At 36.3% G+C, this 66225-nt stretch overlaps 3 protein-coding genes across 4 annotated transcripts; 2 read left to right on the top strand and 1 right to left on the bottom strand.

Moving 5' to 3' along the window:
• Nucleotides 1-10662: 10662 nt before the first annotated feature.
• On the bottom strand, nt 10663-18995 carry LOC138306041 (uncharacterized). Of its 2 annotated transcripts, none has more exons than XM_069246382.1 (8): nt 18878-18995; nt 17036-17079; nt 16229-16322; nt 15168-15277; nt 14641-14718; nt 13778-13897; nt 12587-12709; nt 10663-11648 (listed from the first exon to the last, which is right to left on the bottom strand). In XM_069246382.1, the coding sequence occupies exons 2-8, from the start codon at nt 17057-17059 to the stop codon at nt 11484-11486; spliced, it is 714 nt and encodes a 237-aa protein (XP_069102483.1). In that variant the 5' UTR covers nt 17060-17079; nt 18878-18995; the 3' UTR covers nt 10663-11483. The 2 variants fall into 2 exon arrangements, with proteins under 2 accessions (XP_069102483.1, XP_069102485.1); XM_069246384.1 differs by lacking the exon at nt 18878-18995 and adding an exon at nt 18135-18180.
• A 36-nt stretch (nt 18996-19031) lies between these two features.
• LOC138305597 (uncharacterized) lies at nt 19032-26913 on the top strand. Its single transcript, XM_069245900.1, has 9 exons — nt 19032-19501; nt 22058-22209; nt 22872-22994; nt 23167-23264; nt 23488-23603; nt 24144-24211; nt 24602-24654; nt 25542-25783; nt 26330-26913. Exons 1-9 carry the CDS (start codon nt 19255-19257, stop codon nt 26911-26913), a joined length of 1683 nt encoding a protein of 560 aa, XP_069102001.1. The 5' UTR covers nt 19032-19254.
• A 152-nt stretch (nt 26914-27065) lies between these two features.
• Nucleotides 27066-28151, top strand: LOC138305596 (uncharacterized). Its single transcript, XM_069245899.1, has one exon. It carries the CDS (start codon nt 27066-27068, stop codon nt 28149-28151), a length of 1086 nt encoding a protein of 361 aa, XP_069102000.1.
• Nucleotides 28152-66225: the final 38074 nt, after the last annotated feature.

Genomic DNA, 66225 nt, shown 5'->3' with positions numbered 1-66225 from the left:
AAACAATATATATACAAAACTAAATGTTTACATAAAACCCTAAATATTTCAACATTAATTAACTCAATAAAAGATTACCATAAAGTTCAAAAAATTATTGCTTGTGGTAAAGGTGAACAAAGTGTTGACAAATTTACAATGGAATGGAGGAAATGGCAAACTTAATTACATTAGACCTGAATTAGACATTGTCTGATGATACCTGACATTGGTAGATCTTCCTCTCCCCCCTTCTTCCTTCGTTGTTAGCAGTCAATAATTATACTTGCAAACATTATTTCATTAGCTGTTACTATTTACACCAGTACTTACATTGATATTTCTTATTATATATGATTTATGTGCAGTACAAGTATATGATACTGGTACACTGGTGTCTGTTCCAGATTATTGTCACATTTATTCAATATATAATTATAATTCTTGAATGAATAATATCTTGTTAATTATTCCATATCATTATTGGCAACATATATTCCCCACCTCTCCTCTCTTCTTACCCTCCAACCCATCCCTTTCCTATCTCCTTTTCCCCTCCCACCCATCCCGTTTCTGACTGTTCTTTCCTTTCCTAACTTCTCTCCTGTAAATGTAGCATTTTGTCTCCCCCCCTGAATAAAAGTGTGTGTGGAAGGAATGAAAATAAAAACAAAAAGACAAATATTATATGTAATTATAATAAACACATCATGTATAATTAACATATTCTAGTAAGAAAGTGTGAGGGTGTATGTATGTATCAGGGATACACATAAACTTAAATATGTTCCCGAGTACAGGACACCTGTGATATAATGAAATCAACTAATAAATCACCAAGTCAATAAATTAAAAAATATGGTGGAAAATAAGAAATAGAAGTATCGTTTATTTAGATTTAGCAGTCGTATAGCTCTTATAATACTATCAATCTGCGGTAGTCTATAGTTTATAGTTTATAGAGTTTACATCATACTGGTAGCAATAATCAATATATATACTGACTTAATATTTGATCTGTATGAAAGAGTGACACGAAGCCATTGTATAGCGACACGTTAGAAAAAAACAGAGTACACATAGAATTAACGCAAGAAAAATCTGCTTACGGTTTTATTATATTACACAAGGTTAAAGTACATAAACCCCATCTCTTCATTATATACAGTGCGTTCAGTGTGCCCATTAGTGGATGTACACGTCAATATTCATAGCCTTACAAACACTTTAACTAATTCCAGGATTGAATTTGCCATTAAGATAATAATGTTATATACGAAGAGATCCGGATTAGCTTTAGGAACCCTTCTGATGTTATCCACAACGTCCGAACGTGAACCAATATCCGGTCACAATCATATCTATAGCAACAGGCGTGTCACGTGAATTGATTTCAATCGCGCGCGAGTCAAATTGAATCGGAAAAAATAATGCGATTGGTTCCGGATTTTACACGTGACCTTCACAGACCACTCATATCGGTATTTCATCTTTGATCCTTTTAGACCCGTATTTTATAACTGATTCAGTAGCACGCTTGACCGATGGTGCGAATACTTGTAATGAAAAGGCATTATAAGTCTATCACTATATAGTGAGCCATTCAAGTCTAATACATAATTACTTACACTGGCTCTTATCGTGACACCGTTTGCAAGATTTATTGTATGAATGCTTTTAGTTTTGTTTTAATTCTTTTTAATAGAGCAAGACATTGCAATTTGGTCCGTTATTTGATCATCAGTGTACATTTAAATTGTAGTCCTTACAAAACAATTGCAGGGGACAATTAAAAACAAATATCTGGCAACGTTTTCACAGCTTTTTCCATCTATAAATGTCTCAACGATTTCGCGGAGGCGAAATATAATGGTATTGTAAAAGATCATGTACAAGTATTTGTGTAAGATTTCTCGTTTACATATTAAAGCGGTCATGTAAATAAAAAAAGAAGACAATGAACCATCTCTCTATTTAACAGACAATAGACGATTGTATCTTTGGGCGATAAAATCGTATTACAGCCGGGAAAGTTTCGTCAAAGTCGACAAAGCGAGGACAAGCATGCACGGCACAGACATTGCTTTCAGCTGAAAGATTATTGACATTTTAAGGTTATTTGTATCACGTGAATAACATCTTACACCCGGAGGAGAGAGTCCCGATTTCTTGTCTTCCTTACTAGGTATCAGTGTTATACAATCGATTGTCACGCAAACATGTCAACCATAATCTACTGAAGTTGTAATTTTACATTTCCTGTCTCTTTTTTCTCTTTTGTGTTTCTTTAAACGTTTGAATTTCAAGTGATTTAAAATACAAAGGAATATTTTCATCGAAGCAATTCCGCCTTTGAAAAGTCAGAATATCGATGAAAGGGGGTTTAATGGTAAATGAATGCACTGTATTGCGTTAACATTCAATTTGCACTGCATTAATTGAAAACCTGCTCTGAATGGTTTCCAAATCATGTGGCTTCTATTTGCATCGGGTAGACCTTCACGTCCTGTAATTAAGTTTAGGGTTTTCTGAAATATTTGACTTTTGAAAAACTAAAATGCAAGCAAAAGTAGAAAAAGTGATGTGTTCAATATCGACAATGTGTAAGATGAAGAATTTCAAATATCAAGTGTGTATTTGACAAGTTTAGAAATTGGTTGCGATGCTCGCCTAGAGGCAAAGGCATTACTTAACAAGATATTACGGACTGGGAACAGAAAACAAATAATGCATTTGTTACTTCGTGCTTAACAAGGTGAAAGGTTATAACCTTTGACACAGTGATTTTATTAAAGTAAGACACTACACCCACGTTCTCGTTAAATGATAAATTGCCAATGACGTCATTAGTTTTAACGGTTGTCGATCGGTCTGTGATATTGGTGTGAGGACAACGTTGATAGAACATGCAAGCCTAATATCTTTCAATCAGATTGAGATATCCCTATCAACATGACATACTAATGTAAGATTACATTATACGGCGCTTCATCACTAACACTCTGTTTACAAATAGGTTAAACCATGAATACATGTGTAGATTACAATAGCAAAACAGTTCCAGTACCGACAAAGGAGCCATAGTGAATGTACAGAGGGTACAAATTGTTGCGTAAAGGTAAGAAATTAGTTCGTAATGATCTCTTTATATCACCCGTCATAACGTAGTATCAGGATTTATCTATCTAAACGTGTCAGTATATCTTACTAATAACATGGTGTTATACAAATTATGATCTAAGATACCCGTTTGGTACTAATTATCTACAACAAAACACGCTATTAACCTCCATTATATCCCTGTATACTACGTGAATGTCAGCGTACATTATCCTCAAGTAACCTTGAATACATATAGAATAAAGAGTAAATCTAGTCGTTGCTAATCCTCATACACTGGTGACTTTGAACGCATCTTACGTCTTTGCATATTACAGAGTTAGCTCCCTTGCGGTTAGGTATCGATTGTTACGTCATTATATTGTGAGCGTAATTCAAGTCGTTTTCTCCAAAACGTATAACGTTACACTTACAAACACATGACGTCACAATCAATACCTACCCGCAAGGAAGATAACTCTGTAATATGCAAATACAGAATAGGTTTAAAAGTAAATCTCGCTGAAAAAAACGGAGCATCTTCTGTAATTGGATAGTTATAAATCACGTACATGCCATTGTTGATTCCATGGTCTCCTAACGAGATGGTGTGGTGTGTACTGGATATAAAGCCGTGATTAAATTAGATTGAAGCACCCATTCAAGACAATAGAATAATTAGGGAAGAATGTATGTACATTCACGGAATAATAAGTAAATAAACGTCACAACAAATACGTTTTATTGCTTAATATAGGGGTCTACAGCAGTGCCCTATAAGGGCATATGGAAGTTATCAATTAAAGGAAAATAGAACAAAATATATTTGTATAACTGTTTCCACTCACAATTTGGAAGTTATATATTAATATTTACAGTCAGTGGTGAATTGATTGTATAAACCCCGTTGATTTCAACCAAAGGCTACTCAACCTTATTTCTCGATAGATTGAGTATGTCACGCGCAATTTGGAGCCGCGCGGATTAATTTATGATGGTTCAAATCAGATACTTGTTTTCAGTATCGCACGTACGTTCGATGAACATGTACATGTATCAAAATAGGTTTGAACACATATTATATGTACGTGTGTAAATACAAATGTAGAAAAGTTACATTGTTTATGTTACTACCTCTTTGAGCAATGCTTCCGTGCGTATGATAAATAAACAATGTTGAACAATGTACAGTTTTGCACATTCCGATGACGTTGCAATGTTTACATGTTGTGTGTCGGTGAGTGTGTGTTGTTCGCTACAACATGTAGATCTACATCCTATTTGTATTTTTAACATCTTTGGTTGTACGCAAATGGATAAGATATGTCAGGACAACATCAGTCTTTCAGTTGCATAAGTTTAACCAAAACGACCTAGCACGATAAACCTCGGGGCACAGACAAGTCCTGTACGTTATCTACAGTGAATCGGCGAGAGTAGGCCTTACATACACAATGTCCGTTTGGGTGTTTCGAAATATCAATGAAACGGAATCATTCATTTGTAGCTTTACAATACTTGTTATAGATATCTCTAATATTTACTGAAGTGTTTTTAACAACAATATAAATATAAGCTAACATTGTGACTAATGTGAGAGTGGTAAACGTTTACAGTAGTGGGCCTACCTGTGTTTGTACATGTTCCTCGAAACGACGTCCGATACATTTGAAAATCTCCAAAATCCGGAAATAATGACATGGAACTATGTAAACATCCGTGTATTCAAGTAATTTCAAACGTGAAGTGATTAAGAAGAATTCAAGTGATCACAAAATTGAAGAAACTCTCTGTTTGTCACACCTCCTTGACACAGGCGGTTTGAATCGGACGCCGCGTCACAACTACGTTAAATATCCTGCCACGTTATGAATTGTGTAAGCGTGTGTAATCATACGAAGTAAAATATTAAAACCAAACGGCTTTGCACCATGGTGTTTTTAACAAAAGATAAAATAAAACGATTTATAGTTCCATACCAGGAAACCCCAGATACATGCATCATCAGACGGAACTCATTTTATTTGTATGTTTTAAATACGTTGGAATGGCATATGTAAGAGGTGCATTAGAAATAACAAATTTAGAAAATAATGTATTTGTACACATGTTGCACTCTAGCAAGATTTAATTACGTAGAGTGTTTCTTCAAATGGAATTCCAGGAAACATGTCTACAAGACATTCTGGAACTATTTACTAACACTAGAACGTATTCCTTGTTGAATATCAAAAGTGCAAGGAAAGCAAATTAGATCGGCAGATATGTCGATTACAATCTGTTCTGCTAGATGGATTTTGAGAGCTCTTAGAATCTTATTTGATTTAGGAATATCTGATACGATTACTTTAATACATGGCGAGGTTGACCTATATGGTGTTCTACAGGGACATTTTACCTCGGATAGTATAGGTCGGGAACAAAGAAGGCGCCCTGACACATCTCACGGGATCGATAGTCTCTAAAAGGCGGTAGCCAATGTTCTTTAACCATATGAATTGCTTAATCCACATGGCAAACATTTGGATAATGAATTGCGATTTTCATTTGTCACTTATTTTACAGGATCGTTTCTTTCTTGGACATTATACGATATAATTTATCTAAATAGACAGTTAATTGCATACTACTATTCAATTAATAAATATCATTACTTAAGTAAAGTTTTGTTGATTGTTGTTAAACGTCCTGAGTATACTTGGAATAATTTACAAGGCCGTAAAAGGAGACTAAATTTAGGATCATCTTATCTTTTCTCGTCTTCCTAGCTTTCTTTTTCCTTCCTAATACCTCTCTTGACACCGCCTTTTGGCCTTTAGTCGAGCTTATGTGTACTGTCCTTTAGTCTCTATTAAGTTGGTATTTCTGCTCCGGTATAGCGCTCAGCGTACAGAGAATGAGACTGGTTTGCTCGTTAACAGTATTATGTGGCCAGATGGGGTGTGCTGGTCGGTGGCTCTGGTGACATGCTTCACTGAGATAGCGCTATGAACAGAAAAGGATTTCTACTATTGCAAGGGAACATATCGAACAAACTGCGCTCCAACATATAAAGACATGCAAATAAATAGCTTCATGAGGACGTATAAAAAATATACAATAACCCGCCAACGATTCAATCATCGAAAACGTTCAGAACGCTAAGCTGCAAAATCTAGGCTAAACCATTAGGGCTACGACAGATATGATTTACGTCATTTGTTATGCCTCAACGCACAAATTCGTCAAAAAGAGCCTGTAGGAGGCAGTCTTCATTCCTATTGCTAAATGACCACAAAGAAAATAGTTGATTAATTTTATGTAGTTTACATCATTTTGAACATTTTTATTTATTGAAATGATACTAGTACAAGCAATGCAGCAGTTACCGTTGGATTAGACTCACTTGTCATAAACAGTAAAATGGCAATATTTTCAAACCATTCATATACTCTGTGCATGATCTAAACCCTAGAGACAGACATAGAAGGTTTGATGAAAAACGCCAATATGAAATGATTGAAAATTGACTTTCACGCATTGGTTTTGACAATCTCATTTACTTTCTTTCAAAGATCCAGCATCTTTCCAATTAAAACATATAATAGCACATTAAAGATGAGATTTAACCACAAAATACTTATAATATGAGTTTCATCCTACATGAATATATTTGGGTTGTCAAACCGGTCGAAGTTGGCTAACCGGTTACTATATACTATTTGTATTATTTTGTTAATACTAATCGTCTAGTTATTCACTTATATTGACTTCTACAGACAACAACACAAAAGAACGTGTGACAATGACTAAGTATTTTCACAAAAAGTTATCAGCAGTTTAGTATGCATTATGCAGCAAATACAAAAAAGTGCTGAAATCTATTTTTAATTATCTGCTGTTGCTAATAACCTTACTTGAATACAGAGTCTACTAGACAGCCTTTTAACGACGTCTTTTGATTAATTCAACAAAACATCAGGGGGGTCACAGATCAATAGTAATTCATTAATAAAATGCATTTCAATATTTTGCTCACAATAGTGAATTTCTGCAAATCAATTACTTTTCAAAGATATATTCATGTAGTATTTTCACGAATGAAGAGTAATTTGAAATTTTGACTTTTAAAATATGAAATTTCAGAAACATTAAGTTTGAAAATTTTATGCATTAAAATGCGTCCAAATGTATATTTTGAGAATTATTTACACGAGTAAATTGTTCACTTGGTTATGGATTCATCTGTCAAAGTTTAAGGTAATTCTTCTTCTCTGAGTTTTTTTTTTTTTTAAATCTTTTATAGAAAGGACGATTTAGGGATAAGACGTTAACAATTTGGTAGCATGTTTTTTAAAGGCAGAAGACAAGACGGAAAATGCATTACACGTGGACTTTAAATAAACCATTAAGGGTAGTCAGGCGCGGAAATGGGTCCTATTTTTCGAATATGGTGTGTCTTGATAAAGGGACAGACCGCACAATCACACATCATACGGCTGACAATGGGCGAACAAGTCGTTCCACTCGCTTCTTAATACTACAAGGGACAGATCTTCAGATAAATCATTGAATCTTCAACATTGCCATGTATTGCGATTGGTCTTATCAAGACCAACATATACTTTTCAATCACTCCAATGTTTAAGCCATAAATCAACAGTTTTGACGTACCGGATTACAGCTAACCTCAATGCAGTATGTTCATAACGTATGGCTTACCTATCAATCAATTTGAACTAGATATGTCACTTATTGTTACTTGACATATATTTAGACTTTCTAATACAATAATAAACAACTTATCAATCTGACCAAACATCCAAACATAACAAGCGTTGTAGTGACATTGATTATTTTTCCTCTGTAACAATCTGATCCGATAGATCGTAGATATGATAGATACAGACACGAAACGAACATTATGACGATGATTTCTTTTCTTGGTTACTTGTTGATGGTGGCCGGGACAATGATGCGTACTTATTATTTTCCTTACAACTGTAATCCTATTACGAGATTGATTATTTCAAAAAATAGAAATGAAAGAAAGATGTTTTCAAAACATGATCCGATGTAAATATTTAGAATAGGAAACTCAGTAGTGAAATATGTAAAATGTAGTGGCCTGGCCGGGGTTTGCATCCGGGACCTTCGAACACCACCCTGAATGCTTTAACGATTGAGCTTCCTGGTCTCTGATGTTCGATTCAGCTCAACTCCGCTACAAATATCTGATTATCAACCAACACATCGCTCTCCTCCAAAAACATATCAATCAGTTCACCCTGGCCATCTCACCACACCGAGGATTCGTTCCATTCCATTACCAAAACTATATCAACAGTCACGACATTTTGCAAAACATTCCATAATTAATAAACATAACAAAAGACTAATAAACATCAACAAGACAATATTTATTTGTGCATTTTACTAAATTTTCACAATACAGATATATATATATTGTTATGATTGATACCAACTGTATCATATTAAAGATGCTCCACCGCTGACAAATGGTATTTTTTTCACTATCAAAAACAGGAGCAGATGATTTAGTTTTTTTTTTCTTCAGTTACAAAAGTTACTTACTTAACACCATACCCACCACTGAAAAGTCTGACCTTCCTTCTAATTTTACTTCAAGTTTAAAATATGAAAATTAATTAATTGCATTCTGAAAAAAATCTTTAGTAATTCCACATATATGTCATTAGTTTCTGGGTAGACCAGCGTACATAATGGTATAATTTGTTGACTTATATATATAAAACCAAAGATACGATAGGTCACTCACGCTCCTATAGCATCCACTTAAGCTGTTTTACTGTTATTTATTGGAACGTCTGGGTTGAATGAAATGCACCATGAGTGTATCCGACAATGCTTATTATTTTCCCTGATCGATTGCGAATCATTGATAGGAAGGTCAAGGACACGGCCCAGTCATATTTGTTATCACCCTGCTAAACTACTCCAACCACCAACTGAATCTGTAAGCACAATGGCACCATGTTATAAATGTAGACATTCTGTTTTTGGTCAGGGACAAGTACATTAGTCAGTATGTCTCTGTACACTCATGTATAGGAATGTCAGAAACTAATCTAGATTTGAAGATGGATTTCACGTATGTGATATCAAGGCCAACTGTAAATCCAAAAGATTTGTTTTTCCGAAAGACATCTTAATCTTGTATTAAGGATCCAATAATGGTATATAACAGGCTGGTGATCTACATACTAAATAAGATAATTTAACAGATTGTTTCTGTATTTGTTTGGTTAAAGTATTGTCATATTAAAACCGGGGTCATGTAAGGACGACCTCCCATGTATTTTATCAAGCAACACACCTCTTCTAGTCACATTATACTGACAACGGGCGAACAAGTCATCCCACTTCCTTATGCTGAAAGCTAAGCAGGAGCAGAAACTACCACTTTATAGACTTTGGTGTGTCTTGGCCAGGGGGCGGAACCCAGAGCCTTCCTCACAGGGGCGAGCGCTCAATCGAAGGCCAAAAGTGAAGCGTTGTCATGGGAGACGTTTGACCGACAAAACTGAAAGATAGCAATCATTAGATATTGAAGAACTTTATTCAAACACAGCTGGTTTTTTTTTTGCCTTTTTATATTGTTTATAAACAATCACCGGCAATCACAGTAGATAAAAAGCATAAAGTATATATACATCAACGATCACATATATACTTGATACAAAATAAAACAGATCGTTAACGCGTTTAATCTCCTTTTGCCGAATGAAACAGCATGAACTTGTAAGCACATTATGATACGATTCAGCGGCATTATAAATACACAGGCAAAAGTGCCACGCATGAAATACATGTGAAAAACGCATGATTTACATGCGAAAATTTCATGCGTATTTGAGCTGTAAAGAGCACACCTGTATATCATGCGTAAAATTCATATGAGAATCATGCGTTTCTCGCATGATTCTCATGCGTAGAATTCCACATGCGTAAATCATGTGTAGCCACATATGAGAATCATGCGAGAAACGCATGATTCTCATGCGTAAATTTCAACATGCGTAAATCATGTGTAGCCACATATGTAAATCATGCGTATCACATGCGTAGCACGCATGTAAAGTATATCATATGTAAATCAGCCGAAAAGTGCCACGCATGTTTTTCACATGTATTGTATAAAGTGACCGAAGCAAATGAAGTGACATCCAAAATGTGGCAGCTATTAGACCACAGAATTCATATAATGATGTGTTTTCACAATTGCAAGTGATCAAGTAGAAATGCATTTTTGGCAATGCATTGCATTATATATTTCAACATATGTTCATGTCTTATAGGTCATTTTGTAGTATTTAGATTCCATGATTACTAAACAGTCATGCTGAAAAATATTATCAGTCAAAAGTTGTTTTTTTAACAAATAAATGTATTAATGTGAATTTCCTTCATACTCTTAACACTCTAATCTTTATAAATACTACAAAATGATGAATGAAACAAACTATATGTAACATATGCTATTGCCAAATCTTGTACAAATTATTATGATGATAACCATCAAAAACACGTATTCAACAAAAATAAAACTTTAAGACTTCAGGCTTCTATTTTTGATTTGTTTATTTGTTATTTCCTTTTAACTGGCAATAGTTTACAAAAAAACTCTTTCATTCTTACTCACTCAATATCATTGTCAACATCATAATCACATCATCACCACCATCAATCATCATCATCATCATCATCAGTCATATCTGTAATTTATAACATAATTTTCATTCATCAACATCATCATCATTTCAACATCATCATCATTCATCAACATCATCATCATCATTCATCAACAACATCATCATTTCATCATTCATCAACAATATCATCATTCATCAACAACATCATCATCATCAACATCATTCATCAACATCATTCATCAACATCAACATTCATCAACAACATCATCATTTATCAACATCATCATCATCATTCATCATCAACATCATCATTCCATCAATATCATCATCATTAACAACATTCATCATTATCATCATTCATCATAAATCAGCATTGTCATTCATGAACATCATTATTATGTCATCATCATCATTATTCAACATCATTATAATTAAACATCATCTTTCATCAACATCATCATCATTCATCAACTTTATCAACATCATCATCATTCATCAACTTTATCAACATCATCATCATTCATAAACAACACCATCATTCAGCAGCAGCATCATCATTCATCAACAACTGAACATAATTATCATTTATTATCATAATCATCTGATTTAAAACATCAACCTCTTATTCATCAATCACTTACACTTTCATAAACAATCTCACTATTCCATCCATACAAAAAACATACTGGCTCATACTCTTATCTCATACTAGACCATCTTACTAAATAAAATTTAATCTTCCTTCCTAATGTCTTCAATCTTTCTCTCCTGTCTTTCTTTCAACCGCTTCCACCTCTCCTCTGTCAAACCCTTTGTGGTGTTCCGGAAACTCTCCCAAAAATCAATTCCTACAGTGGAGTTTGTCCCAAACAATTTGCGAGAATCAACAAATGCTCTCTGCAAAAGATCAAGGGAAATTGCTTGTCAAACTTCATTAACATAGTGGAAAAAAAATAACATAAAATGCATACTATATTGAGGGCAAATTCAACTTGATGCAACTCTCATAACTTATAATTTTTTCATGTGATTTAAAGAAATGGAAGCAATACGGTATTTTCAAGATCATAAAAACCGTGGATAAAGTACAATCCACCATCGATTAGTACATCATGCGACAAGAAACTGGATTCTGATTGCATGGCTACACACATGGGTTATTTGCAACAGTGCTGATGAAGCAAGAATACCTACACCGAAACACTGATTTCTGCAAGTATATTGTTAATGTGCATCAGATTTGGCCTTTATTGTATCTGTATTTTTAATTTTTCAATTAAACAATTTGAATGAAATGTATATATGTTAAAAATATATTTCAGAAAATAAAATATTTTAGAAATATTGCACCAAAGGAATGGAAATGATAGTGTTATTATGGAATTATATATTTTATGTACTTTTTGAACTGAAAACATTTCCTGCCGAACTGAGGTCACAATCCCTGAAAGGTGGGACTAATCGATGGTAAATTGTACTTTACCCATGTGCATGTCGTAATGAAATCTTGAAACCAACATATTGAATATCGGTAATTTTAAGTTTCAAATCATACAGAAATTCACAACACTTAAAGTTTACAACATTTAAGGAAAAATCATGACAAGTTTAACTTAACTAAATTCAAAAGGTAAAAATTAAAATGGCAAAAATGGTTTTTTCAAAACAGTCAGACAATGTCAGCTATCTTGGAGGAAAAAGAACAAGAATTGGTCAGAGACCATCTCAGGATCAGTGCCAAGAAACTTCAAGCAGAATCTCATTACTTCTACTTTCCAGTAGCGACTGTTGATAATGTAAGGATCTAGCCCAAATGTTTAAATAATATGTCTTACCAAGGCCACAGTTGTCCGCATGTTGAGGATAACATCCCCTCCATAAGACCCAAACATGCCAAACAGGTACGTTTGTAGTTGACTTAGTGGCATAACCTCAACTTTTTTGCCATTGGTAACTAGCTACAAATTGAAAATAAAATATGTTAATATACAAATATCGACCTGTTTTCATTAAACATTTAACATATCGTCACAATGCAAGATTTCTATATTTGGGTACGACCTGGGGGTTTCGGAATCTTATATCAACCTGGGATGACGTCACAATGCATAGTTCGGAATTTTCTGGTGGATATCGTGTTGTATTGTGACGGGAAAGTGTAGTTTCAGCCAATCAGGAGCGAGCAAAACACACAGCCATATAATAAAAGTATTTATCGTCATTAATGCAAAATATGTCACCATATCAGCTGATACCTATAAAATTTTATACATACATTATAAACTATATGCAGTAAATATTCCATTATCAATCCCCCCACCCCACACATACACACCCTCCTACCCACACAATCCCAATCCCTCTCATTCATACACATACCACCCATTAACTGCATGTAGATTTATTTGTATTTGGTTTCAATGCAGTTATTGCTATCCAATAGTTGGTCGTATAACTAAGAGGGGACTCATCTAATTTAATTGATAGCAAATATAACAAGCCAGAGGGAACATCGTAATTAAGCATTAAACTATCTTCCTATGGCATCTATGGTCTATGTTCATAATGGGCGCTAGCGCATTACGAGATGATTGTCTGCAAAGTTCTGGCATAGATGCCATAGGAAGATAGTTATTGCTTATATTTACATTATCAACTCATTTTGGGGTCTCTGCATTAACATTGTTTAATCTAGACCAGGAAAATCCTTCATCAACGACGATTTAATCCACGAGATGGAACAGCCATTTTGACAGTGATCAGTTGACGTCACCACGTCAACATTCCTGACGTCATAATGGTCATGTTTTGGGTGTCTGTTATACCCTCATATACTTCACTTTGCCTTGGTTAGTTTATATAGTAGGCCTTGGTTAGTTTATATAGTAGAAGTGACAAGTAAAAGTAAATATTTATTAATCAAAATAATTTTTTCATACATTACTTAATACTTTCTGTCAGAGATGTTTAAACAAGCAAGAGGTAACATAATCATTAATCAAATTATGTTTGCATACATTACTTACTTTGTGTCGCACTTGGTTTCTCCAATTGGTGAAGTGGTAGTGTGCAAAACTAACACACTTCACCACTGCCGAAGGTTCTGCAGGCTCATGTACATTCTTGAAAATTTTCTTAATCTCAACCTGACAAAAAAAAAGATATATAACATGAATTTATTTACTGTAAAACACATATTTGTTCATTAGATTTTCTTCAATATTTAACACATTTAAACTTTTTGACAAGGTCATTGCAGATTACATATAGTTTGCAACTAGCCTAATATATGCATGGTGCTGGGTCTCTTGCTTATTTAGAAGTCAAACATGTACTTTGTTTTCAATGATGCACATGTTGGATGAAAGGCTATCAAAACAGATCACTTCAGAATTGGTGTCAGGGACCTGAAAATTTAAACACTAATTGCTGCAGGATTTATAGTTAATATTACATGTACCTTCTATCTCTTTAATTAATTGCTTAACTATCAGTATTAATTTTCTCTGAATTGGATATCATAAAGGCAACAATAACATGTTAAACCATAGTGTATGAGTGACCAGGATGGATATCAGCAGGCAGATGAATAGTTCTGCACTATACAATGATATGTGTTTATAAAAATGAAGCACAGCTGCATCTATAGCCTTTATGTATAAAACTGGGTTTTTTCAGTGGATGTTTTGTTTTATTTCAAGGTACTGCAGCAATATCATGATGTGAACTCTATAAGAAGTTTACCACCAATTTCACTTTCACTTAAGCATTGATGTCACTGTTTTTTAATTTCATAGGGGTATGAAAAAAAAAATTGTTTGCAAACCCATCCAGCAGATTCTCACAAGTTTTCAAACAATAAAATTACAATCTGTTAGAATTTTCTTACTGTAAGAATCTGGCTGTTGTCTTCATCAAGCCATGGACTGGTGTAAAACATCCCTTTGAGGACAGCTATCAATGGTTTCTAAAATCCCAAGCAAAGTAATCATTTAACGTATTATCACAATATCAGTGCATTATGCAATTTAATACATGTATCCAACATCAAAAATAAAAATGGTGTAAATAAGTATTCATTAGTTTAACAAAAAGGTAGATTCTTTTCAAGGATACCTTCTGTTTATTAGCCTGGGAAAGAAGATCATCAAGATTCTAGTCAAAATCATAATTGATTAGCGGTTGATACTGCTAATGTGATTTTGGCAAAGACTATTTGGTAGATTTAATTTGTTCGCCGGGGTTACATAATTTACATGTGCTCCTTTTAATATCATTATACCCTCATAACCTCAACAAAATAAAAATCTATTCCTTATATTTACAGTTTTTAATGATAATACTAGAAAGCTGTACTACAAAGAACTACAAAATTTAGAAAAATTAAAAATATATTTTGTGGAAAAAGTTCCTTACTTTGACCGATGAAGATTCAACATGGAACGTCACACGACTTGTCGACTTCATTTCTGTCAATGCCTTTAGGATTTCCTCCTGCTTGGCTTTTATATCCTTGAGCTCTCTCACTGTTTTATTGAACAATAGAACATAAGAAATAATTCACATTTAAACCAAATGTGCTATATATAGTTGGCATGAAGTTAATCCAGGTGTAATATAAATATTCATAAATTTGTCTATGTTTAAGTAAATAATATGTTTATAGCATTAAACTGCCTTCTTGGGGGATTTATGGTCCTTTAATTCTCCCAGAGTAGCCTGAGATACTCTGGCCCTGACACCATACTTATAGTCATAATACCAGACTTAGAGACATTATGACAAATATATAGATGCATGTCTGGTGTAGGGCCAGAGCATACTGCTATACGAAAACATTGAATTGGCTGACACCATTTGGTATGGGCCAAGTCATCTCCTATTCAGACCGATTACAAAATATTACCACAGAGAAGCGTCACTTACTGTGGTCTTTTCAACAAATGGATAATTTATCTACCCATAGCAATATATTTTATCATGTATGCATGTACTATTATGTCAATGCAGTTGTTTCTTTTCCGCAACTTTAAATCTCCCTCCTCATCTTCACCATTTTCTCATATGCAAATTGCCACAAATCTTGATAGATTGATTGGATATATATATATATAGATAAATTATTCATTTGGTGAAAGACCATGGTAAGTCATAATGTCTAAGTCTGGTGTCAGGGCCAGAGTATCTCAGGCTACTCCTAGGGTTGCAGACAAATTGAATAACGTACGTTAGCATGTTATGATTATATTTTAGGACCATAATTCCCAAAAAATGCAATTTAATGTTTATATTTCCATCTCCTGTATCATTATAATCCAACATGTAATGTATTAAACTGATCAAAATCCCTGCTAGGGGAGCCTCTTAATACTGAGATGTCATAAGTAGATCCAACATCATTCACATTAAAAAAATAATCATATGAAATCACAAAGACTATGTCTCGATCAAGTGACCTAAAAATTTATTTGACTTACTTATTGCTGGCAAATCTATATTTGTCGTATCAAGGAAACTTGCATTGTCTTCTTCCTCTCTCTCTCCAATCTCTTGTGAATTACTCTCACTATCCTGTAAAATTATAAGGAGATTAATGACAAGCCCTACTATAGCTATTTATGTTGTATAATTAATTCATATAATAACAGGAATGACAATGTAATGCTGAATTAAAGAATAGCTATTAGATCCTTATAGGTATCAAAAATGAAGCAAGAAATTCAATTGGTAGGTATTGATTGTGATGTCATATGTTTGAGAGCGTAACGTCATACTTTTTGAAAAATGACATGAATTGCACCCATATAATAATGACATCACAATGGATACCTATCTAAAAGACAGAAATAATTATGCTAATAAGTTTTGCTTAAAATAATTTCAAAAATATTCAACTAATTCATTTGACTCGATTCATTATTCCACATTAGGATAATTCCAATTCAAAGATTGGAATATAATGTAGTCAATTATATTTTTTTATGTTTGGGTCATTCCAGAATTTAAAAAAAAAAAAAAAAATATAGTAATTCAAATTTGTTTCAAATAGCAAATCTTGTATTATAGGCCTCATTTTATATAGGAAAACAATTATTGACTTTTCAGCCTTGGGAAATATAACCTTTCGCATGTTCAAGTTACAACAATTCCTCATATTTGAGAAAAAAGTCAAATCATGCAGGGCCAGACAGTCAAATATAATTGTCTAGAAAATTATGAAAATTAACCTCATGTAACCAATAATTTTGTCATAAAAGATAATTTTTGTTTCAATAAAAAAGTACCTGAAAAAGGTCCACCTCTGACATATTACTGATTTATGCTGTAGCTGAAATATAAAAAGCATGCAATTAATATCTAAATTAATTCATCAGTTCGAAAATATATCCTTGGGCCAAAAAAATTAAGTTTTAGGTAACCCTACCTACCCTAGCTTTTACCTCCGACCCTAGCTAGTTTATCACACTTTTTCAAAACAAAAATGTAGTGTGTGAAGTTTTCAGCATAGAATTTTACACTTGCTTTAAGTTTATAAGTTAAATTACAACAATGAGAAATAAAAGACTTCTAACAAGTCTAAAGCCTGAAAGACAAATTGCTTAGTAATTTTTTTTTTTAATTCCCAACTGACCTAGATACCCTATTTTTTGTCATGTAACAACCTGAAACATGAATAACTTTTTTGGCCTTTATCAATAAAATTCTGTATAGCTTTCTATTTTCAAAAGTTTGACATTTGGACTATACAACAACAAAACAAGGAAGTAAAATATGAAATTTGCTTTCCACCTCTATGCAATTTTTAGCATTAAATTTTTATAATTATTGCAATTAACCCTATTTTAGAGCACATTTTTTCAATCAATTTAATATTATTTATATTCATTAATTTTTTTTTATTATGTTTCTTCTTGAAATATTTTTCATATCATATTGCAATACATTAAAAACAAATTCCAAATTTGTATAATAAATTATGCACAAAATCCGGATTTTTATATCCATTTCCGGTTCTGTCTATTTTAACACTATGACTCATCCAAGATGGCAGGCTAAACAAACGCTGTGTGTACATTCACAGAAGTTTGACGTTCTGTCAATAATGTATAGTATACTGTAAATATATAAAAAAAATACCCATGCACACTATTATAGGGATATTTCTTTTATACCTTTATACTATATATTATTAACAGAACGTCGAACTCCTGTGGTTTTCGTGTAAGTAAATTATTTTCGGTCACTACTAGTGTTTGTTTTAAATTATGTTCTTCGTGTTGTGTCAAAGATATTATATAAATGAGACATATTAATACATCTAAACAGTATATATACATATTCAGTGTACTAGCCTTCATGTATAATGTAACGTTATAACGTTACCTTTGTACAGTTAATCTAGGTTTTCAAGCCATAGCAACCATGCTACCTACATATGTATTCTCGCCATAAATATGATGTGAGCAAACTGGATTTTTAGATATCACATGCACACACTTGATATTTTGACATAAATTTACTTGGTATTCGTACTCTACAGTAGGCTTACAGATGCGATGGCGAGAACTGTTCGGTGACCTACTTTGTACACGTAGGTTAGATGGGTAGCAAGACGAAACACATTTGATCATTATGTCGTGTCTAACTGCCCATCATAATATAATTAACATGGTTATAAATTTCGGGATCCTGTGACGGGAAATGATGCGTTCGAGCAGTTCTAAAAATAGGTTCGCCTACCAGGGAAGAGAAAGCAGAGCAAACGAAAGTGCAGACGACCTAAAATAATTAAAGAAGACTCTTTCCCTTATTTAACTTACTGTAGTCTTATTTGTATAAAATGAAAAAAAAAAGTAATTTTATCGGATTTATCTTTTTTAATCTAATCTAGATGTGTTTTAGAAACTTATCGGTTGACTATGACTAAGCTTAGGTCTACAGTATAAGCTTACCTTGATTTTCTACAGGCAATAATTATTTACCGACTTGCACTGTAATATGATTTCATTAAAAAAACTAGGCCTAAACTGTATCTTTCAGCCTTTGAAAATCTTCAGAACTAATTTTTTTTAAATATTTTCTAAACATTTATCAATATTATTGTTTATAAATGCCAGAAAACCCACCTGACGATATCTGTCAAACTGCAAACCAGGCGTCAGACTGCAAACACAGACTCGGAACGAAAGCGCGCACGCGCATACACATACGCGTGCCAAACACGGAGGGGGAATTGTACAAACTCCAATTCCGAATAAAAACACCAAACTGTTATTTTAAATGATATTGTCGATAGTTAAATTGCAAAATAGAACGATTCCCTTACATTTTAAGAGTGTATCAAACCATGAGCATCTACACAATATTTGTGTAAAGAAATGAAATGAGTGTACATCGGAAATGCTTCGGAAATGACTGTCGTATTCCTTACGTGTCACGCTGGCGAAAGCGAAAGTAGACTGTCAGATGTTTGATTCGAGTCCTGTCAACAGGCATAGGTAAAATGAAAAGGCGTCGTTTAGGGCATCCCCAGAGCGGCATTTTTCAATGTGAATTATGCAATTTCGAAACAGGGAAACATGCCAACTTCTTAAGACATCTTGAAACGGACAAGCATACAAGAAATGCAAGTTATGTATGCGGCGATGGGTTGCGACCACCGTGTCCCGAAAATGACAACGACAACGAATTAGAAGCGACACTTCCCGCAGTTGAAGAAAGTAATCACGGAGAACCAATTCCATATGAAGGTGAATGTTTTGTAATTATTGCACATATGTTAGTTGAATAATTTACCATGTTAGCCTACTGATTCTCTCGGGATCCTGTGCTTGTAATGTGTGTGTTTACAGATGTCTTCGACTACGTCCGAGCAGTAAGACTAGGCCTAAACCTCATCGATCGCAAATATTAGGGTGTAGCCGACCCTAAGCCCGTGTTGAGAAAGGAGGAAAGAAATAGACCTAGTCTTTATCTAAATCTTGAAAAGGAATTAGAAAGCTGAGAAAATTAAACCCCAACAGATTATAATGCTTTAAATATTACAGAATTCTTGAACTAAAATATACTTGTAATTAATGATATGATATAGTACATAACGTCATTGTACCCAAATTGATACCAATACACGTAGATTTCTCTTATATGGCATTTGTTGCTTGGTGTTCTTCACTTTTTTCTGTTTTGTTTTCAAAAAGAGCGTACAAACTTTATTTTGATGCTTTGTTTTTGCTATTACAGTGCTTATTTTTACTATTAGAACGATTAATATCATGTGTCGAAATTTCTAGTTTTGTCACATGATGTGTACCTAAATTGATACCCAGCAAGAAAAAATGTATAAAATTAAGAGAAATCAATGTAAATATTTTTTTTGTGATTTTACTTTATAAAAGGGGTGTAGTTGCGTTTATTATACTGAGTTATACTGAATACAGTTATACATTTTACTGTAAAAATTTCACAACAGTACCTGCGCTAATTTCATGATCAGTACCCCATAACACCACGTTATGACTTGTGTGATATTTCAATGATTTAAATTAAGGTTTTCTGTGGCATTCACCTAAACCTATATAGTTCCAATATGGTGTATATGTCAAAAGACCACTTTTAATTATTTTTAATGATTGTAAAAAAATACAATGTAAAAAAACTACAAACATGATTATGAATCAATCAAGTTACAAGATACTTGAATCTAGTAACAGTTTTAGTGAAAATCAAGAGGGAGAAATAACACTGTACAAAGAGCAATTTGCACGTGATAAAATAACAATAGGCCCAGAGGGCCTGTATCGCTCACCTGGTTTTTTGTTAGTAATTATCACAAGACTCTGACAATTAGAATAATAAGCAAAATTGACTCCCAAAGTTTAATTTTGAATCACAACCATACAATGATGCTATTGATACCATACAAATATGCTATCCAATACATAGGTTCAGAGATAAAGTAATTTATATGAAAGTAGTAGCCTAATTGACCTTTTTGACCTCGCATCTATTGCCGTCTAAGGCCCCGGGGGTCAGCCCTATCATTTGTACAATTTCAAATCCCAACCCTATAAAGATGCTCCCATTGCATTATAAGTGCTCTTCCATTCTTAGTTGCAGAGAAGAAGTCGTTTATATGGAAATAGCTAAATTAACCCCTTTTGACCCCACCCTTCAGCCCCCCGGGGGGTCAGCCCCATCATTTGCAAAATTTTGAATCCAAACCCTATAAGGATGTAACCATTGCATTATGAGCGTAATCCCATGTTAAATTGCAGAGAAAAAGTCATTTATATGGAAATTGACCACTTTTGACCCCGCCCCTCAGGCCCCCAGGGGTCAGCCCTATCATTTGCACAATTTGGAATCCCCACCCTATAAGGATGCTACCATTGCATTATGGGTGCTATACCATGCTTAGGTGCAGAGAAGAAGTCATTTATATGGAAATAGCCAAATTGACCCCTTTTGACCCCGCCCCTCAGGCCCCCGGGGGGTCAGCCCTATCATTTGCACAATTTTGAATCCCCACACTATAAGGATGCTACCATTGTATTATGGTTGCTATACCATGCTTAGTTTCAGAGAAGAAGTCGTTTATATGGAAATAGCAAAAATGGCCCCTTTTGACCCCCCCCCTCAGGCCCCCGGGTGGTCAGCCCCATCATTTGTACAATTTTCAGTTAGTAGCCCATAAGGATACTACCAGTCAAATTTTGTTGAAATCCGACCAGCGGTTATGGAGAAGAAGTCGATTGGTGAAGGACGACGGACGACGGACGCCGGACGCTGCGGTATCCCATAAGCTCACCTCGGTCCTTCGGACCAGGTGAGCTAAAAATATAATGTGTGGCAACTATATTTTATCTATTTCTGTTAAGTGTTTATATCTTAAATTTCATTATTTGATAAAATTTTCTTTGAGGAGGCCTTACACTTTGAAAAGAACACTACTATAGTACAAATAGTAATTGTCACATGGCCACATTTCTAGGGATTAATTAACACGTTTTAGACAGAGTTATCAATTTCAAAGTTATCTTTCAGAGGAAATGTTACAGAAACAGGTATATAAAACAAAGCGTAATTATCAATAAATGATGCACCTTTGGTATCACCACTGAGAAATGAGGTAAACTTTAACAACACAAATGTTTAATGTATTTTTTCAATTAGGGCATCAATTTGGGTACAGTATCAATTTAGGTACAATAACGTTAGATCTATAAATCAAAACATTGCAGTGATATACCATCTCTTTTGTGTGTACCAAACTGCCAGGTGAAAAATTGTTCCTTACTTATATGTAGATTCTGGCAGTGAATCAGAAGTTGGTCATTCTTACAATGAAGATAGCAGGATTGATTTTCAAGTTCAGCAAGAAACTTGCACATGGTTTCCATTCTCATCAAAACTGGAGATGCTGTTATATGTTATGTTGCACTCAAAGACCCATATCATGGTAAGAATATGTTTTTCATTGACAAATTTTCCATGACTGACCCCCAGGGGCCTTAGGAGTGGGGTCAAAAGGGGGTCAAATAGGCTAAAACTTCAAAAATCTTCTGATAAAATTCTGAAAATGGTAGAATCAAAGAATTTTCAAAGATGTAAAGGTCCTTTACAAAAATTGTGAATTACCCGGTATATGACCCTGCGGTCACTCACGTTACCTTCTGGGGAAGGGGTCAAGTTTTCTTAAGTTTATCTAGGAAAAACACATTTATGATCATTATTTGCTCAATTTTCATAGGAAATGAATCAAACTTGATTATATATATACCAGTAATTATTAACCTGAGATATACAAGTTTAACATCCATGTTGGTCCTTGGGAACCAGAGGGGCGGGAAGAAACAGGATCAAAATTTCTAAAATTTCAAAACATTTCTGAGTTAACAGGTTTGATCTTCATGGATTAAAAAGTCAAATTTGTAATATCACTGACCGATGTCAAGGGCCAGTATATAGTGTTTATATGTCTTTGTTTCATTTCATATATCTGAACTCAGGTGACAGTCAAAGTTCCATGAGCCTCTTGTTTAAAATATGGCAAAATGAGTTTTCTTATATTGTAATTTCTTGTGCACGTAAAATCAAGCATTAAAATCTTGTTTTGAACAGAGTGACGAAACAGCCAAATTTGTTTGGTATATTATGAAGGAGGCCGGGATCAATATGCCACCATTTTCCCTCATAAAAGGCATGAGATTTGGTGAACTGACACCAGAGTCATTATTACAACAAGTAAGTTAGGTTTAGTAATATGATTTGGCCTCAGTACATAATTACTGAATGATATTTGAGTCTGTGATATACTAGTCACTTGAAAATGCATAAATTGTTTGTCTATAACTAATCAATATTTTGTCAGAATGATATATAAAATATTTATAAAATTGACAAATGATATTATTAGGGCAAAGGAGAAGATGGCAGTCCGTTTTGGTTTTTAAAACCATCAGCTTTGGTTGGATTAGCAGTTTCACATCCTGAAACATCAAATCAACTGATTCGGTAAGTTGACACATTATTTGCCATTTAACTTTGGACAGTATGTATATATATGGACAATCCATGGACTATATAGGTTATATAGTGTTGGTCCCAAGCAAATGGAAAAATATATTGAGTTGATATTGTTTCCTACAAAACTTAAGACAGTCTTGCCTCTGGTGCATATTTTGCAAATAGCTGATATATGTATGTATGTATGTTTATTTGACCATTATCATTTTAGGTATGGAAGGTTCTCATCATCACCGCACCGAATCAGTGAGCAGGCTGATAGCAAAAAATGGTTACAACAAATGCATGCTGTTTCAGCAAAGAAAAGAAATGGCATTCTATATGCTGGTATGTTTCCATATTAATCCCAAACTACTACTGAAATTTGAAAACATTGTTGGTAATTTTGGTACGTGTCATCTTTTCCTAAACACAAAACTGTTTAAAAATCGCATTTGGTATACCGTGCCAATCAAAATCACGATAATATGTTCTTCAGGATAATATGTCGCCAACCAGTATTATTTCAGTGAAACATTCATATACATATATATGGAAATATGTTAATTGGCCAAAAATAGCAGTGGGAAGTGATAAATTAAGGCATCATAATTTAAATTAGAAGATTTCAATTAAGGTATAATGTTGCACCTATGCCTAAGACCGGGGTGTAATAGGAATATTCTCTATTCTGTTTTTGCATATTATAGAGTTATCTAAGGTAGGTAGGGTAGGTATTGATTGTGACATCTTACAGTGTTTGGGAGTGTAACGTCATACTTTTTAGTGAAAACTTTGTGAATTTTGCTCACAAAATAATGATGTCACAATGGATATATGACAGGAGTGAATTTAGGAGTAAACATTGCTGGTCAAAATGTATTACAGGTGACTTTGCCATAGATGTGGTGACCAATCAAATTGGTAGGATAACCAATTTCCTTCAAGATTATGAGGTAAAGCTACTTAGACAATACTGTATATAGGAGAGAAATATAATAACAATAATAAATCATAACCTTTGTTTGTTTTACTTTCTAAAAATGCAGACCATAAAATATTCAATGTTACATTGTAATTTTGATTTTAAGAAATTAAGGGAGATTTTTTTTTTTTTTTTGATAGTTAATTCATATATCTTTACTGTCAGCTTTGTGTCTTTAAAAATATATATATACATTAGATATGCTCTGATTTTCTACTATTTTCATTGGCTAATGCATGGTCATGTGACATTCAATATGTCATCTTGTATATACATTAGGTATTAAAAAAAAGAAATCCTCCTAAATTAAATGGATATGCTTATTAGCATTAAAAATGAAATCACATTTGATTTTTTGCAGAGTAACACAATTTATGCACAGCTCAGTATGCTTGAATCAATGGGTCCAAACAGGTAAGGGAGATAATATATATTCAGACCATGAGAGTTATGATGCATGGTTTGATGGGAATGTATTGTATATATGTATTGTTTACAAATAAAACATAAGTTTTATTGGTTGGTGGGGTAATTGGTTCCTTGGTCCTAGGCAGGATATCTGGAGATATGAAAGCTGATTGGAGTAAAGAGTAAAGCAAAGCAGGTAGGTCCAATTACAACAGGCAAAGAGACCTCATTCGTTCATCTTTTATTGTCGACCGGTTTCGCCTTTAATAAGGGGCAAAACCGGTCGACAATAAAAGATGAACCAATGGTTGTACCTACCTACAAAACAAAAAAAATTTATGCTCTGCTTATAATACATGGTAAAGGCCCACTACCTTTCTGAAACAAATTTGAAAGGTTCTTAAAAACAATTATTACATCACAAGATTTATATTGATAACCTAAGATGAGGTTATAACACAATCAATGTTAACAGTGAAGAGTCAGTGTTAGGCATTACAAAAATATGATCATAAAAATATTAACATTCTTCTATAGTTTCTTTATTAGGACTTTTTGCTATTCATGATAGGTTGATAATGCTTCAAGTGGTCTATACTAGCTTCTCTCCACCCTGTATCCTACTTACCTGAACGTGTATCGAATTACATACAGTACGAAAACGATCTCGACATGACCGGTATGACCTACCCCATTCCCATCTCGCAAGTATCTAAATTCGAGAAACTAAATCCAATCAGCGTTAACGTATTCGGGTGCGAAGGCCGAGACATATTTCCCATGCATGTAACGCAGATGCGTGAAACTCGACACCATGTAAATCTTCTATTCTTGCGAGAAGATGAAAAATCACATTACTGTCTCATTTGCGATCTAAACTCCTTCTTGTCCAGAACAAAGAAAGTCAGAAACAAAACATATTTCTGTCAATACTGTCTTCAAGGTTTCGTGCGAGAGGATTTGTTAGATAAACACGTAGAAAATCGTGCGCGGCACGATCCTCAATGTATAGAATTTCCGGAAAATGACATGTTAAAATTCGAAGACTTTCGAAAGCAGCTGAAGGCACCCTTCGTTCTGTTTTGCGATTTCGAGGCGTTCGTACAACCCATGGACTCGTGTGAAAATGATCCGAGTATATCGAGCACAACGAAAACTGCTCAATTCGAACCATGTAGTTTTTGGATATCAACGCGTATGTATAGACGATAAATATACAAAGCCTCCGAGGCAGAAGAAATCAAAGAAATATTAGGTATTGTGGAACCGATGATCATGCGTCCAAAAGACGAACGAGATTTCAAAACAAGTTCGCGGTGTCATATGTGTGGAAAGTGTTTCACAAAAGAGTGCAAGAAGGTCCACGATCACTGTCATATCACAGGATTCTATCAAGGTGCAGCTCATGAATCCTGTAACCTGAATTATAAATACCCATCATACATTCCATGCGTATTTCACAATTTACGCGGGTATGACAGTCACCTGATCTGTCAGAGCGTTGGTCTATTTCAGGATCATGATATCCAATGCATACAGAATAACACAGAAAAATACATTTTGTTTTCTCTTGGCCCCTTACGTTTCATCGATTCATTTCAATTCATGTCACAGAGTCTTGAAACATTAACGGAAAACTTGGCTAAGAATGGTCTTTCTCATTTCAAACACTTTTCTAAAGAATTTTCTGTGTCGGAGACTACACTGTTGCTTCGCAAGGGTGTATACCCATATGAATACTTAGATTGTGCGGAAAAATTTACAGAAACGCAACTCCCGTCTAAAGAGTGCTTTTACAGCAGTCTAACCAAGAGTCACATTTCGGAGAAAGACTACGTACACGCACAAAAGGTGTGGAAAGAAATGAAAATAAACAACCTCGGCGAATATCAAGACCTTTATCTGAAAACCGACGTATTGCTGCTTGCAGACGTCTTCGAGAATTTCAGAGCAATGTGTTTGGGCTATTACGGTCTAGATGCGGCGCATTTCTTTACCGCTCCCGGTCTCGTTTGGAGTTCAGCGTTACGTATGACGAGAGTTAGTCTTGATTTGATCAAAGATCCGGATATGTACCTTTTCTTTGAAGTAGGAATCCGTGGTGGTGTCTCGATGATATCGAATAAATACGCGGAAGCAAACAACCCTCGTCTGTCGGACACAAACAACCCACTTAAACCAACGTCGTACATCATGTACTCCGATTGTAATAATCTCTATGGTAAAGCAATGTCTGAACCTCTACCTGCAGGCGGTTTTAGGTAGGTGGACGACGTCACAAACATCAACGTCATGAAAGTTGAGGATAATGACGCGCATGGTTTTCTATTAGAGGTGGACTTGGAATATTCATCCTCATTACACGACTCTCATAGCGATTACCCGCTCGCGCCGATTAAAAAAAACCGTTCGCGCCGATGAATTGTCGCCCGCGAGTCGACGACTTTGGAGAGAACTCCACCCCGATTCTCATGTCGATGGGAAGTTGTGATGGGGTCACCACTGAGAAACTGATACCAACTCTTGAAGACAGGGTGAAATACGTTTGTCATTATCGAAATCTTAAACAATATTTGAAATTGTGGATGAAACTCGTCAAGATTCATAGAATACTGCAATTCGAACAGACTCCGTGGCTCAAGAAATACATAGATTTTAACAGTGAGAAACGGAAACATGCAAAAAACGATTTCGAGAAAGATTTCTTTAAACTGATGAACAATGCCGTATTTGGCAAGACAATGGAAAACGTTAGGAAACGTGTTGACATCAAACTAACCCACAATGAGATCAAATTCAAAAAGTACGTAGCGCGACCTTCCTTTAAGAGATTCACCATCTTTGATGAAAATCTAACTGCAGTCGAAAATCAGAAGGTCAAACTGACATTGAACAAACCTGTTAACGTTGGACAAGCGATTTTAGACCTGTCTAAAGTTGTCATGTATGATTTCTATTATGGTTACTTGAAAGAGACATATGGCAATGACCTTACTCTCCTGATGACGGATACCGACAGTCTCCTCTACCACGTGACATGTGATGACGTGTATTCAGACATGTACCGAGACAGACACAAATTCGATCTAAGCAATTATCCCTCTGAAAGCCCCTATTTCGATCAAACGTGTAAGAAAGTACCAGGCTTTTTTAAGGATGAATGTGGTGGAAATGTGCTTTGTCAGTTCGTAGGACTTAGAGCCAAAATGTACAGTTACAAATATGCAGTAGATGAAATCGGTGATACTACATTTCGTGAGAAACAGATCGCCAAAGGTATAAAGAAGGCAACGATAAAACGTGACCTACGTCACGAAATGTACAAAGAATGTCTTTTTAAAAACAGTCAAAGCTTTTGTCAGATGGCTACGATTCGTAGTGATAAACATCAGCTTTACGTGTATTGCATCAACAAAGCCGGGCTTTGTGCCTTTGACGACAAAAGATTTGTTCTCGACAATGGTGTCGCAACTTTAGCATTTGGCCATTACAGTATACAGTAGACATTGTTTTGAATGTTAGGGTTTTATCAAGTTAATTGTTATGCGCATGTATTGTATAGCAGAATGTTGTTGATCGATGTACTCTATTTATAACTGTTTTCTAAATTCGCTTGTAGCTATCTTATGTTCATCATTTATGTATGTAACGACTATTTCAAAAATAAATTAATATCTAATGTTTGGATGGTTGTTTTCTTGTTATTGCTGAAATTGCTATCCGCAGCCATATTAACACCAAGATTTATTAAAGGTTACGGTCAAGGGTCATGGAGCAAGTTTGCAAAAAAAAATTTTTTTCATGGCGATTTACAGGGCGACTTCTAAATCTATCCTATATATTTATACTAAGATCAGCATTACTGACAGGGACGCTGCAATGTGAATGCATGTCTGTCTGTAGATGTAAAGGATCTTCTGTTTCAAACTTGATAGTGTTAACCAACATGGCATTGGGATAATGTTGATTAAAAGTTAAAGGTCACTCGATCATGAAACAAACTCGGCAAACCTTATCTGTCCTTGATAATCTAGGATCAATATCAGGACAACTTCTAACGCTATCCTATATATTTAATCCAAGACGGCTTCCAAGATCAGGGTGACTTATGCCCGGATCAGGACGACTTTCAGGACGACTTCCAACGTTATCCTATATATTTATACCAAGATCAGTACGACTTCCAACGTTATCCTATATATTTATACCAAGATCAGGACGACTTTCAGGACGACTTCCAACTTTATCCTATATATTCATACCAAGATCAGGACGAGATCAGGACGACTTCCAACGTTATCCTATATATTTATACCAAGATCAGGACGACTTCCAACTTTATCCTATATATTCATACCAAGATCAGGACGAGATCAGGACGACTTCTAACACCCTTAATATATAACTACTTCAGAGTTTCTAGAATTAAAATAATTGTGACAAATTCAGAATCTAATCAACAACTATGAATCTACAGTTTAAATGGGTAGAAGTTGGATTTATTTTGATTGTCTGTTTAATTTATTATCAGGCATGTGACCTACATTTTTGCGATCGGTCCTTTGAACAGTGTTGATGCTCACGAGCAGCCATATGCCCGATACTAAATTTTTGCTCTATTCTATAAGCCAGTGCTTACAGGTTCCTCAATCTGCTCTATTCTATAAGCCAGTGCTTACAGGTTCCTCAATCGGTTGACACAATAAAATGTAATTTCTAATGCCCATTTTTAACGTCTATGGACGATTTCACATATTTCCAATGCTTTGCAACGCGCCAGGTTCTATGTAGCAAATGTATACGTATTATACATTTGACAGGATTAAAACTATTTCGCGCACCTTGCCGTTTAGAAAACTATATTCCATACATACATAGTTAAACATTTTATGAAGAATTTAATTTGTTTATGTTTATCATGATATCCTTGCTTTTATTATGCCCATCAATATATCCTTTTCAATCAAAATATTTTGCCGATCAAAATATCTCTTGGGCGACGATTTGCTAACACTGAAAATCTTACTCCCTGCAAGGTTCATCACTTTATGCGTTCGAAAAAGAATTTCATCCTTAAACTACATATCACTAGCTAAGAAAAATAGTTTTTACTGGGAAAATGCGGACTTGAACTATCCATTGATGAGACATAACCAGTACGTGGTTTACCGTGGTTTACCGTACGCAGTTAATTTGCTTTTATAACTTCTAATAAACGTCCTTATTTATAAATTAAATTGTATGATAATATATATTGATACATTTTACTTTATGTGTATCTATTCAAATAAACATTACAGTACGAATGATTTCCAGTAATTAACGGCAATTTTATGTTGCAATAAATATTATGTTTCTGATCGCAATAAATATTTCTATCTGTCAAAGTCCATATAGACTTCAGAATAAATACATATTTTCTCATATCTCTGTGGCACATCATCTAGTCTGTCTGTGGTCTGGATGTAGTGGACATTTTACCTGGACACGATGTCCACCTGTAGTGGACACCGTGTTCACACGTAGTGCACTCCGTGTCTACCTGTAGTCTAAATCTTGTGCACTCCGTGTCTACCTGTAGTCTAAACCTCGTGCACTCCGTGTCTACCTGTAGTCTAAACCTCGTGCACTCCGTGTCCACTCGTAGTTCACACCGTGTGCACAATGTGTAACCTTTAGTCTACTACCAACTGTATTCCGGGACCGTGAAATGTAATATTGGTCACCTCAGCCCAAGCACAGGGGCACGCAAATTATTCATTATGTAAAATAATTCCTATGTACGTCATGTCCACATGACTGAAAATTATATATTATGTAAATATCGGTTAGCTTGTAATTAACTTACATTATATATAATAATAATAATAAAAATACTGTAAGAGATATCTTCATAATTCCAATTGTTCTGAAATCAGAACGATTTTTTAAGTGTTCCAGCAAAATTAATGTAGTGTAACTTACTTACTTTTGGAGAAAATCGTCTTTTTGTGTCCCTATTTCCCTGATGCAAATATTCACTTTTGCCTTGCCTGGAAGGTCTTTATCACTACGGTATTTTTTCCCGTTGAAAACAAGCGTATTGACAGAATATATGCTATTATAGCATTATTAAAATTGATTTTGTTTGATTAATTAACGATAGTTTATTAAGACGATAAAAGAACAAAAAGTGCTGGGTTTACTAAAAATAGGTATTATGAAGCAAATGAAACAGTGATTATTGGGATACATGTAGGAAGTGTTTTTTGCATTCGTATTTGAATTTGGAGAGTTTTGTATTTTTAGAAACACTTTCTGGTAGATCATTCCATAGTGATGGTCCACTATACTTAAATGAGCTCTTAATTTTTTTTCTGTTTTAAATCTAGGTAATAAGTATTTCCCTGAAGTGGCTGATCTAGTCTTCTTTTCATGAATATAGGATACTAAATTGTTACAATCTAAATAATTAGGACATAATTTGTTAATAACTTTAAACATAAGAATACACTCATTATATTTTACTCTTTTGCTAAAAGGTAGCCATTTTAATTTACAAAGAAGTTCCTCACCTGATACGGTATAATCTTCGTCTAAAATAATACGAAGTATTCTCTTTTGCATTCGTTCAAGTTTGCTTATGTACAGCTGGCTACAATGGCCCCAAACATTTGAACAATAATCAAGGTAAGGTAAAATGAAACAATTAAAAAACGTAATTCTAGATGAAATTGGTAAAAATTTCTTTATACGACATAATTGATGAATTTTAAAATTGACCTTTTTTTTATAACATCTTGGGCATGTTTATCCCAAGTAAGGGTATCATCAATGCAAACACCAAGTAATTTTTCATGTTTGACATTTTCTAACTTACTGTTGTTGTCAGATACATCACATAATATATTAATCTCATTTGAAACCCTTTGTTTTTTCTGTTTACTTCCTATTAACATAACTTTTGTTTTTTCAGTGTTAATGACCATTTTGTTAGTTTCACACCAACTTTTAACATTTACGAAGTCAGATTGTAGACAAGACTCAATAACATCAGTTTTCTTGTCTGCTACTTGCATGGATGTGTCATCAGCATACATAAAAACTTCACATTGTTTACAATGGAGAGGCATATCGTTTACATATAATAAAAACATCAGGGGACCAATAATCGAACCCTGTGGTACGCCAGTTAAAATTTCACATGGGTCGCTAAGCGATGATTTAAAACATACAGTCTGAAAACGATTGGACAGGTACGAAGTAAAAAACTTTCTAAAATCAATATACATAACACCAATGAGGTTTCCTTTATCAATTTCCTCTTACCATCTATTGGATAATGCTGTAAGAGCAGTTGGACATGAATGTTTACTCCTAAATCCAGACTGGTTTTCAATAATAAGGTTGAATTTAGTTAATAATAATGGCAGGATTGAAATAGGTCTATAGTTGGTAACACTACTTTTTTCACCCTTTTTGTAGATAGGATTGACTTTAGCATGTTTAAGTTGATCGGGAAATACATTTTGACTTATACACATGTTTAACAATGAGGTAATAGGTTCAGCAATGACAGTAGCTGATATTTTTAAATATTTGGCGGATATACCATCTAGTCCTGTAGCTTTAGTACAGTCAATACTGGACAGAAACTTTCTGGTATATCGTATACAGTGTCCACAGGTAGGTGTCTAGATACAAAAGCTTTTATAGTACTTAGACTATCAGGTAAATGTGTTGATTCATTATCAGAGATATACTCTTTGACAATATTGGTAAAAAAATTGTTAAAGTTATTTGCAATTTCATTGTGTTCATCAATTTGCATGTCATTTGAGGTAATAAAATCAGGTTTAGTTTCCGGTTTATTTGGAACTAATTTTTTAAAATATTTCCAATATTTGTTAGGCTCTTTTTCACAGGCATCTAGGACATTTCTGAAAAAATCACTTTTGGTTTTTTTGATTAAAGAAGTAACTTTGTTTCTCCATTTACGATACAAATCAAGATTGTTCATGTTCTTATGATTGTCTCTGATTTTCATGGATGTGCTTATGTCCTCATTCCACCATTCTGGAATGGATTTGTATTTTACTCTCTTCTCTTTGAGAGGAGCATGTTTGTCAAGCACTTCAGTAAAAGCCGTAGTCCAGGAATCAAATGCAAGGTTAACATCATCATTTGTATCCTGGGGGGAGGCTTGAAAGGCAGACTCCAAGTCGGAACAGAAATTTTCTTCATTAAAAGTTTTAGTACATCTGTACTTAATGGTGTTTATACCTGTTTGTTTCACATTTCCATGATACTTTTTGACGGCAAATACAGGTTTATGGTCGCTTATGTTAACGTTAGAAGTATCACAACAGGTAAAATCCCTGGGAGTATTGGTCCATATATGGTCTATACATGTAGAAGTATTGTTAGTTACTCTCGTAGGTACTGTAACTACATTGTAGAGGCCAACACTTTCCATATCAGCACTTAACTTCCGGTTTTCTGGGGATGCGATGAACAAATCAACATTAAAATCCCCCATTAGAATAACATCAACGGATTCGGCTGCAGCTTGTTCTACATTGGCCACCAGAAGTTCATTCCAGTCACTTCTGAAAGTCGGTGGTTTGTAGAATGAACTAACCAACTGCGGTCTGGTGTTGGTTAGACAGATCTCTATCCAACATATTTCAAGGCCGCTATGATTTAGATCAGGTCTTTCTTTGTATTTTATATCTTCTCTGATGAAGAATCCTACTCCACCACCACTTCTATTAGCCCGATCACGCCGAATAAAATCATATCCTGGAATACTATAGCTACTACTGCAGTGGTTACTATTTAACCAAGTCTCACATAATCCAACAACACTTGGTTTTGACTGTAAAATTTGATATGAAATTTCTTCAAAGTGTTTTGGAAGACTTCTCACATTCCAGGTTATAAACGAAAGTCCCTTTGGTAAATTGCTCGGTAGAAGATTGGATACCTCCTGATATTGAGTACAAGGCTCCCTTGTACAATTATCACAAAACCAGGAGAGCAAGAGTCTTGAGTTGTCGTTCAGTATAGTATGACCAGTATTGGTAAGGCATTGACTGTGCCAAGACTGAAGACATCCAACACAATAGACTTCAATACTTTCAAAATTCACAGGTAAATCACACAATGGACAGTGTGTGGAGTTTATCCATTCAACTGTGGGTCCTGGGTTCAGTTCTATGTCACTGGACAGGAGCAGTAGAAGGACAAATACATACTGATGAGTTCTGCAAGGATTGCAACTAAATTTGGCCAGAAACTTCCTTAGTGGAAGGGGATAAGATTTTGCATAAATGGTGACCCTGACCCCCCTGGGGCAGGAGGGGCGGGCCCAATAGGGGAAATAGAGGTAAATCCTAAAAATCGCTACTTGTTCTAGAGTTTTGCATGGATTGTAACCAAATTTGGCCAGAAACATCCTTGAGGTTAACAGAATTCGTATAAATTTTGGCTTTGACCCCCTGGAGCAGAAAAAGTGGGGCCCAATAGGGCAATTAGAGGTAAATATTCAAATTCCTTCAGAAAAGAAACAATGAACTTATATTCAGAACATTACATGGCATTACAAACCAGGTGAGCGATACAGGCCCTCTGGGCCTCTTGTTCAAGATGGCGGCTGTGGCGGCCATCTTGGATTTCAGATCAACCCGAAAAATACCAACACTTTGTCGGGACCATGTCAGGATCATTTCATGCAAGTTTCAGCCAAATTGCATAGGCAGAACTTCAAAATGTTTTTTTCAAGATGGCGGCTGTGGCGGCCATCTTGGATTTTGGATTGACCCGAAAAATAACACTTTGTCGGGACCATGTCAGGATCATTTCATGCATGTTTCAGCTTAATCGCACTTGTAGAAGTTGGGAAGAAGTTCAAAATGTGTTTTCAAGATGGCGGATGTGGCGGCCATCTTGGATTGTGGATCGACCCGAAAAATAACAACACTTCGTCGGGACCATGTCAGGATCGTTTCATGCAAGTTTCAGCTAAATCGCACCTGTAGAACTTGAGGAGAAGTTCAAAATGTGTTTTCAAGATGGCGGCTGTAGCGGCCATATTGGATTTCCGATCGGCCCGAAAAATAACAACACTTTGTCGGGACCTTGTCAGGATCATTTCATGCAAGTTTCAGCTAAATCGCACTGGTGGAACTTGAGAAGAAGTTCAAAATGTGTCTTAAAGATGGCGGCTATGGTTGCCATCTTGGATTTCGGATCGACCCAAAAAATAACAACACTTGGTTGGGACCATGTCATGATCATTTCATGTAAGTTTCAGCTAAATCGCACTGGTAGAACTGAGAAGAAGTTCAAAATGTGAAATGTTAACGCACGGCGGACGGCGGGTCAGATGACCTTAAAATCCCATAAGGGGTCATATTCAGGTGACCTTTGTAGATGGCCAATCAAATTGCTACTGGCAAAATATTAACAGTGAATTTCAGGGGACTAAATAGTTTGAAAATCTGTCCAAATTATTTCCGTGTACGTAGTCATCTCGCCCAAATAGCACAATAAAGCTAATCGTATTTGTATGTTGGGGCGAAATGGCGGTGTCAATTGACAGAGCAACGTGCAGAAAATGCATTTGATCTAAATTACACGCGGTATAAAGGTCATCCGAACATGACCCTTAATCGGATTTTCTCATATCCTCTATTGAACGGAGTGGTTATAAGGATCTGTATTTCAATCAGATTGGTGAAACTCGTCTCAGTATGGCCCTGCTAGATAATAATATTTTTCCCGGACAGCCAAGACACAAAAGTAGTATATCTGGTTGTGTGTTGAATTAATCTCCTGTATAAGGACACTAGATGTTAAGTAATATATATATTTTCAGCCCACCATCTGTTGATGGTGGGCTATTCAAATCGCTTTTCGTCCGTGGTCGTCGTCCGTCCGTCCTTCCGTCCGTTAACAATTCTTGTTACCGCTATTTTTCAGAAAGTACTGAAGGGATGTTTCTCAAATTTCATATGTAGGTTTTCCTAGGGCCCTAGTTGTGCATATTGTATTTTGGGACCAATCGGTCAACAAAATGGCCGCCAGGCAGCCATCTTGGATTTTGATAGTTAAAGTTTGTTACCGCTATTTCTCAGAATGTACTGAAGGGATCTTTCTCAAATTTCACATGTACGTTCCCCTAGGGGCCTAGTTGTGCATATTGCATTTTGGGACCAATCGGTTAACAAGATGGCCGACAGGCCGCCATCTTGGATTTTGATAGTTTAAAGTTTGTTACCGTTATTTCTCAGACAGTACCGAAAGAATTCTTCTCAAATTTCAGGTACAGGTTCCCCTAGAGCTCTAGTTGTGCATATTGCATTTTGGGACCAATCGGTCAATAAAATGGCCGCCAGGCAGCCATCTTGGATTTTGATAGGTAAAGTTTGTTACCGCTATTTCTCAGAATGTACTGAAGGGATCTTTCTCAAATTTCACATGTGCGTTCCCCTAGGGGCCTAGTTGCGCATATTGCATTTTGGGGACTAATCGGTTAACAAGATGGCCGACAGGCCGCCATCTTGGATTTTGATAGTTTAAAGTTTGTTACCGTTATTTCTCAGACAGTACCGAAAGAATTCTTCTCAAATTTCAGGTACAGGTTCCCCTAGAGCTCTAGTTGTGCATATTGCATTTTGGGACCAATCGGTCAACAAAATGGCCGCCAGGCAGCCATCTTGGATTTTGATAGTTAAAGTTTGTGACCGCTATTTCTCATAATGTACTGAAGGGATCTTTCTCAAATTTCACATGTACGTTCCCCTAGGGGCCTAGTTGTGCATATTGCATTTTGGGACCAATCGGTTAACAAGATGGCCGACAGGCCACCATCTTGGATTTGATAGTTTAAAGTTTGTTACCGTTATTTCTCAGACAGTACCGAAAGAATTCTTCTCAAATTTCAGGTACAGGTTCCTCTAGGGCTCTAGTTGTGCATATTGCATTTTGGGACCGATCGGTAAACAAGATGGCCGACAGGCCGCCATCTTGGATTTTGACAATTGAAGTTTGTTACAGCTATTTCTCATAAAGCACTGAAGGGATCTGTCTCAAATTTGCATGTGCAGGTTCCCCTAGGGGTCTAGTTATGCATACTGCAAAATTTTTCGGACCGAGTCGGTGAACAAGCTGGCCGATAGCACGACATCTTGGAGTTCTTGACAATTTGAAGTTTTTTTCTGCTATGTCTAAGTATGTACTTAAGGTATCTAGCTTGTCTCAAAATTGAATGTTGCATGGTTCTTATAGGGATTCTTGTTGTGCATATTGTGTCTATTATGTTATGCATAGGAAGTAGGTGATCAAGATGGCCCGGACAGTAAGCCATCTTGGAATTTTGATATTTGGAAGTTTGTTAATGTTTATTATATCTCAGAAAAGTAGTCAAATGGATCTTTCCTCAAATTTTCCTGTGGTAGTAATTAATATGTAGTAAACAGCTTGAAAAGCAGAGAAAAGATACCTCTTCTTCCTTTGTCACACAAAAGATCGTTCATAGGTGGCGCCCAAAAAGATCCGCTGAGATCTCTTGTTAGGTCATGCATCATGTGTTCGTAAACAATTTACATTTTCGACTTCTTCAAAACAACTGATGCAAATTCATTAAAATTTAACACAAATCTTCTAAGGTATAGTGTCATTCAAAATTTTGAATTACATAGCCCCATCCCCCCAGGCGGCTGTGGGGGGGGCCAAAAGGGGTAAAATTAACTAAAAGGACTAGATATGGTAATGGCTTTTTTGGCCCCTGAATCTATCAAATATCAAATTAAGTATTTAGAAATTAAGCTGCTTTTGTTTGTTTGTTTGATTAATTAACGTCCTATTAACAGCTATGGTCATGTAAGGACGGCCTTCCATGCATGCAGTGTGTTGCGTGTATGTTGTGTGAGTTGCGTGTTTTGGGAGACTGTGGTATGTTCGTGTGGTGTCTTCTTGTATACTGGAACTGTTACCCTTTTTAGGTCATCTGACCTATAGTCGTCATGTTTCGTCCGTCGTCGTCCACCGTGCGTTAACTTTTCACATTTTGAACTTCTTCTCAAGTTCTACCAGTGCAATTTAGCTGAAACTTGCCTGAAATGATCTTGACATGGTCCCGACAAAGTGTTCTTATTTTTCGGGTCGATCCGAAATCCAAGATGGCCCCCACAGCCGCCATCTTGAAAACACATTTTGAACTTCTTCTCAAGTCTACCGTGAAATTTGGCTGAAACTTGCATGAAATGATCCTAACATGGTCCCGACAAAGTGTTGTTATTTTTCGGGTCGATCTGAAATCCAAGATGGCCCCCACAGCCATTTGAAAACACATTTTGAACTTCTTCTCAAGTTCTACAGGTGCGATTTGGCTGAAACTTGCATGAAATGATCCTGTCATGGTCCCGACAAAGTGTTGTTATTTTTCGGGTCAATCCAAAATCAAAGATGGCCGCCACAGCCGCCATTTTGAGAACACATTTTGAACTTCTTCTCAAGTTCTACCGGTGCGATTTGGCTGAAACTTGCATGAAATGATCCTAACATGGTCCCAACAAAGTGTTGTTATTTTGCGGGTCGATCCGAAATCCACGATGGCCCCCACAGTCGCCATCTTGAAAACACATTTCGAACTTTTTCTCAATTTCTACATGTGCGATTAGGCTGAAACTTGCATGAAATGATCCTGACATTGTCCCGACAAAGTGTTGTTACATCTCTGGTTGATCCCAAATCGAAGATGGCTACCATGACACTATATCTAATTAATTTCCTATATGATTATTGCCAAGGTAGTCAGGTGACCGTTAAGGCCCTTGGGCCTCTTGTTATAGTGCTATAACAATGAGGCATACTGCCGAAGACACCAACCGCCTTCTTGGAAACCTTGGAACTAAGGGCACGGCATGACCAGCAGATTGATAATACATGGCCCATATTACCAGTCGTCTAACCGGAGTCTGAAGCCAAAGTGGTGTGTAGCAGTAAAAAAGGAAGAAAAAAGAGCAAAACCTATTCAACCACCAGGACCTTCTTCCCCCGGGTACGAGATGCACCTACGGCAAACAGGTTGGCTCATGTTGGGAGCTATTAGTGTTTCACACCCCCAAAAGTGGTGGGCCACGTGCGCATAAAAGACCAGTCACCAGTTTGTTGCTACGCCAGCTTGTGTTAGGCGTAGCAGTTAGAATCGGATGCAAATCACGCCATCTTGCAGGATAGCCATGTAGCAAGAACGGCTTGAATCGGATGAATGTTCGATGTGTTACAAGCACTGCATGTTGAAGGCATATTGAAACGAATTACGGAAACAGATTTTAATCTGTCCGGATTCGGACGCCATCTTCTTGATAACGCATATGGTCACATGTGCACTTGCATCCGTTAATTAGATTTAAGTAGAACAAGCATTCGTGGTAAAAGGATTTTCTAGAAATTAATCAGGCATTTTAATTAAATCTGGTTCCATTTACAGATGGAACAAATATATCTGTAGTAGTATACCATGTTCGAGACATTACTTTTATATTTCTTATTTAATTTAGATCACCATCGTTAACATCAACAATAATAATCAGACATAATATGAATTTAAGGCAAAGCCTCAGAAGAGCGCAGCTACAGTGCCGTGCCAAAAGTATTCGGTCACAATGGCGGCGTGGCCTTGGCATTCATTGTAAACGTCACTGATGATGAAGTGCGTCATTTTAAGGTTTGCGTATGACGTCATGTTATGTCACACAATTTTTTTGTTGTCGTCTGCTTTCTGTTTTTTCCCGTGGACGTGTATTGCCAAGATGGACTGAAAAGGAAAAGAACTATCAATGGGCGTTAAAAATATGATCGTAGGGATGTGAAAATAGTAGGCTTATTGACCTTTTTGGCCCCGTGTCTAAGGCCCCAGGGAGTCAGCCCTATACTTTGCCATACCGTTTAATTTTAAATCCCCATCCTATAAGGATGTTACTATTGCATTATGAGTGCTCTTCCATGCTGAGTTGAAGAGAAGAAGTCGTACATATGATAACAGCAAAAATTGCTACCTTTCAACCCCGCCCCTCAGCCACCGGGGGATCAGTCCCATCATTTGTACAATTTTGAATCCCCACCCGATAAGGATGCTACCAATGCATTATGAATGCTCTCCCATGCTTAGTTGCAGAGAAGAAGTCGTTTAAATGGAAATAGCCAAATTAATCCCTTTTGACCCCGCCCCTCAGCCCACGGGGGGTAAGTCCTATCATTTGTACAATTTTGAATCCTTGCCCTATAAGGATTTTACCATTGCATTATGAGCGTAATGCCATGTTTAGTTGCAGAGAAAAAGTTGTTTATATGGAAATAGCCAAATTGACCCCTTTTGACCCCACCCCTCAGGCCCCCGGGGGATCAGCCCCATCATTTGCACAATTTTGAATCCCCACCTTATAAGGCTGCTACCATTGCATTATGAGCGTAATCCCATGTTTAGTTACAGCGAAGAAGTCGTTTATATGGAAATAGCCAAATTGACCCCTTTTGACCCACCCCCTCAGGCCCCCAGGGGGTCAGCCCCATCATTTGCACAATTTTGAATCCCCACCCTATAAGGATGCTACAATTGCATTATGGATGCTATTCCATGCTTAGTTTCAGAGAAGTCGTTTATATGGAAATAGCCAAATTGACCCCTTTTGACCCACCCCCTCAGGCCCCCAGGGGGTCAGCCCCATCATTTGTACAATTTTGAATCATCGACCTAAAAGGATGCTACCATTGCATTTTGGGTGCTATCCCATGCTTAGTTTAAGAGAAGAAGTCGTTTAAATGGAAATAGCCAAATTGACCCCTTTTGGCCCCGCCCCTCAGGCCCCTGGGGGGTCAGCCCCATCATTTGTACAATTTTGAATCATCACCCTATAACGATGCTACAATTGCATTATGAGTGCTATCCCATGCTTAGTTTCAGAGAACTCGTTTATATGGAAAAGCCAAATCGACCCCTTTTGAACCCCCCCCCCTCATGCCCAGTTTCAGAGAACTCGTTTATATGGAAAAGCCAAATCGACCCCTTTTGAACCCCCCCCCTCAGGCCCCAGGGGGGTCAGCCACATCATCTTTCCTAATGCCTCCCTTGGTACCGCCTCACTTTTGGCCTTGAGATGAGCGTTCGCCCCCTGTGAGGAAGGCTCTGGGTTCTGTCCCCTGGCCGAGACACACCAAAGTCTATAAAAGTGGTACTTTCTGCTCCTGCTTAGCACTCAGCATTACAGGGAGTGGGACGACTGGTTCGCCCGTTGTCAGTATAATGTGACCGGGCGGGGTGTGTTGCTTGGTGTCTTCGGCGGCATGCTTCAGTGATATAGCACAATAAAAAGGGCAATAGTTCCACTATACAAGAAGACACAACACGAATATACCGCAGTCTCCCAAAACACGCACCTCGCACAACATACACGCAACACACCGCTTACATGGGAGGCCGTCCTTACATGACCATAGCTGTTAATAGGACGTTAATTAATCAAACAAACAAACAAACATCATTTGTACAATTTTGAATCATCGACCTATAAGGATGCTACCATTGCATTTTGGGTGCTATCCCATGCTTAGTTTAAGAGAAGAAGTCGTTTATATGGAAATAGCCAAATTGAACCCCTTTTGACCCTGCCCCTCAGGCCCCCAGGTGGTCAGCCCCATCATTTGTACAATTTTGAATCATCACCCTATAAGGATGCTACCATTGCATTTTGGGTGCTATCCCATGCTTAGTTTAAGAGAAGAAGTCGTTTATATGGAAATAGCCAAATTGACCCCTTTTGACCCTGCCCCTCAGGCCCCCAGGTGGTCAGCCCCATCATTTATACAATTTTGAATCATCACCCTATAAGGATGCTACCATTGCATTTTGGGTGCTATCCCATGCTTAGTTTAAGAGAAGAAGTCGTTTAAATGGAAATAGCCAAATTGACCCCTTTTGGCCCCGCCCTTAGGCCCCTAGGGGGTCAGTCCCATCATTTGTACAATTTTGAATCCCCACCCTATAAAGATGCTACAATTGCATTATGGATGCTATTCCATGCTCAGTTTCAGAGAATAAGTCGTTTATATGGAAATAGCCAAATTGACCCCTTTTGACCCTGCCCCTCAGGCCCCCAGGTGGTCAGACCCATCATTTGTACAATTTTGAATCATCACCCTATAAGGATGCTACCATTGCATTTTGGGTGCTATCCCATGCTTAGTTTAAGAGAAGAAGTCGTTTAAATGGAAATAGCCAAATTGACCCCTTTTGGCCCCGCCCCTCAGGCCCCTGGGGGGGTCAGCCCCATCATTTGTACAATTTTCGCCGGACGCCACGGTATGGCATAAGCTCACCTTGGTCCTTCGGACCAGGTGAGCTAACAATAGGAGGGATTCCCTTACTGATGTTACCATTAAATACAATGAGCAAAGTAATGTTTCGACTTCTAAAAGAACACTTCAGCGACATCTAAGCCAACATGGGTATACCAGGTGTGTTTCTAGGAAGAAACTTGTCGTGAAGCAGAGTAACCGAACTAAGAGACTTGCTTGGTGTAGAGAAAAGCGGGGATGGACAATATATAATTGGAAGCGAGCAATTTTCTCAGATGAAAGCAAAATAGTTATTGGACAGGAACACAGAGTTTATATATGGAGAAAGCGAGGTGAAGGATGGCGACCGGATCTTGTGCAGCCGCGTAATACCCAAAACAAACTCGAGGTTATGATTTGGGGGTGCATTTGTTGGAACGGTGTGGGGACATTAGCTCGAGTGGAAGGAAATATTAATGCTGCAAAATATCAGGTTTTGGAGGAAAATCTTTGGCCAGTTCTTGCCAGACATTTTCCTACTGGTGGCTATTTTTTCCAAGACGACAATGCCCCAGTTCACCGTGCGAGGTCCACCCAAGACTACTACATCGCCCAGAACGGAATTAATGGAATGAGTTGGCCCGCTCAATCACCAGATTTAAACATAATTGAAAATCTTTGGTTATTAATAAAAAGAAAACTTCAGTCTCGAGTAGCAGCTGTGAAATCGGCAAATGACTTGTTCTCCGAGATTCAGAGGATTTGGACGGAGATCACACCTTGCTACGATCCCTAAACGAATTTTAAAACGTAATCAGATTGAAAGGACATCTTACAAAATACTGAAGGTAAGTGTGTAATACCGTTACAATCAACTGTTAAGTATATAAGTAAAATTAATTTTGAATTCGTTTCGTTTTAACCGTCATGTAAACACGCCGCCATTGTGACCGAATACTTTTGGCATGGTACTGTACATGTGAAAGATTATAACATCATAACTTTATATTGTCCATATTTTTCTACGAGATTAAAGGCCCACTACCTTTCCGAAGCAAAATTTAAAGGTTTCTTAAAAACATTAATAACATAAGAAAATATATATTGATGGCCTAAGATCTGGTAACAACACCAAACATATGCAAGATTTCCTGCGTTTGTTTGTTTGTTTGTTTGATTTATTAACGTCCTATTAACAGCTATGGTCATGCAAGGACGGTCTCCCCATGTATGCGGTGTGTTGCGTGTATGTTGTGTGAGGTGAGTGTACTGTTTTGCTATCTGGCGCAGTAATAGCCAAGTACTGCGCGGTATTTAGGACGACGGCGGGAAACATAAGACGACCCGCGTTATGAAAATTAACATTTTATTTATTTTAATCAAAATTTTCCGAAGATGATATTGAGTGTAGTATTAAAGATGAGTTAATAACTTTTGCTACTACTCTACAAAATTATCGATCTCGTTTTACATTCCCATTTTAAAAGTTAAAAACCGTTTTGGAAAGGTTATGGGCCTTAAACAATAAAATATTTCGCTGACATGCAAATAATATCGATAGATAGAAATAATTCAAAACAATCCAAATGGAATAGTTTAATATACTTAATCTCGTTTTTATCAGATGCAGAGATAACTTGGCAATATGCCATGCTATCAAAAATACGCACGAATCTGTGCCGTCATCTTTGGCGTCAGGTTTAGTGACGTCACTGCTGACGGTGCTGTGCGCTTGAGACCATACACAGTATATATTGGACCAGTACATTTATTGCGTTGTTATTGTATACATAATGTATGTATAAATTAAAACTACTTACAGTAATTTTAAAGCGTATACTGATAACACATTACAGAAATTTCAAATCTCGTCGTGTTGATAACGAGAATTAAAACATGGCTGCCTACATGGAGGCGCGAGACTTTTCCCGCGGGACACAATTTCAAAGTCCAAGGGGTACTGGAGTGTATTGGAATCTATATGCTCACACACGTGTTATGGTTACATGTAGTAGAGCTTAGCTCTATGCGGCCTTCGGCCGCGCAGAGAGCTGCGCTCTTATTATTAACGGGACACGGAACATATTTAAATGCGGGATCACAGTACATACTAAAAGCGGAATGAAAACGGACCATAGAAAAACATAGAAACATATTAGATTAAGTTCAATATTTTCTTTGCCTTTTCTCTGAGCTGAGCAATATCTGCATAAAACCCTTTTTAATTTGTTGGAGCAAAAGTAATATGAATTTAAGGCAAAGCCTCAGAAGAGCGCAGCTACATGTAAAAGATTATAACATCATAACTTTAAATTGTCTATATTTTTCTACGAAATTAACAATAAAATCTTTCACTGACATGTACATACTATCGATAGTTAGAAAGAATTCAAAATAATTCAAATGGAATAGTTCAAGATAGAATCTACTTCAATCTTGTTTTTATCAGATGCTATCAAAAATACGCGCGAATCTGTGCCGTCATCTTTGGCGTCAGGTTTTGTGACGTCAACTGCTGACGGTGCCGTGCGCTTGAGAACATACACAGTTTATATTGGAACAGTACATTTATTGCGTTGTTCTTGTATATGTGTAAATTAAAGCTACTTACAGTAATTCCAAAACGTATGCTGATAACACATTTAGTCTAGTACAGAAATTTCAAATCTCGTCGTGCTGATAACGAGAATTAAAACATGGCTGCCTGCATGGAGGCGCGAGACTTTTCCCGCGGGACACAATTTCAAAGTCCAAAGGGGTACTGGGATGTATTGGATCTTTATGCCTACACACATGTTATGGTTAGTAGAGCTTCGCTCTACGCGGCCTTCGGCCGCGCAGAGAGCTGCGCTCTTATTATTAAAACTGTTCGTCTGTACTAGACCTGGCTACCTTGCACTAACACAAGCTCACAAATTATAAAATGCTTTTCAACAGAATAATTAAAATTGCTAAACAATATCATCATATCATTGTTTAATTTCCATATTCTGTCCAATCAAAGGGTTAAGCTTCCGCGTAGCCCACCTAGCTTTTTTGAGGAGCTAATACTTCTTTCATTATAAACAAACTCAGGACCCTATTGCATGATCGTAAAAGGCGACTAAATTTAGGATCTTATCTTTTCTTTCTAATTGACTTTATCTTTCCTAATGGCCTGAGTTGAGCGTTCTGTCCCCTGGTCGAGACACACCAAAATCTATGAAAGTAGTAAGTTTCTGCTTCTGCTTAGCGCTCAGCATACAGGGAGTGGGACGACTGCCCTTTTTTATAGTGCTATATCACTGAAGCATGCCGCCGAAGACATCAAGTAACACACCCCACCCGGTCACATTTACTGACAACGAGCGAACCAGTCGTCCCACTCACTGTATGCTGAGCGCTAAGCAGGAGCAGAAACTACCACTTTTATAGACTTTGGTGTGTCTCGGCCAGGTGACATAACCCAGGGCTTCCTCACAGAGGTAAACGCTCAACTCAAGGCCAAAAGATAGACGGTGCCAAGGGAGGCATTAGGAAAGATAAAGTCAGTTAGGAAGAAGAGAAAGGAAAAGATCCTAAATTTAGCCGCCTTTTACGATCATGCAATAAAGGCAGCAGGTACAATCCTAACGCCCTACCTGCAGGGCTAAGAAGACACAACACGAACATACCGCAGTCTCCAAAAACACGAACCTCGCACTTCCCACACGCGACACACTGCATATATGGGAGGCAGTCCTTACATGACCCTGGCTGTTAATAGGACGTTAAAATAATCAAACAATTAAAGCCTAAAAGAGATTTAAAGCAAAAACTATCTAAATATATCTAAACATATTGTTACATCGGCGACCATGGAGAAGACTAAAATACTAATATTTTGTTACAAACAACACAAAAATGGTTGATTGGCGTACATAATAACTTTTAATACATTAACAATGTCTAAAACAATAGAAAATAATATAACATCTGGGTTTTTTTCTATCATCATATTTTTTCATGGTCGCCATTTGCATCCCTTGGAAACACGCAAATACAACTTTTTTACAACAATTTTAGAATTCGGAGTAAAAGGCTATTATTTGTATTTGAAACGTTGAAACTTATTTTTTTTTTAAAGTTTTTGTCTTTCGGATACCTTAAAGTTAAAGCAAAGTAAAATATATTGCTAGCTCCGGTTACAGCTTCTGTTGCATAGCTTTGAATCTGTATAGAATAATGTTTCAGGTAAACTTAACGATGACGTTTGTATCAAACAAGAGTACTGTATAAAATGTAAAGTTTATATCATATTTAAACATTATGCTTCCGACAGGCTGTTCAACTTGCGGTATTTTCAGGAAAATTTAACATAATGATATTGTTAGCATTGCATGGTTTGTACAATCAGGTTCGAAGGTATGATCAGATTTCTGAAAGTGTAATCCAAACAGTTCAAATCTTGTATATACACAGTCCACTGTGACAATCATCATCACCTCTATAGTTACATTGAATATTGCATACACAAAGAGCCGTGCAAGGTAGTGCGGACTTCCTTTTCACCCCTGTAACCCTTCTTGCAGCTACAGTGTTGTTCTTTACATAATAAATAAGCCTCTGGTTGTGAAATCCAGAATGGTTGGCAGACTCTTCGAATTACGTCTCCATCCAAAATTTTCAGGTTTGGGTGTAGGTGGTCTCGGTTCAAGAAATTTTGCCCATAGGACATCACCTGGAGAGTTGCACGCTTAGTAAGCTGTATTAGAGCATGTTTTGTCACAGGAATCGACTCTATATTTCTACCTTTAGTTGATCTATTTGGTCATACATGCCAACAACGAACCGTTAAAGCTATGTTGGGAGTGTCCATCATCGCAGTGAATGCTTCCGTCACGTCGACGTCAACCATCCATGTGTTCCAAGCCGTCTACTTCCCATTTTCTCCAAAAGAAGACACATTTTACAGCTGGTAAAAGCATGGAATGCAGGAAGTTGAACCGAGTGCCTAAGCAAGATCATGCACAGGTATATATCAAAAGGTTCTTCCTGTGCCAAAAGCAATCCAAAGGTCGTCTAGTTCGAGTTTTTGGTATCAGCTTCTTGTATTTATGGTTCCAGTAAGGATGTGTCAATCAGAGCAGTTTTGTTTTACAGTGGTCACGTATTCCTTTCCATCATCTATGGACAAATCCATGATTTTCCTTTCCGTCATATATGGACAAATCCATAAGTTTGTTCAATAAGAATTCAAATGTTCGGACTTGTTGTCGTCTACTCTCAAAAAGCATGACCAGCTTCTACACTTCGACGAATTACTTCACCACATTTGTTCCTGGTACTTCTTTTCAGACTACCTTCATGGTAGACGTCCCGCACTACATCGACCCTGTTACACTTACCGAGCTGACGTTCTTTATAATGTAGGAACATACACTTCGCGTAGTCATCAAATGTGTTTGCGACACCCGGACGCAACATATTGACAACAAATGCTCTATCTAGTATCACAGTGTCAATACATTCTGGGCACTTGTCAGCTTGTCCATACACGTCGTCAATAAGTTTGACTTCGTTCACTGGAGTATGCCCCAACGATGGTGGGTATCCATTGTTCGTTCTCATGAGCAAAAATCTCACTTCCTCGTGTTTGACATAAGATAGGCAGTCGTGGAAATAATGCACAGTCGCTCTTCACAGACGATATATGGGATTTGTCTTTGAATACTGATTGCTGTCTTGGTGTTCGAAGTAAAGGCAAAGAGTTTAGCTTTACCGTTTCAAAAATTGATACTTTTCGATCGATCAATCTGTCTTTCACAGCAGTGTTGTATTGATCGCCCTCTATTTTCTTGATCGTTTTGATTGTTTCCTTCACCGAGGTAGAAGCTTTATCTTTTATATCTAGAACATCTACATCTTGACTCTAGTCCTGGAAAGGATTCCCAAGATCATCGATTACACTGCTAAGAGACTTCACATCAGACACGAATGATTTCTGAAATCTAGGTTTCTGCATGTGCTGAGAGTCATCCTCACTTTTGTCACCGAGAGATGGGATACCGTTTTCAAAATATTTCATCATTTTCGCAATTTCAGGGTCTGTCACCATCCATCTGCGAAGCGCAACATAGTTATTCAGTAAACCGACTGCACGTCCTTCAGTTTTGATCAAATCATTATTTTGCTCATGTGCGTGATTGATGGCTTTTCTGGAAAACTTTCTTTTTGTTTTTTGAACAACAAAGTTCCCGGATCTAACGTCTGGGTTAGTGTTCGAAACGGTACTCATATTGCGTACATGATCTTGGAGCCAACGGGCATAGTGGTAATGGTCGAGAGCGAATAACCATGAAATCAATGTTGTCGAGACATCTAGATGTAGTTCCAAATTTCCTTCTCGGATTGATTTCACAAATAGCAACACTGTCACTTCAAGTTGGAATGTTAACAGCCAGTAGTGGAATTGAGGCATTACATCTTCCATTTGTTGACATCAGTCATTAAATGCGATCGATTGTTCTTCATCAACACAACATAATTGTCATCAGCAGAGGTTAAGAAGTGCATGTAAGGCGCAGGCGGTGAATTGGTGAGTTCTCCTTGTTTTTGTCATATGGCAGACCTTCAGGAAGGAGTCGGCTGTTCCGGAAGAAGCAATATCCGCATGCCATAGAGCCGAGGTCCACCCAGAACCTTCCAGCCAATCCTCCAGTAGTCTATTGTCGTCGTGCGCCGTGCGTAAACTTTTCATTCAAACGACTTCTTCTCAATAACCGGAAAGCCCTATTTGGCCTGTATGTTGCTGGGATGGAGGGCTACAAAGTTTGTTTACATAAATGACCTTGACCTTCATTCAAGGTCACAGGGGTCAAATAGGCTAAAATACTTTAAACAACTTCTTCTCAAGAACCAGAAGGCCCAGGGTACTGATATTGAGCATGTATCATGCTGGGATGAAGAGCTACCAAGTTTGTTCAAATGAATTACCTCGACCTTCAATCAAGGTCACAGAGGTCAAATAGGCTAAAATCTTTAAACGACTATGTTGTATTGTACTTATAGTCAGATGACCGTTAAGGCCCATTGGCCTCTTGTTCTTTTTTGTCCAGTTTTGTTGGAACTAATTGATATTTTTGAGTAATTGTTCATGAATAATAATGCATTTATATGTTGCAAAGAAAATGTATGTTATTTGTGTGAGCGTAAGACGTGATGACGTGGATAATATAAGCGAATATGAATATTTACAGTTTGCACAATTTTTAAAGGGATTTTTTACATGTATGTCCGCCATCTTGGACATAAAAGTATGTCCAAACCAAGTTTCATTCTTTTATCGCAAAATGCAGAATTCTTCTTGAAATATGGGATTTGATCTCCTACTATAAGTAAAAATATTGAAGTAAAAAAGGGAAAAGTTCACCTAGCGGCCATCTTGTTGACCAATCTGTCCCAAAATACGATATGCACAACTATGTCCCTATGTGAGCCTACATATTAAATTTGAAAGATTCATTTAGTACTTTCTGAGAAATAGTGGTAACAACTTTTAAACTACCAAAATAGAAGATGGCGGCCGGTCGACCATCTTGTTGACCGATTGGTCCGAAACTGCATTATGCACAACTAGGTTCACCTAGTTATGAAATTTGAGAATCCCAGCAGTACTTTCTGAGAAATAGTGGTAACAAAATTAAACTATCAAAATCCAAAATGGCTGTCTGGCGGCTATCTTGTTGACCGATCTGTCCCAAAAAGCAATATGCACAACTAAGGCCCTAGGGAAACCTATATATCAAATTTGAGAAAGATCCCTTTAGTATTTTCTGAGATATAGCGATAACAATAATTGTTTGCGGAAGTGCGGACGGACGACGGAACACAGACGAAAAGCGATTTGATGAATACACCACAATCTGATGATACATGTAGTGGGCTAAACATAGAAGTCTTAATGTTTGACATATTTTCTAATTGAGACTATAATTTTTTGAAAATCACAAAAACCCTTTGATTAATGTTGAAACGAGACTTCAACGAGACTGAAACCTCATCAGAGCAAATCCTACATTGTAAATTACCTGGACCGCTATTTGGATGTGAAACCAGTCAAACACAACCTAGCCTAGAAACTCCTTTGTTTACACTGTCACATTATACAACACTAGGAGGATCTCCTTTGTCTTGTCGTTTACACAGGAACGTGTGTATTTATCAATTTAAAAAATCACATTGGTCAAAGGCCGTCCTACGCTTATAACCTTGAACCAGATTTCTGTGTGGGGCGGGTAGAGTTCTTTACGTTTTATAAACTATTAATGGTCTAGGTGTAAGAACGTCAGACAAACCGAAAATTATACAAAATTGATGAACTAGAGTTATACTTGGTATGTCTCATGGGAACACACAAGTTGTTACATTAATTTGCTTTTTTGTAATCGTTTTTCTAGTCGATGTAAATCTTTTATGAACAATGATCGATACACGGTTGTTAAATTCTGTGATGATGGGTATATCTGCATGCTGGAAACACGCATATATCGATTAAAAATTGAAAGCGACCGCACGGTCTGAAAAATAGTTTGTTTTGCTTAATGTCTCAATATTTAGATCTTTTATAATATCAAAAATAAATTCTTTCTACCATATGTTGAAACGTTTTACGGTATTGTAATAAATGTATCACAATTTATTCGGTTAGCAACACACAACACAATGATTGTAATGATCAATCATCGGTGTGTACCAAGGATACGTCCTTGATCAAAGATACAGACTACAGGAAAATATTATCTAATTAAAGCTTATTCGAATTCGTTGCTGAACTCCTCGACAAAAAATCCGAAACTTCTATTACTGTGTAGATTTTCTTTCATAATTAAATTAGAGTATTTGAAACACCGAATTTCACTCTTTTAGTTATTTACATTCGAGCCAAAGTTATTGCGCGATTACCTTCACTCAAAAGTAATCATAAAAAAATCGTTGATCGGCTTTTCCTGTAACCGTCGATATAGAATCTAAGTGATAACACATCAGTTATAGTGCGGGTATAAGCCACGGACTATATATATGACGTCACACGGTTTAGAGCTAGAAAATATGCATAATCGGGCGGTCAGAATTTTGGACCTCGATATCGATACCTTGCAGCTACAGGGGCGCTTTCGATTATGTGGTTGGACTAGACAAACCGGTCGGACCAATAAACGAACTACCCGGCACAGATTTGTTCCTTACTACTTCCGGTGGTTTGTCTGGCACCCTTCAGAGCGAGGGGTCCAGGCAGATCCAAGATGGCGTCGTGTGGCGAAAAGAGACAGTCAGGTGTATTGAAAGAGTTGAAAATCATGAAACAGTCGAGGTCCTGTAAGGAGATACGCAATTTGAAAGATAAGTATTGGTTTAAGAAGAATTTAAAGACTGTTTTGATGGGGATAGTGATGAAGATTTATGAAATTTTAAGAAATCCCTGTCGAAGACTACTGTAACACAGGGGGCCAACTCAATGAAAATGGATGTTGTTATACATTTTTTGTATTTGGAGGATGGACTGATGAGTATATATGACAGTCATGTGATTTTTTTTTTTCAAAAAATACGAGATTTGAAAAAAAAGAGACTGTTTTATAGTAAATATCCCGATTTTTTAATATTTTTTTCAAATCTCAATTTTTTTTTGGACTGATGAGTTTATATATGACAACATGTGATTTTTCTGTCATATAAGATATACTCATCAGTCCATCCTCCAAATACAACAAATGTATGACAACATCCATTTTCATTGAAGTTGGCCCCCTGTGTACTGTAACAGTTACCCGAGTACAGTTCATTTCACTGCAGCATTTAAAGTATTCTTCAACACTACAGTATGGATCAGTGTTCTGTTCTGTACTATCTTTGTTAAATTGAAATTCAAGGAAAATATTTATTACTGACTTAATCGATTAGAATTTCCTTGTTTTTATATGCATGATTTCCAAGGCATTTTCGAATAAAATGGCCATTGATTCCAGATTGAAATACGATTCCATCTGTCAATCACTTGCCGGCCCGATTAACTTTTTCTTTCATTTTTAAGCACGCGAGTATTTCTTAAAACCAAAGGTTTGCATCTTCATGATTTCATCATTTGTGCATCTTCCTGTGTTTGTTCAACTGAAGCATGCCATTTGATTAAATACATTGAGAGATTGCGTGTTACGTCATCAGTATCGACAGATATCGATCGATTGAGTTTATCGTCTGCTTGATTTTGCCACTCAAAGTTAACCATGGCAATGCAATACAAGACGGTCAGGTTCCTGAACTACAAACTGAAAATGGAAGAAGCTACCATTGCATATTACAAAGAAAGTAAGATAAGATTTGTCTTTTACTATTAAAACATACATTTTACAATAAATTTAAACAATAAAATGACACCATACATAATTTATATCATGTCTGAATGATATAAACTAACTATATAGAACTCTGAATGTACATGTCCAAGAAAAGAAAGTGGATAGATCCAAAAAAAATGTATGTACATGTAATTGCAACAATCAAATAAGTTAATTTATATTAGTACAAGAAGTTCAAGTTAATTACAATTGTTTTAGTTCTACAAATTAGTTTGCATAAAACAATGATAGTACTATAATGTCACGTCGGCAGAACCTGCAGTTCAAATAAATTTGTCAATCATATGACCTGTGTTTATAATTACATGTACACTATATATTCAATAAAAGTTGCCACACACATTTCCTGAACAAACGATTTAAATTAATTATCATAACTTAGACACACTTGGGAAGAGATGGTTTAAAAATGAGTTTTATACAGCCAAAAATCCTTTATTTAATTATGGATTGGAAAAATTACATGGCCCTAAAGATATCAATAATAATTTACTAAAGGGGAGGGAGTGGCTGTACTTGTCCCCTGCCTTTAATGCATGTATGATAATGAATAAATGCAATATACCGTTTGTTGAATAATTATATGCTTTAAGTGAAATCTTATTTTAATCATTTTATACAAGGCATAATATGTATGATAAAGTACCATACGATACACATTGATTATGGCAACAGTGGTAAAGACGTACACATTTAAAACTTTATGGGGGCTTACTAGTTTACTATAAAATTATTTTTATACTGTGCAGAATAAGCTTTTCTTTTATTTTACATTTTCATTTAAAAAATCAATTTGCACCTTTAGAAAGAGGTATGAACTGTATGTAAGTATGATATTAACACTAATAGATTTATTGTGATGCTGCATTTCAAAGAAATGTTTTTGAATCTCTCTGTAAATTTCTAAATTCTTTACCAATAATTTGATTATTTTTTCCCCATTTGTTCCTATAGTAGAATTTTGTAGCTTTATGATGTAATATGCATAATTGTACTTCTAACACAATTCTGAAGTCGTTGAATCCATTATGTTATAAATAACTTCTTTCAATAACACATTATATATAATTACTTAATCTAGCTACCGGTGTAGCAGCCATTTCTTTCCCCCTCTGATAGTTTCCCCGGGGAAAGAATTGGCTAGCTGATTTCTTCCCCGGGGAAAAAACTGGCTAGCTGATTTTTTCCCCCGGGGAAAGAATAGGCTAGCTGATTCTTTCCCCCCCCCCCTAATTACTTTTATCCCCCGGGGAAAGAATTAGCTAGCTGATTCTTTCCCCCCTCTTGATTAATTTTAGGGGGAAAACCATTGACTAGCTGATTCTTTCCCCCCTCTCGAACTTGTTCCAGGGGGTGGGGGAGACTATTTGCTAGCTGATTATTCCCCCCTCTTGATTAATTCTAGGGGGAAATAATTGGCTAGCTGATTCTTTCCCCCCTCTCGATTATATCTAGGGGGGAAACTATTGGCTAGCTGATTCATTCCCCCCTCTTGATTATATCTAGAGGGAAACTATTGGCTAGCTGATTCTTTCCCTCCTAACAAATTATATCTAGGGGAGAAACTATTGGCTAGCTGATTCTTTCCCCCCTCTCGATTATATCTAGGGGAGAAACTGTTGGCTAGCTGATTCTTTCCCCCCTCTCGAATTATTTCCAGGGGGTGGGGGAAACTATTGGCTAGCTGATTATTCCCCCTCTTGATTATATTTACGGGGAAACTATTGGCTAGCTGATTCTTTCCCCCTCTCGAATTATTTCCAGGGGGTGGGGGAAATTATTGGCTAGCTGATTATCCCCCCTCCTCTTGATTGATTCTAAAGGGAAACTATTGGCTAGCTGATTTTTTCTCCCCTCTTGATTAATTCTAGGGGGAAACTATTGGCTAGCTGATTCTTCCCCCCTCACAAATTATTTCCAGGGGTGTGGGGGGAGACTATTTGCTAGCATATTCGTTCCCTCCTCTTGATTATATCTAGAAGAAAAAACTATTGGCTAGCTGATATCCACCCCCTCTTGATTATATCTAGGGGGGAAACTATTGGCTAGCTGATTATTCCCCCCTCTTGATTATATCTAGGGGGGAAACTATTGGCTAGCTGATTATTTCCCCCCTCTTGATTATATCTAGGGGGGGAAACTATTGGCTAGCTGATTATTCCCCCCTCTTGATTATATCTAGGGGGGAAACTATTGGCTAGCTGATTATTCCCCCCTCTTGATTATATCTAGGAGGGAAACTATTGGCTAGCTGATTATTCCCCCCTCTTGATTATATCTAGGGGGAAACTATTGACGAGCTGATATTCCCACCCCCCCCCCCTCTAGTTTATATCTAGGGGGGAAACTATTGGCCAGCTGATTCATTCCACCCTCTTGATTATATCTAGGGGGGAAACTATTGGCTAGCTGATTCTATTGAGACACAAGAACGCCAGAAGAAAAATTATGATCGACGTCACCAATCACACAGCTCTTATCCCGTAGGATCTTCTGTTCTGATGAAAAACACGAGCAAAATTAGGAGGTTTGGATGCAAGCTTGCACCAAGGTGGGTAGGACCATACAGAGTCATTGAAACTTTAGATAAAGGACGGGTTAGCAGCAAAAAAAGCTGGTTTATGGTACTTTTTCAAATCATCTTTATCTATGTATTTTGATATTTAGTGAACGTTGATGTTTTTGTTAATGTATAAAGTACTTTAAACACTTCAAGCACAGACTTTAATGGGAAGTCATTGTACTTATTTGTTTTATTCAATGCTTATTTTACTGAATTGCTAATGTATTAATTATGATAATGATTTTTATGGAATACACACTACAGACTTGATCAGGACAATTTAGGACAACAAGTAATATGAAAGAAGGAATCTCTGTATATGTACTTTTTGAATGTAAGCTATGAATAAATTATTTATTTAAGAATTCTAACATGTATTTTATTTTGTTTTTAGGTTAGTGAGATGATTAATCAAAGTTATGGTTTTCAAAATCAAAATTCATAACTTCATAATTATGAAAATTCATTGTATGAATATTAATTGCCTACAATTGAAAACGTAATTTTGATAAATCATCTACAAAAGGCAAAGAAATTTTGATAATACAAAGCCATTTGTGTAGGATTCTCTTATAATATTAATGGAATTTGTTACAGCAAAAATGTTACTTGTGTGATTATCTGTTCAAATGGGAAGTTTCGTTCTACATTAATGCCGCTGATGAAACTATACAAACTGTAAACCAACTTATTTTGTGAGAATTTAATTAATTTTGTAACATATTGCCTGACTTATTCACAATAATTAACGCATTTTGAAAGTACAAGAAAAAGTTGAAACTTTATATTTTTTTAAAAATTCAAATATTACATGTGTGTACTCATGAAATACACCAATTTTAATGAAAATAAGTTGGTTTTAGTTTAATGACTTCATCAAGTCTATTTTACTTTAATAATACTTATCTATTATGGCCTGGTTAAGAGGGCACTATTCTATCCCTCGACAATTCTATGAGGCAATAGTGCCCTCATAACCAGCTGGCCATAAAGGGATGCCTCGAAATGCTATATCCATTGCATTTCCTTACCATGCTGTTACATTATAAGACCAACATATATATATTATTGCAGAAATCTGTTTCTTTAAACGTGATTCTGTTTCATGAAGATTGAAAGTAGAGCAATCATAGAACCAGTTCCTTCCCGTACACCACAACCTGACCACCATCTTGACCTATTGGTCAAAGCACAAAGATATAATGATCTCATGTACTAGTGATGTCATAATAGATTCACATTTGATCTAACATCGCTTCCTCTGGCACTATTGGAAATTGTACCCATATGTGAAGCTAATCAGAATCCAGTATTATGTCACATGAAGTACAAACAGACTTCATGAGTTATCTGATGATATAGACTTTACAGTACATATTGAAAACTGAAGTACACAATTTACAAGGAAAGGACTAAAACATCATGCTAACTACTAACCCTGAATAATCCCCCTCCCCATCCCCATATGTTTCCACCTAGAAATAAATATAGAGGGAATGGGTGGGAGAAAAGAATCAGCTACTCAAGTTGAATTTGATATAGATGAAAGGGGGGAAGAATCAGCTAGTCAATATAGACAGGGAAGGGGGGGAATCAGCTAGCTAATTGTTTCCTTCTTATAGAAATAAATATAGAGGGAAGGGGGAAAGAATCAGCTATCCAATTGTTTCCCCCATATAGAAATATATAGACAGGGAAGGGGGGGAGAATCAGCTAGTCAATAGTTCCCCCCCCCCTTATAAATATACAGGGAAGGGGGAAAGAATCAGCTAGCCAATAGTTTCCCCCCATATAGAAATAAATAGACAGGGAAGAGGGGAAAGAATCAGCTAGCCAATAGTTTCCCCCCTTATAAATAGACAGGGAAGAGGGGAAAGAATCAGCTAGCCAATAGTTTCCCCCATATAGAAATAAATAGACAGGGAAGGGGGGGAAAGAATCAGCTAGTCAATAGTTTCCCCCATATAGAAATAAATAGACAGGGAAGGGGGGAAAGAATCAGCTAGTCAATAGTTTCCCCCATATAGAAATAAATAGACAGGGAAGGGGGGAAAGAATCAGCTAGCCAATAGTTTCCCCCTTATAGAAATAAATATAGAGGGAAGAGGGGAAACAATCATTTAGCCAATATTTCCCCCTAAAAATAAATTGTGACTGGGGAAAGGATCAGCTAGCCAATAGTTTCCCCCCTCTGAAAATATTTCGAGAGGGGGGAAAGAATCAAGCTAGCCATTAGTTCCCAACTAGAAATAAAGAGACAGGAAATGGGGACATCATCAGCTACCCAATATTTCCCCCTAAAATTAATCAAAAGGGGGGGGGGGGGGGTTAATCAGCTAGCCAATAGTCTCTCCCACCCCCTTGAAATAATTCCAGAGGGGGAAAGAATCAGTTAGCCAATAGTTTCCCACCTAGAAATAAATCGAGAGGGGGGAAAGAATCAGCTTGCCAATAGTTTCCCACCTAGAAATAAATCGAGAGGGGGGAAAGAATCAGCTTGCCAATAGTTTCCCACCTAGAAATAAATCGAGAGGGGGGAAAGAATCAGCTTGCCAATAGTTTCCCACCTAGAAATAAATCGAGAGGGGGGAAAGAATCAGCTAGCTAATTCTTTCCCCGGGGGAAAAAATAACTAGGGGGGGGGGAAGAATCAGCTAGCCTATTCTTTCCCGGGGAATCTTTCAGCTAGCTGATTCTTTCCCCGGGGAAACTTTCAGCAGGGGGGAAAGAATTGGCTGCTACACCGGTATTAGCTTCCTGGTAGAATTTCATATTTTTAAGAAATTTGTTGATGTATGTTGCAAATATTGAAATATTTAATTTGCAGACTCGACACTTCTTTTGCAAACCATCAAATTAATGAACCTTCAAGAACCAAATGAAGAGCCACATTTTATCCCAAGACCACTGTCACTGCATTTGAAAGCACTGGAGGCTTACAAAGAGTCCGAAAAGTCTGGAGTGGTCCTTTCAAATATGCCTAAAGCTTTTAATGGTATTACATTGTATTTAGCAATAAAAATTTTAAAAAATCACAACTTTAACACTATTGTGACGTCACAGGTAGTTTTGACATCATAATTTATATATTACGTCGCATGATTGTCTCAGAAGACAAAATCTTAGGTTTTACTAGTATATTATTAAAAGTTATGTTATCTTAGGCCAAAAAAAAATATGTATGTTTCAGTTACCCCTACCTACCCTAGTTTTTACCTCCGACCCTACCTATTTTTTCACACTTTTTCAAAACAAAAATGTAGAGTGTGAAGTTTTCATCCAAGATTTTTACTTTGGCTTTAAGTTTATCCCGATAAAGTTCAATTATGTTCATGAGAAATAAAAGACTTCTAGCCAGCCTTAAGCCAGAAAGACAAATTACTTTGTAATATAGTAATAAAGCAACTCAACCCCTCCCCCACCTCTCCTAAAAAAATAAAATAAAAAAATAAAATGAAATAAATTCCCGACCGACCTACCCTATTTTTTTATATTATATAGTACTCGTTAAATAATCTGTTATGTAAGATCCTCTATATACAATGTATATTATAAGACTCTTTCATATGTGGATATGAAGGATAGGGATATTCTACCCGAGGGTCACAAAATGTAGTAAAACCCGAGGCTTGCCGAGGGTTTTTGCAACATTTTGTGATCCCGAGGGTAGAATATCCCTATCCTTCATATCCACTTATGAAAGAGTGTTTTTCTTTCATACCAAGACGTTTTACTGCAATTTTACAACTATAATATCCCGCCATTTTGAAATAAATTCGGAGAAATCCACGACTGGAAGTCAATTTTCCATACATGGAAAAATTACGTGATATTTTCAACACAAATTCCGTTGCTTGCATCTTTTATAGTAAAGCCAGTCAATTTTGTGAAAAAAATGTTAAAATTTTACCGAGGAAATAGACGCCGTGACGTCACGAGGCTTTATTGCATGGGTAGCCATGAAATACAGCCTCAGGCGACATGAGTGTATTGCCCTAGACCAGCCAGTATTACACATGTAGGTATGAAAGAAATATATATATATATATAATATTGAATGAAATTAAATTCTCAGTGTCCGGTAAACATATAGAAATAAAAAAGTAGAAACACGTTGTTAGTTTAGCATAAGCGCTTTCATCATTGCAAACCGAAACTGAATCGTTTGTTGTAATTGTATAAATCAATTGTTATATGTTGTATAATTACCTCCCTTAATATGACGTCACACTACACAATGACTATACTGTCATGACGTCATCTAATGTTGTTAAGCATCTGAAGAACATGATGAAAGCGCTAATGCTATGCTAACAACGTGTTTCTACTTTTTTATTTCTATATATATTTATATATATGGTTTTTTTTCGATAAGTTACAAGTAATTGTTTTACAAGTGTTGGCAGACCCTATATTAACTTCTTTCAACAACACTTTAGTAGCTTTGATTGGCTGAGAGAATTATATATTTGTAAGGAATGTGTTAGTGAATTATATGATCAAAACTGTCTGACAAGACCACTCCAGTGACAAAGGAAAACAGTCTTTATGGACAAGCAATCATAATACACAGGTTTAATTGTGTTAAAAATATGGTAGAGTGGTCATATCAAACTGGATGTATTTATACAGAGGTAGTTGCTATTAAGGAAGATTTTGTAGATACCAAATTTAGTAGATCCAGCCCGACTGTCGCAGATAACTGGCATGGGAAAAGCACTTGTGCAGTCAACAGTAGTGAGAGAGGCAGCGTCAGAAAAGGAGACTGTTCCTATCAATGGTATTTTAATTCAAAGAGAATTCACATACCCATTCATATTACATTATGGCAGATTAATTGGATGAAATTTTATGATTTATTGCGAAATTTCTCTGTATTCACAAATTTAATAATTTTTTCCGTGAAATTCTATAATGTAAACTATTTGAAGGAAATATTGTTTCTGAATCAACATATTGATTTAATAGTGTATACCATGTTGTTTGCTTGATATTTTTCAGAGGATTTCAATGGTAAGGCCAATGACATATCTAATCTTGTGTGTTGGTTTGATGATGATTTATATGACATACCGTATTCGTTGTTCTTAGTGCCCCGGTGTCCCTTCCCTCCTCTGGAGAAGGAGATGAAGTTCTATAAACACACCCCCCCCCCTATCTGATAACTTAAACAATGGTTTACAATTGTGTGATGCTTAAAAGTTTGACATTCTATTTTGTATTACCATATTTTCCGAAAAATACATTGCACCTGTGTATAAACCGCAGAGGCCTTTTTTACAATATTTTTCAGGTTTTAAACACGTATCAGACGCACCGTTATATAAGCCGCACCCCAAATTTAGGACGATGCACCCACGTAACCATCTGTGTATATGATCGATCTCTATTGAAGTATGGTAATGCTTATCGATCGTTTAGAATCACGAAAACTGTCTGTAAACTTGTACTGTCAATATATAACAAATGAAAGTCACCGTGATGTTTCATAAACTTCAGTCTTCCATATATTGTTAACCAACTATCTTTCACTGCTACTAAATTTCGCAATTTCCATTTCAAAACAAGTTCATGAAGATAAACATTTGTGAATTTAAAATTTGAATGGAAATTCATGTCAATATAAATTAAAACATTCATGAATTTGCATGGATCGTGAAATTTGTGAAAGAAAATTGCATGCAAAAGAAAGTTGGTTTATAGCATAATATTTACATTTGCATTGCAGTCCCACTATGTAACCTTACCAAGCACAGTTGGCAGTCATATAGAATATGACCTTCAATTGCATACTATAACGTCATTATCATTGTGACGTCACAATGTGTCATGTCAGCAATCACGGAAACAGCTGTTCAAATGGCTGTTCCATCCTTGATGATAACGAAAGATTAATTCATTAAAGAAGCAAAACCCCGTGGTATGTCAACATAAAGTTGCAACCAAATGTAAATATAAGCATTGAACGCTAGCTAGCGCGCTTCATGGAAATTGCCTCTGTCAAGTTTGCATTCATATTTGCTATGAATGCCAACTGAAAGACGTTCAATGCTTAACAATATGCAAATCACGGCGTTTAAATACAGTACATGTTTACTGTGATGTATGAATGTGCCAAAAGTTAAAATATGGCAGGCTTATTTTAATTTAAGTAGGTTTTTTTTTTTCGTTTTTGTATATATTTTTATCTTGTTCAGGAGCACCCATCCCCCTTTTTTCACAATTTTTAGGCATTCTTGGCACTAATAACTGCAAATACAATATTTAAATTGAAGGTATTTCAATATGAAGTTTAGTTTGTTTTTTAAGCATGCTTGAAATTCTTAAGAAAAATTTGATCACTGATTTGCTGACTTCAAAGGAAAACTTTTTATGTAAGAAAATAAAACTTGTAATTCAAATTGATACATTGAAAATGTAATCAATTTTTCATTAATCAAATAACTTACGAAATGAACCAAATCAAATGTTTGCCCTAAATTTCAAGGATTTGCATTCTTTTTCAAGACAATTAGTCTTCAATTAATTTGCTACTCGCCATGCTCTGATATGTATTACCGGTATGAAGCAACAATCTACAAATGCATATTGTTTGGGCAATCAAACAGCTCTTGATTTTTTCTTCATAATGGATATCTTCAATTTCAAATTTTTAGTTTGTTTTATATTTTTGATTTAAAGTTGTGATCATCCATCACTTTTTGTGCTCACTTTTTGCAGCAAGCATGATTATAAATGCAGTTGTATCTATTGTTATAGTTCAAGTATTTCAGTTTTTTCCCTGGCAATGACATTGGGGAGTAGGAGTGGGGGTTGAGGTAGTACTGGGTTCAGGTTCCGTCTATCCAGCTGTAGACACAATGATGGGATTTCATTGAACTTACATATAGTTGTATTAATCTTTAAACAGTCCAGATTTGCTTAATTTATATTGGAACATAATGACTCCACCTGTTTTTAGAGATAAACTTTTTTGAAACAGTCTACCACCTACTACTAAATTACTCAATTATCAATGATACTTGGCAATAATCCTTATTTAGTGAAGATGCGCATAATCTATATCAGAACAAGAATATATACAAAGATGTCATTTTATGATATATTTTTTTTTTTGTCAATTTATAATAAAATTGTATTTTCCTTTGAAACTTGGATTACAGCCTTGTGTTAATATGACAATGTTATATTTTATAAACAAGTATAGTTCAAAACTAAATTTCCATTACATATTTATGTCCTATTACATTTTAAAACAGCATAAAAGAATGCTCTATTGTCATAACTGTGCTACTTTGTGTAAATCAACAGTAAATTTTCATAGTATGTGTTTTCCAGAACAACCGGGAGTCAAGCTGAAACTTTGCCAGGAATGATAATTAGATGATCCAGATCAGTTTTTCATAGTTTTGTGTTGGTCCAAGATATAGCAACAGACATTTGATGCATCCTTTGTATACTCCCTCAGTTCCAGAGTGGACTTGCTTTAACTGATATCCTTCAATTTTTTTACTCATAATTTCTAAAAATATCCTTCCTAGACGTTTTGTACCGGGTTTCATTCTCATAGATTGACTAGCATGCCTGGTCACGAAATAGACATACTATCAGTCATTATATTCTTACCTGGAAAATTTTTATAGCTGAACTGAAAGAAATTCGTGAGAGAAAAAACAGACCAATCACATATCTGCAGAGACAGTGACGCTTAACTTTATAGGCACAGTGTCAACCACAGTTTATATAGTTGTTAAATTATTTTTCTGTACACCAAAAGACCAAACTACTTGTCTCATCTATTGTCACAAAACGAGCTTTCAGTTTTGCTATGCAATGTTCTTAGGGTAGATATATAGACAGTAATAGTGACCACTGCAGACTGCAGTATACATCAAGTATAAGATTTTAAAACATTTTGTGACCCTCAGGTAGAATATCTTTTTCCCTTCATATCCACACATGTAAATGTGTTAAAACCTTTTCCCTAGTAAGTAAAGAATATCCCAGTAAATTATGGGATAAAGAGATACAGATTATCTCACCAGAAGAGCAGATATCTCTGTCCATGTTAAAAAGAATTATCTATCATCTCACAGCATCAAATTCAATTAGCTTAAATCCTGGAATATTGAAGATGTGCTGTAAGTGACTTGTGAATGCTGTGCCCGAATATAAAACTAAAATGTACCAGCTCATTGGATATGCACCATCCTCCAATACATGGTTGTTATTGGTTATTTTCTTAAAGATTTCTACCAATGTTGCTATTTGCAAATACCCTGGCATCATGTACACTTCCTGGCCAACCAACATTCACATCTGTGAAGCACATTGTGTGATCACACACAGCCTGGAAGGATTTAGCAAGTCAAATCAACATTTAAATTGTTTGTTGTTTTATAAAGCTATCTCATCAGTTTGAAATCCCTTAGAAACATAAATTAATAATTTATTTCCTATTAACATTTGAAAATATAACTTTAGTGTATCTTTAAAGCAAATTAATTAATGTAATTTAATTAATTAACTTTGAATTATAACAGATGAACCTGTTTCTGAAATATGCAGTTTTGTGCACTAGATCACAATGATTCTTATGGGATATATTGACTATTATTTACAGCAGAATTACCTGGAGTATTATAGAATAGTGTTTTTTTCTATTCAAATAACTGCCTGCGTGATGAACAGGCTTGCGAATAGGAATGTGTGTGCCATCAATAGCACCAATGTAGTCTGGGAAGCCACCATATTCCAAAAAATCCTTGGTTACAATGTTACATTTCCCCCCTGAAACAGTATCGGTTAAAAAATGTAATGGCTATTCCTATTTACCTGGAAGTACATTATGTACCATATATCGTAATAGCTCAGACGCTAGAAAAACCTGAAAACACACAGTAATCTTTGATGCACAAAAAGTGATACTGCATAGATTGATTGTGCTACGAGTATGCAACTAGGTTACCATGCATTACAAGCATTTATTATTGTCTAATTGTGCAATTTCCTACAGTCTTTATTTGCTGATCAATGATTGACTTTCACATACTTACAATATATAATTTAGACAAATAGACATGGGAAACACATAAAACAAAATTTATTTATGATTCTTTTGTAAAAAGAAAGGCATTGTGACTTGTTACTACTAATTACGACCTCTGTCACTCAGCTGATGAAAAATGCTTATTTAGCTCAGTAGACCTGTAGTTCTGTGCATTTTCACACTTGATGCAAGTTCGATACTCAACAGGAATTTGTATCAAGATATAAATAAGAGTAAAAACTTAATTCTAAGGTTAGCTTAGCAATGCAAAGAGAGTAATGTTAATTCTGGACACAATGCCTTAAAAATAACGGGTACAGTTTGTACTTGAATCACTGTACAACATGTATTACTTTTAGTATAGGCACCTTTGCATTAGATATAGGCTATTGGAGAAATTTCGTCTTCTTGATGTAGATATTTTTTTTGTACTGTGTAACAAGAGTTAAATAATATGATTATTTTGCGAGAAAATAAGAATGCATATTTAAGATAATCAATGGTTGTATTCATGTATTATTTATAGGTCCCTGCAGGTAGGGCGTTAGAATGGTACCTGCTGCCCCTATTGCATGATCGTAAAAGGCGACTATATTTAGGATCTTATCTTTTCTCTTCTTCCTAACTGACTTTATCCTTCCTAATGCCTCCCTTGGCACCGCCTCACTTTTGGCCTTGAGTTGAGCGTTCGCCCCTGTGAGGAAGGCTCTGGGTTCTGTCCCCTGGCCGAGACACACCAAAGTCTATAAAAGTGGTAGTTTCTTCTCCTGCTTAGCGCTCAGCATACAGGGAGTGGGACGACTGGTTCGCCCGTTGTCAGTATAATGTGACCGGGTGGGGTGTGTTGCTTGGTGTCTTCGGCGGCATGCTTCAGTGATATAGCACTATAAAAAGGGCAACAGTTCCACTATACAAGAAGACACAACACGAACATACTGCAGTCTCCAAAGACACGCAACTCGCACAACATACACGCAACACACCGCATACATGGGAGGCCGTCCTTACATGACCATAGCTGTTGATAGGACGTTAATTAATCAAACAAACAAACAAACAAACAAAAATTTATAGGTCTCTCAGGTACCTAATGACTTTATAAAGCCTGTCATAAAATAAATATCTGAATACCTGGTAGGCCTACACTAGTACGTACACTACTGATATGAAAATTATGAAACTAATATCAATATATTATAGGTATGGTATAGATATTATATATGCGTGAGAAATGTATTATTTAATAAAAAATTGTTGGTTATGACTTATAACCAATGGGAAAATAGAGACTTCTTGTTATCTATAAATTAATAACACGATTGGCAATTAAAGGGGTACCATTTTTTTTTTAAATTTGATGCGGGCATAGTTCCCTAAAGTCTGTGAGACTTATTACATGTTCATGACCTAGTCCTAGCCCCAGATACTCTGGGCCTGACACCAGACTCGGACATTATGACAGATTGATGTCTGGGGTAGGGCCAGAGCGCAGTGCTATATCAAAAGGTGGAACTCGTCGACACCGTTTGGTATATATAATTGGGGCCAGGTCATCTCTGATTGTCATGAGACTGCTTACAAAACATTAACACTGAAAAGGTCTCTTAACTTGGTCTTTTCAACAAATGATTAATTAATCTACTCGTAGCAATCCATTTCATCATGCACGCACGTTATATTATGTCAATACGGTAGTTTCCTTTACACAACTTTAAATCTTCCTCCTCGTTGTTGCCATTTTCTTATAGTATGTAAATCGCCTCTAATCTTGACGGATTGCTATATATCTTTGGATAGATAAATTATACATTTGTTGAATAGACCAAGGTAAATAGGACTTCTCGGAGGTCAGTCTGAATGGGAGATGACTTGGCCCGATACCAAATAGTGTCAGCGAGTTCCACCTTTTGATATAGCACTGAGTTCTGGCCCTACACCAGACATCTTTCTGTCATGATGTCTAAGTCTAGTGTCAGGGCCAGAGTATCTCGGGCTAACGTTAACCTAATCCACGATAATGTCCAAACGTTTGTATCAATATGAAAATTAAGCAATAATAATAAATTAGTAGAGAGAGAACTTTGGCTTTAAGCAGCTTTAAAATACTAGGGAAATTCTTTTATTGACCGGGTACCTGTTGGCCACTGGATAAACTGGTCTTAAGGCCGACGTTACTCTCCTTACGGTCTTGTGTGTCGTGGAAAGGGTAACGCCAAAGCGATCACTGACAGATCTGTAGCATTCTGGCGTAGCGAAAAACCAGAACATTC

The sequence above is a fragment of the Argopecten irradians genome, chromosome 13, assembly GCF_041381155.1.
Source record: "Argopecten irradians isolate NY chromosome 13, Ai_NY, whole genome shotgun sequence".
Taxonomy (NCBI): Eukaryota; Metazoa; Mollusca; class Bivalvia; order Pectinida; family Pectinidae; genus Argopecten; species Argopecten irradians.
Note: the sequence above shows the minus strand (reverse complement) of the source record. Positions and strands in the feature narration are given on the sequence as shown.

Excerpts from the sequence above, each read along its gene's own strand:
- LOC138306041 (XM_069246382.1), bottom strand. The coding sequence starts at position 17,059 with ATGTCAGAGGTGGACCTTTTTCAG. Across the intron at positions 13,898-14,640 it reads ACAACAGCCAGATTCTTACA|GTTGAGATTAAGAAAATTTT; the intron begins GTAAGAAAATTC and ends TTTTTTTGTCAG. Across the intron at positions 11,649-12,586 it reads TGCGGACAACTGTGGCCTTG|AGAGCATTTGTTGATTCTCG; the intron begins GTAAGACATATT and ends GATCTTTTGCAG.
- LOC138305597 (XM_069245900.1), top strand. The coding sequence starts at position 19,255 with ATGAAAAGGCGTCGTTTAGGGCATCCCCAGAGCGGCATTTTTCAATGT. Across the intron at positions 24,655-25,541 it reads GAATCAATGGGTCCAAACAG|AACAAAGAAAGTCAGAAACA; the intron begins GTAAGGGAGATA and ends CTTCTTGTCCAG. Across the intron at positions 25,784-26,329 it reads CTCGTGTGAAAATGATCCGA|AATTTTCTGTGTCGGAGACT; the intron begins GTATATCGAGCA and ends ACTTTTCTAAAG.
- LOC138305596 (XM_069245899.1), top strand. The coding sequence starts at position 27,066 with ATGAATTGTCGCCCGCGAGTCGACGACTTTGGAGAGAACTCCACCCCG.